The sequence below is a fragment of the Apodemus sylvaticus genome, chromosome 6 (assembly GCF_947179515.1).
Source record: "Apodemus sylvaticus chromosome 6, mApoSyl1.1, whole genome shotgun sequence".
Taxonomy (NCBI): Eukaryota; Metazoa; Chordata; class Mammalia; order Rodentia; family Muridae; genus Apodemus; species Apodemus sylvaticus.
In genome coordinates, this window is record NC_067477.1 from 37,080,640 (window position 1) to 37,151,171 (window position 70,532).

Here is a 70,532-nt window from a genome sequence, read left to right on the forward strand (position 1 = left end):
CAAAATATTCTCACTGTGCTCTTTCACTTAGGAAAAAAACAGTGGTGTTATGGGGGCGGGGTGAGAGAAAGAGAGACGGAGGGAGGGACACTGATGTCCTGATTTGCAAAATTTTGCAAATTATGAGAGTCTGGGCTGAGCGGGCATGGGGGGGGGGGGCACACTTTTAACCCTAGCGTTTAGGAGGCAGATGCAGGAGGATCTTCATGAGTTCCAGGCCTGCCTGGTCTGTAAAGCGCGTTCCAGAGCTGTTACACAGAGAAATCATATCTTTAAAAAAAAGAAAGAAAAAGCCGCGCACGCCTGTAATCCCAGCACCTGGGAGGCAGAAGCAGAGGCAGGCGGATTTCTGAGTTCGAGGCCAACCGGTCTACAGAGTGAGTTCCAGGAGAGAGGAGAGAGAGAGAGAGAGAGAGAGAGAGAGAGAGAGAGAGAGAGAGAGAGAGAGAGAGAGAGAGAGAGAGAGGAGAGAGAGAGAGAGAGAGAGAATAAATGCTCCGTAAAGCATTAATTTTAAGAATGCTCAATGCTCTGCATTCATTCCCTGAATATCAATTTGTCACCAGGACACAGCAGTAAACAAAACCAAACCTCTATTTTCACATAGTTTACAATCTAGCGAGCAAAGAATAAAGAAACAAGAAAAACATATGTGAAACTAAATATTAAAACATGCAAAGGAGACGAGAAAGGGAACAAAGTAAAATTTACTAGAAACAGCCTTTCACTCCATTCCGAAAGAGAATAAGACGCGAGAACTAATTGGAACTGGCCAGGTGAGGGGATGCGCAGCTTGGCCACCTTGGCGCCTGCGCACTGAGACGTCACGCAGAAACCGTCTCGCGGCGTCTCGAAGGCGCATGCTCCGGAGAATGCGTCCTGCGTTGGAGGTGGTTGGTCGGTGAGAGTTGATGGAGGAGATTCGAGGTGAAGGGGGAAAAGCACGTGATGAAATATGGTCCCGAGAGCTTGTCTAACTCGACAGGAGCAGTGGTGACTGTCCCGGGCCTGTCTGGCGGGGCCCCGGCTCCCCGGAGCGGCGGGGCGGGCGGACTGCGCAGGCGCGGCCTGGTAGGGCTGCCCGACCGTCTAGACCCTGGCACTGCTCATTACGCAGTCACCCGGTTTGCCAACGGCTGCTAAATGCGTTGCCTTAGAGGGCCCCGGTTTTCCCAGACTGTAAAAAACCAGCCCTGTCACCGGCCACACTGTTGTCGCTTAAAAACGAGGCCTTTAACGACCCAGATAGAGTCCTAGAGTTTGTATAAGAAAACTTAGAATCAGGTTCCGACCACAAGCTATGTTCTGGGGATATAAAGGACCGAGAGTATCAGTATAAAAGAATATCAGTCATGAAGGCCTTTCAGCGAGCTATCAAACAACACAGGAGCAGGACTTAAATATCAAAGCAGTTTTACCTTTTCCCATCCCCCCACCTTTTCCCGAGAAAGTAATCATGGCATTAGTAATGGCTTACTGTGTCTCCTCGACAGGTTTGACTTTGACCTTGTCCCATTGTTTTACCTCCTTACTTAGTTTCTTAGAACATCAGAAGGTTTTCTAAAAGCCGTGGTTATTGTGTAAAGTATAAATGTTATGAAACTAGCTTGGCCTTTTTTCATAAATAATTTCTAGCTAATGTTTCTTAGCTGTGTTTAATTTAGGCATCTGTTTTTAGTGAAGTACTTAGAAATTCGAATAGTGTCTTTACGGGTCAACATCCAGTGTAATTATAATTTCACTTTAGGGCATTCATTTTAGGAACAGCAAAAATTATGAAATTATGAATGCTTCTTTGGAACTGAAAGAACTGGTCCATTATACCAGTGCATAAGTTTTGTGCGCTGTCTAGAAACCAGAAGTGTGCTTCTCTTTTGTGGTTCGGTTTAATACTTTATTTACCTCAAACTGTAGTTCTTTGTAATTGTCGAGAGAAACAGGTGATGCGCTATCACAGAGGTTTGATAGAGTACGTGTTGTGTTTTGCTTTGTTTTATGTAGGTGGTTATTTCCAGTCAGAGAAGGAAGCCAGTGACTGCCCTCTCTACATGTCTCCCTGCCATGATCAGGTGTCTGTCAGATGAAGTACAAACCAAGTTGCGTTCCGGGTTAGCCATAAGCTCCTTGGGCCAGTGCGTTGAGGAGCTTACCCTTAACAGCATTGATGCTGAAGCGACATGCGTGGCCATCAGAGTGAATATGGAAACCTTCCAAGTTCAAGTGATAGACAATGGACTTGGGATGGTGGGGGACGACGTGGAGAAGGTGGGAAACCGGTATTTTACTAGTAAATGCAACTCGGTATGGGACCTGGAGAACCCAACATTTTACGGTTTCCGAGGAGAGGCCTTGGCAAGTATAGCCGACATGGCTGGTGCTGTGGAAATTTCATCCAAGAACAGCACAACATTGAAAACCTACATGAAAATGTTTCAGAACGGAAAAGCCCTCACCGTCCGAGAGGCTGATTGGACCAGACCAAGTGTGGGGACCACAGTAACCGTCTATAACCTGTTTTACCAGTTTCCTGTGCGGAGGAAGAGCATGGATCCTAGGCTAGAGTTTGAGAGAGTCAGGCAGAGGGTAGAAGCCCTCTCACTTATGCACCCCCTCATTTCTTTCTCTTTGAGGAATGATGTTTCTGGTTCCATGGTTCTTCAGCTCCCTAAAACCAAAGACATATGTTCTCGATTTTGTCAAATTTATGGATTGGGCAAGTCCCAAAAGTTAAGAGAAATACATTTTAAATATAAGGAATTTGAGTTTAGTGGCTACATCAGCTCTGAAGCACACTACAATAAGAATATGCAGTTTTTGTTTGTGAACAGAAGACTAATTTTAAGAACAAAGTTGCATAAACTTATTGACTTTTTATTAAGAAAAGAAAGTATTATATGCAGGCCAAAGAATGGCTCTGCCAATAGGCAAATGAATTCAAGCCCTCGACATCGTTCTGCCTCAGAACTCCATGGGATATATGTAATCAATGTGCAGTGCCGGTTCTGTGAGTATGACGTCTGCATAGAGCCAGCCAAAACTCTGATTGAGTTTCAGAACTGGGATACTGTGTTGATTTGTATTCAGGAAGGAATAAAAAAGTTTTTAAAGCAAGAAAAATTATTTGTAGAATTATCAGGGGAAGATATTAAAGAATTTAATGAAGATAATGGTTTCAGTTTGTTTGGTACAACTCTTCAGACACATGTGTCTACTCATGAGAAGTGTAACCAGAGCAGTTTCCAAGAAGCATGTAATAATATTTTGGACTCCTATGAAATGTTTAATTTGCAGTCAAAAGCTGTGAAAAGAATAGCTACTCTAGAAAATAAAACCACACAAAATTCTGGCGATTCAGAAGTGATCAGAGAAAAGACAGCAGAGGACTCGTTGTACACTTATGACTCTGATGGCCTGGGCTGTAGTAAAATGGCAGAGTCTGTGAAACACAACAGCAGCAGTGCTTACTTAGAATCATGGGTGTCAGAAGAGGAGGTAGCCAAAACATCACACTCTGGAGAAAATGAGAAATTGGAAACATCTTTGTTGGAAAATAGGACTTCAGAAAGGCCACATGAAACCAGTCCAAACATGTTTTCAAGCCCCATTCAAACCCATCTCCTCCTCGAGGAGAGTGAGGCAGATCTAGAAATGCACACGATAAGTAATACTGTTAATGTCATGGCTGCCAACATTCCCCAAAATAGTGAAGTTCAGAGTCGACTGGAGAAACTTAAAGGTGCTCCTGAAGTGGGGTGCCAGCTGCTGCCATGTGAGACAGCATTATTAAGAGTACAGGGTACTCAGAGGAAGAAGGAAAGAAGGAAAAAGGAGCCCAGTAGTCGTGGAAGAATAAATGTTTTTAGTTATGGACAAGTTAAGTTATGCTCCACTGGCTTTATAACTCATGTGCTACAAAGTGAGCACGCTAAATCAACTGAGACAGAACATTCATTTAAAAATTATGCTCGGCCTGGTCCTGTAAGTGCCCAAGAAACATTTGGAAATAGAATACGCCATGTAATCAAGACTCCCGACAGCAACGGTTTAACAAGCAGTTTAAGTAAAGAACCCACTCAACTGCCCAACAAAAGATTTTGCAGAACAAATACAGGTTATGGAACAGAGAACACACCTGTGACAGCAGATGACAACTTGACTCTTTTGCAGGAAAACTGTGAAGAATCACACACAGATTGCTTTTTGCCTGATACATCTTCCTTTCCATGGTGTAACTATGTTTCTGGTGCTTGTAAGGAAATAGATAAAATGGGTTCCTTCAAACACGGAGTTCGTAGGAAGCTAAGCTTGTGTTCACGAGTAGGGTCTTTAGAGAAGTTTAAGAGGCAGTATGGGAAGGTTAACAATTCCCTAGATACAGGAGAGGATAATAACACTGAAGTCGGGACCCATCTTGAGCCTCACAACAATCCTAATGTTCTTCTGAAAGACAAGAGCTACCTCGATGTGTCTGATGGCTATGAAGTCACTACTGGGGAGCACAGCGATACTCGCCAACTATTAAGTCCCATTGTGTACCCAGAGAAAATGTCATTTTCCAAAGAAGATCGCTTAGAACAGATGCCTCATTTGAGGGAAAGTCCTGTTACTCTGGCAGAGTTCTCTCACTGTAACAGAAAACCTGATGTTGAGAAGTCCACTGAATCACTAGCTTCTAAATTATCCAGACTAAAGGATTCGGAAAAAGAGAAGCAAACACTAGGGATGACAGGTCATATTAGTGAACTTCCAGATTCAGATCCCAGTTGGAAAGACAACAGCCACCGCACTAGGTTAGACTTACATTTTTGTGAATTATTAAAAAATAAACTTGAAAAAAGAGAGAGTGATGTGCTTCCAATGCCAGATTCAGCCTTAGAAGATGATTCCATCCATAAAAACAGTGTACTACATTCTGACAATGTAACAGATGACACAGAAAAACCAGAAACTTCTTTGCTGTTACCCTGTAATGATTCTAAAATCAGCAAAGATTCGGATGTTCTTATCAGAGCTTCAGAGCAATATACCAGAAACCCTGACTCTGTCAGTAGAGTGACAGGGAGTCAGGCAGAAGATGGCACTGACAGCCAAGGTGGAGTCTGTTCCCAAAGTGAGGAATCTAAGGCAAGCTCTTGTCCCAAAAGTGAGGAATCAAATAGGTCCTGTGCTGATTGGCAGCAGCATTTTGATGTAACTCTGGGGAGAATGGTTTACATCAACAGAATGACGGGACTGAGCACATTCGTTGCTCCTACTGATGACATTCATACTGCTTGTACTAAAGATCTGACAACTGTGGCTGTGGATGTTCTGCTTGGGAATGGTAAGTGTGCAGCATTCATTGGCGTGAAATGGTTTTGGAAAAGTGATTAGTGGCCAAAGAGCAATGTAATTATTGTTCATAGAGATGACCTCAGCAGATAGCATTGGAAGGCTGTGTTGTATTCTTTTGGAGGTTGGTTTTTTTGGGGTCGAGGAATAATGAGGTCTTGTTATGTAGTCCAGGCTGACCTAAAACTCTCTTTGTAGCCAGGTCTGTCTTGAGCTCATGATAGCTCCTGCTTCTAGATCCTGTAGGATTAAAGGTATGTACCACAATGCTCAGCTTCTGAAGGCAAATTTTTAAGACCTCTACTATGTTTAAGGAATAACATAGTAGATTCACTGGATTTATGAGTGATTCCCATAAATCACTCATGGAGATTCACTGTGTTTAACAATATTTAAATATAAGAATTTAGTAAAGACTGATAAAAGATGTAAATGTATTTACATATGTCTAAGATGTTTGTGTGTGTAAGAGTGGGAAACTTCATTTTAATAAATGGTACACTGTTGATGGCTAAAAGACCCACAGTTTTCATCCATCCTGTTTTCCCTTTCTTCCCAAATTTATTTTAGAAATTGTCTTTAGGGACATGACTGCTTCCATTTGTGGCTATCAGCCTAAGGCTGAAAAAACCTTTACTTATAAGTTTCCAATAAGATCTATAGATCATCACAGTGTGATTTTATGAGCTTGTAAAAAAACATTTTGCAAAATATAGGCTAGATAGGTGCCTTCATAACTATATTTTTCAAATGTACTTTACTATAATGCGTATATCAATCCACATGCTATGTTTCTGATGTAAGAAGTTGATAATAATGTGGCTCTTAGTCACACCACAAGGCAACACCAGAGCCTCATCTAGGACTTTGGGTTCTCAGATTTCCAGCAGTTAAAAGTGACATTGTTTTGGCAGTGTGTTAGAGCCAGATGTGGGAAGACGTAAAGCTGATTCCCATCTGGCTATAATCTCGGCTTTCACCAGTAGGATAAACATTAAATATGCATCCCTGTTAAAAGTCTCAAATGCTGTAAAAGAATGTAAATTGTATGAATATAATTGCAAATTATAATGTCTTCTTAGGATAAATATTTCTAGTTGCAAGCTCTGATTTACTTGAGGTTAAATAAATCCTTTAGTGTCCAATGTTTGTTCCTTATGGAAAAAAAATCACTATTGTAACTTCTGGAGAATTTAATAGGAGGAGAAGCCCCTGTACTTTAGTATTCTTGAGACTAACCAGTTGCCCTTAAGGCATCTTTGTGTGTGTGTCATATGTACTGGTTTGTGGGTGCTGAGCGCTTATCAGAGAGTAGCATCTAAGGCAGCAGCACCTCATCTTCCTGAAATGTAACTGCTTCTGATACAGTGCCAACAAATAACTGGATCCCACTCAACTACGGGTGGTTGTTGCCAAAAGAAAGGGGCACACCTCAGCTGCCGCATCCAACTCGAACATCTGCTCTGCTAAGTGAACTTAGATGTTGAAACTTCTTCAGTCCACTTAACCATCTGGATTGCCGTATCTTGTGAACTTTTGAGAATCCTGTTAAATCAAGTTCCAAATGAAAAATAATTTTGGTATCAAAAGTTGACTGAAAAGACGGCGCCTCACACCCACCATTCACATGGAAATGTAAACATGCAGTAAATTACTGAGGGACTCAAAGCTTATTAATCTTTAGCACTTGGGAAGTGGAGGCAGGAGGATCAGGAATTGAAGGTCATCCTCTGGTGCAACTCAAGGCCAGCTGAGCTACATAAAACCCAACTATATAAATTTAGAATGATGTCATAGCCTTAACCCACGGGATTTTTTCTTTAAATTTTCTTTTTCCAGTGCAGGGCCTTCTACATATTATACACTTTACCACTGAGCCCCAGATCAGTGTCCTTTCTTATGTACAACGTTCTCTTAGCTACTGTCTTGCTTTAGTTTGTCCAATAGACTTGCCTTTTCAAGTCATAGTTCTGTTATATGTCCACCCTCCTTTTTTTAAATTTTTATTTTATGTGTTTGAGTATTTTTGGTTGCATGTATGTCTGTATGCCATGTTCATGTCTCATGCCCATGGAGAACAGAAGAGGGCATCAAATCCCATGGAACTAGAGTTACAGATGGCTGTGAGCCACTGTATGGGAGCTGGGAATTGAACCCAGATCCTGTGGGAGTGCAGCTGGTGCTCTTAACGCTGAACCCCTCTCCAGATCCCATGTTTCCCCACTTTTCAAAACTGTCCCTTTGTTCCTAAGACTCAAATCTGCTCTTACTTGAGAAAGGTGGTTAGAACTAGACAGTATCTTCCCAGACTGCGGCATCTGTACCTCATTCATCTTTTTTGCACATTCATTCAGCATTTGTTACTTGTGACTCTGAGGGAGGTGATGTCTGACTTCTCAGCCTTTCATCTATTAGGGATAGCTATGTAACACAATGAAATCATGCTTACAGTAGAGACATAGGTTGTGGATAAGGGACACATAAGTTGGGAATTTGTTAAGGCTGCAGCAGTTGTGGGGATCATTAAGTACAACTGTATCTGACAAGGCGTTCCTGAATAACTTTACCTTGTAGGGTATTTAGGCCTCCCTCCCCCTTTATCTGCTGGAGTCCAGTAGCTGCACCATTTACCCAAAATATGACTATGAAAAATAACTCGACATTGTCTAATGCGCCTTCCACCCCCACAACTGCCTCCCTTCACCTATTGAGTCACATTCATGAGTAAAGAAGCAAGGCATTAATGTGAGTTAGCAATAGTTTCATTGAAACTTCTGATTTTCTGTGCAGTGTTTAGTAGTCTTCCTTATGTCTGGTTAGTTTGTAGAGAAAGGGATTTTACATAATCTTAATAGTATGTTACTTGCATCTTACTTGTATGTTGAGTTTAAACTTGTAGGTTTTCCTTTTTTTGCTTAGGGGTTCAGTACAGGTGTCATCCATTCAGAAGTGATCTTGTTCTTCCTTTCCTCCCAAGAGCTCAGGAAGAGAGGACGGCGCTGAGACACAGCAGAGGTGAGTAATCACAGCGGCTGTGAAGACACTTAGTACACACCGTGCACTCAGTGCCAAAGACAAAGCACTGTTGCTTCTGAAGCTTGATCCGCACCAGCTGTGCCGTAGGAGCCAGGATTCCCCAAGGCTCTGCTTAACAGCACAGCTAAGTAATTCAGCACATGCATTTAGATCAGAAAGTGCTTTTCCAGATTGGAGGTTCATGCGGGGTGATTATGTGTAGGCTATGGTGTCTGTGACTGGGGAAATGTTTTTTATTTTTAAAGATTAGATTTCTCCATATTTCAGTAGTTTGATCTTTGTAAAATGCTTTGAAAGAAAGCTAAAGAAATCTATTATTTTGTTGTTGTTTCTTAAACAGATTAAGTATATTTTTACCAAAGGCAACTAGAAACTTTGAACTATAGTTTTTTCTGGACACATAGTTGGAAATATTCTCCCTTTAAAAAAAAAAAAGGACTTATTTAGTTTTGTTTTGTGTGTATGGGAGTGGTTTTGCCTGCATGCATGTTTATGTACCACTTGCATGCAATGCCCTTGGCCAGAGGAAGGCAGATTCTCTGGAATTAGGAGTTAAGAAGATTGTGAGCCACCATGTGGGTGCTAGGAACCAGACCTGGGTCCTCGGCAAGAACAGCCTCTGAGCCATCTTCCCAGACCCCTGAAACATTGTTATAGACAATTGGGAGAAAAACTATGCCAGAAGATACAGTCATAATACTAGTTTTAAAAGTAGCATCAAGTTGGGTATGGTAGTATACACCTTTAATCCCAGCACTTAAGAGGCAGAGGCAGTTGAGTCTTTGTAGGTTTGAGGTCAGCCTGGTCTACATAGTGAGTTCTAGGTCAGCTAGAGCCATAGTAAGACCCTGTCTCCAAAACCAAAGAAGTAACATCTGAACAAATACAGGGATATAGGACAGGCTCTGACATTTGTAGAGTGTAGGGATACTGCGTCTAATCTCTGGTCTTGAGACTGTAGCTCAGTCGAGGAGGACATCCACTCTCTCTTGGCCTTGATGGCATCTGTCCTGCTTTGTTCTAGATGCTGTGGCTACTGTCAGTGAACCACTGCAGTCTTTGTTTTCAGAATGGAACAATCCAGTGTTTGCCCGATACCCAGAGGTAGGTCTGGAGTACTTTTTCATTGCCTATTTTTAAATTTGAACTTCATTTAAGCTGGGTATGGGGATGCCTGAGTATATGAATGTATAATTATGGGTGGAAAGTAGGCAGATTTCCAGATGATTTACTTGGATATTAGTGTCTAATGGTGAGAGGAGAAGTCAGCACTTTGGAAAGGTCAGGAATTTCGGCTTAAACATGTATATTCCGTGTAAAGAGAGAATGCATTTATCCTGTCTTACAGGGTGGTAGTAAGTTGTTACCATTCAAACAAAATACCATTGCATCTGTGTCTGCAGGAACAGGGCTGCGTGTCCTGCAGTGTTCTTTCTTTGGTGTGTTATCACAGCATGTACTGAGTATGGTAATGAGTGTGGGTAACAGACCAGCGTTTGACTACTGATTCTTCACTTAAGACGCCTTGAAGGACTTAGTCATGGAGCATAGACAAATTGTTCTGAAATAATGCTCGGTTTTGTCAGTATTCATTAAAAAATTTGTTAGACAACTCATTTTCAGAGCCCTTTGGATTTATAGCTTTCCTGCCTTCATCCGGTCTCTAGTAGGATATATGAAAATGTTTGTTTGGTTTTATTTTTTGCAGTGCTAGGAATTAACCCTGCATGTGCTAGGCAATGCTGTACCACCAACTGATATATTCTAATCCCCCAAGAATGAGGTTTCTAATGGACTTTGAAATCATTGGTAACAGTTCCACAGAATTAAAACTTTTGTCTTTACTGGGTCTTTCTAGGTTGCTGTTGATGTCAGCAGTGGCCAGGCTGAGAGCTTAGCTGTTAAACTTCACAACGTACTATATCCCTATCGCTTCACCAAAGAGATGATTCAGTCAGTGCAGGTAAAGCAACATTGAGAGCTATGAAATGCTTAACATGGACTAATTTTGTGAAATTTAATTGTTTTTTTTTGTTTTTGTTTTTTTAAAGAATTATTTGTTTATTTTATGTATATGAGTACACTGTAGCTGTCTTCAGACACACCAGAAGAGGGTATCAGATCCCATTACAGATGGTTGTGAGCCACTATGTGGTTGCCGGGAATTTAACTCAGGACCTTTGGAAGAGCAGTCAGTGCTCTTAACCACTGAGCCATCTCTCCAGCCCAGTTTTTGTTGTTTTTCAAGATATGGTTCCTCTGTGTAGCTTTGAGTGTCCTGGAACTGACTTTGTAGACCTGGCTGGCCTTGAACTCAGTTTGCCTCCTGAATGATTGGACTAAAGGTGTGTGCCACCACATCCAGCTAATTGATTTTTTTTTAAATGAGACAAACTATTAGTCAAGGCATCTCTAGAGGAACAGAACTGATAGAATGAATGAATACATACATACATATATACATACACACACATACACACAAAGAATAGCTATCAAGCTGTGGTCCAGCTAGTCCAACAATGGCATGTTCAAGAATACAGTAGTTGTTCGGTTCACAAGGCTAGTGGATGTCTCCACTGGTCTTCAGTTTACAACATAATCCTGAAGAAGTTGCCCTAATGCCAGTGAAGGGACGCACTTGCCAGAGGAATGCGGGCAAGCAAACTTCCTCTTTCTGTGTCCTTCTGCTGCCAGCAGAGGGCATAGCCCAGATGAAAGGTGGATCTTCTCTGTCAAAAGATCTGGGTTAGAAGTGGGTCACAAATGATTTAATTAAGAGAAAAGGGTTGGGGGCGGGCGGGTGAAAAAAAAAATTAAGAGAAAAATCCCTCACAGGTATACCAGCCTGTTGGGTTTTGGTTAATTCCAGATGTGGTCATTTGACAACCAAAACTTGGCATCAGACATGGGTTTCTTTGCTTATAATCTGACTGGAACCTTAAATCGTCATCATTATTAATTCTTTTAAAAATTAAAAAAAAATTTTTTTGATTTTTTTTTTTTTAATTGAGACAAGGTTTCTCTGTGTAGCCCTGGCTGTCCTGGAACTCACTCTGTAGACCAGGCTGGCCTCCAACTCAGAAATCCGCCTGCCTCTGCCTCCCAGGATGCTGGGATTACATGTAAGCGTGCGCCATCTCTCTCTCTCTCTCTCTCTCTCTCTCTCTCTCACACACACACACACACACACACACACACACACACACCCGGCTTGTTTTGTTTTGTTCTGTTTTGTCTTTGTTTTATTTTGTTTTGTTTTATTTTCAAGCCAGCGTGTAGCCCTGGCTGTCCTGGAACTCACTCTGTAGCCCAGGCTGTCCTGGAACTCACTCTGTAGCCCAGGCTGTCCTGGAACTTACTCTGTAGCCCAGGCTGTCCTGGGACTTACTCTGTAGCCCAGGCTGTCCTGGGACTTACTCTGTAGCCCAGGCTGTCCTGGAACTTACTCTGTAGACCAGGCTGTCCTGGAACTCACTCTGTAGCCCAGGCTGTCCTGGAACTTACTCTGTAGACCAGGCTGTCCTGGAACTCACTCTGTAGCCCAGGCTGTCCTGGAACTCACTCTGTAGCCCAGGCTGTCCTGGAACTCACTCTGTAGCCCAGGCTGTCCTGGAACTCACTCTGTAGCCCAGGCTGTCCTGGAACTCACTCTGTAGCCCAGGCTGTCCTGGAACTCACTCTGTAGACCAGGCTGTCCTGGAACTCACTCTGTAGCCCAGGCTGTCCTGGAACTCACTCTGTAGCCCAGGCTGTCCTGGAACTCACTCTGTAGCCCAGGCTGTCCTGGAACTCACTCTGTAGCCCAGGCTGTCCTGGAACTCACTCTGTAGCCCAGGCTGTCCTGGAACTCACTCTGTAGCCCAGGCTGTCCTGGAACTCACTCTGTAGCCCAGGCTGTCCTGGAACTCACTCTGTAGCCCAGGCTGTCCTGGAACTCACTCTGTAGCCCAGGCTGTCCTGGAACTCACTCTGTAGCCCAGGCTGTCCTGGAACTCACTCTGTAGCCCAGGCTGTCCTGGAACTCACTCTGTAGCCCAGGCTGTCCTGGAACTCACTCTGTAGACCAGGCTGTCCTGGAACTTACTCTGTAGACCAGGCTGTCCTGGAACTCACTCTGTAGACCAGGCTGTCCTGGAACTCACTCTGTAGACCAGGCTGTCCTGGAACTCACTCTGTAGCCCAGGCTGTCCTGGTACTTACTCTGTAGACCAGGCTGTCCTGGAACTTAACTCTGTAGACCAGGCTGTCCTGGAACTTACTCTGTAGCCCAGGCTGGCCTGGAACTTACTCTGTAGACCAGGCTGGCCTGGAACTTACTCTGTAGACCAGGCTGTCCTGGAACTCACTCTGTAGCCCAGGCTGTCCTGGGACTCACTCTGTAGCCCAGGCTGTCCTGGGACTTACTCTGTAGCCCAGGCTGTCCTGGGACTTACTCTGTAGCCCAGGCTGTCCTGGAACTTACTCTGTAGACCAGGCTGTCCTGGAACTCACTCTGTAGACCAGGCTGTCCTGGAACTTACTCTGTAGCCCAGGCTGTCCTGGGACTTACTCTGTAGCCCAGGCTGTCCTGGAACTTACTCTGTAGCCCAGGCTGTCCTGGGACTTACTCTGTAGCCCAGGCTGGCCTGGAACTTACTCTGTAGCCCAGGCTGTCCTGGAACTTACTCTGTAGCCCAGGCTGGCCTCTAATGCCATCATTCCCCAGCTGGAACCTTGAATGTTTATCTTCAGAAAAATCCAGATTAATTTTAGTAGCCAAGAAGAATACCTTTAATAGTGTGAGCAGGTTTTCAGGGGATGAATTATAGTCCAGGCTGAGAGAATCAAGGACTGTTAACATTTCTGCAGAGAATTATATTTTAATTTTATAACTATGAAAAATACCAGAAAATTATTTATAAAGCAACATTGTCGTTAACAGTGCAAAAATACACATTTTTAAGCGATCTTCTCTCTGTGAGGTTGCAAAGGCTAAGGAAGCCATAGGCTGGGAAGTTCATTAACAAAAGGACCCCTGACTCTTGTCCTTTTCTGTTCTGTTCCTCTGCACACCACTCTGACTATCTCGGTCTTGTTGGTTATGCAAGACTACATAAACGTCTACCCAGGTGTTGACTTGGGATTGCAGCAGGGGCCCAGTTATCCAGAAAGAAGCTTTTGGGGTGCAAGAGCCTGGACAGAGAGGAGCTCCCACAGTGTATAGCTGTTGGTGGCGGTTACTAGAACTGTTAGACTGGCTCTTCCAGAATGGTTTTCCTTGGTTTTCACAGTTGAGAATTTGTGTTTTAGACTGTGCATGATGGCACACACCTTTAATCCCAGCACTTTCGAGGCAGAGACAGAAGGATCTCTGTGAGATGGAGGCCAGTCTGGTCTACACAGAGTTCCAAGCCAGGCAGGGCTTCACATTGAGACACTGTCTTTAATAGTCTGTTCATTAGCAGTCTGTGTGTTAGAGAGTCTCTGCTGGAACTACTGCAGACGTGCACTGTGGCACTGGCAGCACCGTCCCTCCCTGGCCTCCCTGGCCGGCCTGCCCGTCCTTTTATCCTTCCTAAGAACTTCCTCACAGTCAGTTTTAAAACACGTCTTTGCTGTGCTTGTTGGGAGCAAGGCCTCACATGTGGAGGTCAGAGAGCATCTTGCCAGACACAGTTCCCTCCACCATGTGAATCCCAAAGGTGAGACTCAGCTAATCAGGTTTGTGACAAGCACTGTCACTGTGGAACCTAGCTGCTCCTCTACTGTGTCCTGGCTGTGGGTTGTAGCACGTTGAGTATTGTCTGACCTCTTTATGCAGGTAAACGTTGGCTAATTTTTGGTTAGTGTCACAGTACTTGTCTCCGTGAATGGCAGGTTCTCCAGCAAGTGGATAACAAGTTTATTGCCTGCTTGATGAGCACGAGGATGGACGAGCCTGGCAGAGCAGGTGAGCAGTTCCGCATCACTAAGGAGCTGTCTGCTTGGCAGCTGCCTTTTAGAGTATTTGTGGGTAAACAACCGAGGAGGAGACAATTTAAAAAACAGATAAAGGCAAACTGACCTAATGGGAGAGGACGAGGCACGATTTAAAGTACATGAACCTCGAGTATACTGACACACACGTAAACAAGGAACCTTGAGTACACCGACACACATAAACGAGATACACGGGAGGCTTTCAGTCTTCTGAGATGTAGCCCAGGATTGTCTCACACACATGGCGGTCCTGATGCCTCAGCCTGACTGCTGGGATGGCACAGGCCTCTGCCACACCATACCTGGCTCATTAGACTAGTAATGGTAGTTTACTCTTAGTAGTAGTAAGAACCACTAATAGTAATTGCCTCGGAAGTGAAAAATAAAGGTGGGTGAAGGGAGAATTTCATCTTATACTTTCAAAATACCTTATGTTGTAGACTTTTTTAAGTGTGTGTGTGTGTGTATGAGAGAGAGACAGACACACAGACACGCAGACAGACATGTAGAGGCCAAAGGTAACTTAAGGTGCTTTTCTACATTACTTCGAATGCAACTTTTTGAGACAGGTTCTTGTAAACCTGAGGCCTACTGGTTTTTCTCGACTGGCTGCCCAGCAGTAATACACCTGCCTCCTCTGCCTGTCCTAGCCTTCCTCATTGCGGGCTGCAGGTGTGGGCCACACGCAGGTTTTTGTGTGGTTGCTAGGGATCCAAACTCACATCTTCATGCTTGCACAGCAGGTATTCTCCCACTGAGTTCCCCCAGCCCCCCACCCCTGTACTGACTCTTCTGTCTGTATGCACAGGTGATCATCTATACATATGGAGATTAAAGAATAATCTCAGGCGTCGTGTTCAGGGATGCCATCCATCTCCCTCAGACGGGGTTTCTAATTTGCGTGGAAGTCACTAGTTAGGCAAGACTGGCTGGCCAGAGAGCCCCAGGCATCTTCTTGTCTCCACCTGTCCAGCTTTGAGATTACAAGCTTGTACACCACACCAGGCATTTGTACATGGATTCTAAGACTCTAATCAAGTCCTTGTGTTGCAGCCAAGTGCTTTACCCATTGACCCATCATCATACTGCTCCTTGTGCAGTGTTTTCATCTATAGTAATAAGTTTATCTAAGCCTGGCAGTGGTGGCGCATGCCTTTAATCTCAGCACTTGAGAGGCAGAGGCAGGTAGATTTCTGAGTTCAAGGCCAGCCTGGTCTACACAGTGAGTTCCAGGATAGCCAGGGCTATACAGAGAAACCCTGTCTCAAAAAACCAAATAATGATGATAATAATAATAATAATAATGTTTATATAAATTTATATAATGTGTTTTGCTAGGTTTATTTAGAGTGTTTACACAGAATCAGGAGTCTGGAGAGATGGCTTGGCTGTGAAGAGCACTGGCTTCCCTAACAGAGGACTTGGGTTAGATTCCCAGCATCTGTATAGTGGCTTACAGCTGTTCGGAGCTCCAGTCCTAGGGGATCTGGCGCTCTCAGCCTTTTTGAGCACCAGGCATGCATGTGATGCACAGATACATAGTCATGCTAAATATGCATGCACATAAAGTTAAAGAAAATTAAACAGAATCAGTTCGTGACTTGCTTTAATTCCTATATAAATCATTCAACAAATATTATTTGATGTCTATTGTTTGCTAGGGACTTTACCAGGTCCTAGGAGTACAATGATAAAAAAAAATAGATAACAGATAATCACAGAAACTAATAAAAATTTAACAGTAGCTCTTAATGAAGAAGTTAAAGGAGGTGCAAGAACTGTTGTTGGGAGTTTTGATTTTGTCTGGGAGGTCAGATGACCTTGGTAGAGAGACCTTGGTAGTCTGGCTTTCCAAGTAAGTAAGTAACTAGTAATCTCCTCCGTCCAGTGGAAGCAGGGAGGTGAGCCTGAGACAAAGCTGGGAAGGAAGTAGCAGCCAGATAGTAAATGTCAGCGTCAAGTGTTGCTGTGTCCCAACACTAGCTGGAAACAAGTTGTGTTTTAGGACTGCTCTAGTTGCAATATGGAGAATGGAATGAGTTTGTGTGGAGTTCAGGACTCCACAGAGACAGTTAAGGAGATACTGCAGCATCTAAGAAATAGTGGTCACCTGGGATCAGGGTAGAGAAGGAGAAGTGAAAGCGTGAGGACTGAGCGTGCATCCTGTCTAGACGCACAAACCAGCACTCGGAAGACCAAGGCAGGAGATGCAAGGCTAGATAGGATATAGCCTGGACTACTGTGTGTGATCTCAAAACAAAACAAAAAATGTGGATGCATTGAGAAAGCAGGAGATAAAGTCAACAGAGTTGTTGATGGTATCAAAGATAATGCCTAAATTTCTCACCCCTTTGGCCAAGTGGACATTGTTGCAAGACCAGATTAGAGTTGGAATAGGCCTGGAGGATAAAATCACAAGTCAATCTACATTCTCTTTGAAATGTTAAAGAGGAGATGGCACAAATGTGTTTGGCTGGTGCAGGTGTAGACTCCTGTGTTCTGAGCAGGTGATATAAATTTGAGTTGTCTGCATAGAGGTGGCTGTTGGTGACCTAGAAATATAGAGGGTGAAAAACAACCCTACTAGACACTTGAATAATTCTAACTTGTAACAACAGCTGGCTAGAAAGGCACCGGCAGAAGAGGAGAAGGAGTGGCTAGAGAAACAGAGAATGAAGGCTGCGGTACAGCATCTAGGACGTCACACAGCTGCCGCTGTACTAGGCACTATTTAGTTTTGTGCTTTGGCACTGAGACATCTGACAGAAGAGATGGGGCAGAAGCCATCGCTGCTATGAGGAAATCTGAGCCCTGGAAGGGAGTGATCAGCAGAGAGAGAAAGAGGGGAGGTGTCCTTTTCATGAGAATTTGAGAGCAATTATAGTTGTCTGCCTGTTCTGTGGTATTGCTCCCCACAGTTTCAGTTACCCACAGTCAACCAAGGTCAGAATATTAAGTGGAAAATTTCAGAAGTAAGCAACTTATAAGTGTTAGGTTTCACCCTACTCTGAGTAGTATGATGAAATGTCCTGTCATGCCACTGTGGTCCAAGCTGCAGATCACTCCTCTGTCCAGTGTGTTCCTGCTGTGTATCCTAGCTGCCTGTTACTCAGGCCCTGTATACATTACCAGATTAACTCTACAGTATCAAGGCCTTGGGTCCAAGGAAATGCCATTGTACTTAATAATGGCATAGAGTATGATAGAAATGATGTTAGGAGTTTTATCCCAGCATATTGTTGTACGTGTATTTATTACTTATTTATTTTTATAGTGCTGGGCTATATTTTTTATTTTTTTATTTTTATTTTATTTTATATATTTTTATAGTTTTATACAAGAAACCTATATTGCTGTGCTATACCCCTGACCCAGTTCTGTTCTGTTATTAGTTATTGTTAACTTCTTGCTGTATCTAACTTACGAGTTAATCTTTAGCATAGATTTATAGACCTAGACGAAAACGGTCTGTTCAGGGTTGCTGCCGGGGTTGGTTCTCTCCCACTCCTGTATGGGTCCCGGGACTGAACTCGGGTCTTCAGGCTCAGCAACCAGCATCCGACCTGCTGACTTCTTCTCCAGCCCTGAAGTTTTGATTGCCTGAAATTCTGTTAGTTTTGAGATACCAAAATCTCAGCCAGTGGCACCAGGATGAGTGTAAGCATGGAAAAAGACCACCAGTTAAACTTCTCTTGAGAGTTTATATTTATTGTTGGATTTGCTACCAAAGCATACTCTCCAGATTCTTTTGGGGCATGTATTCTGAGACAGGGTTTCTCTGTGTGGAGCTGGCTGTCCTGGAACTTGCTCTGTACACCAGACTGGCTTCCGTCTCACAGAGATCTTACTGCCTCTGCCTCCCAAGTGCTGGGATTAAAGATGTGTGCCACCACTGCCTAACTAGATTTTTTTCAGGAGCAAAACTAGAATTCGAGAATTCTCTTGAGGTTGAGGATGTGGCTCTGTGGGTGGCATGTTTCCTGGCCCTGGGTTCATTTCCCAACACTGCATGAGACTGAGCATGGTGATGCACTCCTGTAGTCCAGAACAGGGAAGGCAGCAGTGGCATTCTCCTCAGCTAAATAGCAAGTTCAAGGCCAGCCTGGGCTACATGAGCAATTGAACCAAATATGAATGTTTTTATTTGTAGTCATAAATATGCAACCTATTCCAAAATTGACTTATTTTAATTTTTATATTTGCTTGCTTGTTTTATTTTTGTTTTTGTTTATGAGGCAAGTTCTTACTGTGTAGTTTTGGCTGGAACTCTCAATGTAGACCAGGTTAGCTTTGAGCTCACAAGACCATGTGCCTCTTGAATGCCAGGGTCAAAGGCATGTATCACCACTCCCAGTTGACATTGACATATGTTAACTGGACACATATGTTATTGCTCTAAATTACAGTGAAACCAATAACTAATGCATATTTCTGCCTACACTGAGATATGCTTATTCAGTTATCCATCTAGAGAATAAATTTATTATATAGTTATCAAGTACCCATTTTTTAATTTTTATTTTATGTGCTAAGAATATAACATAAAAAATCTCATAGAACTTCTATTCTGTCCTGTTGTGACGTCTAAAACATGGTGTCCATGTGAATAAATTGTCTTCTGCATTCTGCTTCATTCAGGAAATGAAAAGCTCATAACATTGTATAGACAATGGAAAGATAAGCTGTTCTTCTGTTAGGTACAGGCCTGATTTCACGGTTTCTGAGATTGGTAGTTTGTGTTGATATTGAGGCCACTCACATCACATGCCTTTAATCCCAGCCCTCAGAGGGAGGCAGAGGCAGGTAGATCTCTGAGTTTGAGGCCAACCTTGTCTACAGAGCAAGTTCCAGGACAGGGTCGTATGGAGAAACCCTGTCTCAAAAGAATCAAAAAACAAAAAGCCCATATTTAATGAAAACCTTATGCTGAGTGGTGGTGGCACAGGCCTTTAATCTCAGCACTCAGGAGGCAGAGGCAGGATCTACATGAGTTCAAGGGCAGCCTGGTCTACAGAGTGAGTTCCAAGACAGGCAGAACTACACGGAGAAACCCTGTGTCTAAACAAAAACAAAAACAAAACAAGGGGCTGGTGAGATGGCTCTTCCAGAGGTCATGGGTTCAAATCCCAGCAACTACATGGTGGCTCACAACCATCTGTAATGAGAAACAGATAAAAAAAATAAACCTATGGACTGGAGCGAGTGGGGCCCGAGCAAGAGGGAAAAAAGGGAAAGGGAAAAAAAAACAAGACACTTATTTATGTAGATGCCATCATGAAATAAATTCCTCTGTTTGCTAAAAAAAGATGAGTGTGCTAGCACGCTCCCACTCCCAGGTATAATCCCAGAGGCAGAGAGGTGGAGAGACAGGTGAGTGCCGGGCCTCACAGGCCCATGAGGCCAATGGACTTGAGGAGCTCCAGACTAGTGAGAAATCCTTCCCAAGGAAGATGGGGGTGTCCTAAGGAAACACACACACACACACACACACACAGCAGAAAGTTTGTGGGGTAAGAGGCGCTGCTCAATTGGTAGAAAGCTTAACTATCAGGCACAGTCATTGTGGACCATGTAAGTCAGCAGCCAGCCTGAGATACCATCATCTCATCTGTTTCCTTTTTCTTTAAATCTTGGGCTGTCAGCTGTGAGTTTGATGGTATCTCCCCTAGTTTCGTTTTTGTAGCTGAGAAAACACACTGACAAAGGCAACCTAGGGAAGAGTTTATTGTAGCTCACAACCCCAGGTTACATTCCATCACTGGGAAGAAGCCAGGCAGGAATTTGAAGACGCTAGTCACATCCCACCCACGCATAGAGAAGAGAAATTAGCGCAGGCATACCGTCTGCTGGCCCAGCTTGCTTTAGCTGCTTGTCCAGTTGAGGCCACAAATCCAGGGCACAGTGCCCCATACTATCAGACAGCTGAACGAAGACAGACACCATGCCCACAGGCCAGCCTGCCTGGGACAGAGTGAGACTTTTCTCAGTTGACAACTACAGCTGTCAGTGTCATAGAAAAATGCTTCATCTTTTTAATATAAATAGGGGGGAAAAGACACTATTTATTGTGATCAAATTCAAGAGAAGAACTTCTATTCCAATATGATTAATAACAATAAACTTCAATCTTTTAGCCCAAAATAATACAAATACAGCTTATAAAAGACACTATTGTTGGGCTGGAGAGATGGCTCAGCAGTTGAGAGCTCTGACTGCTCTTCCAAAGGTCCTGAGTTCAAATCCCAGCAACCACATGGTGTCTCACAACCATCCATAACGAGGATCTGACTCCCTCTTCTGGAGTGTCTGAAGACAGCTACAGTGTACTTACATTTAATAAATAAATCTTTAAAAAAAATTAAAAAGACACTATTGTCATGGAGAATTGTTCTGTCTGTGAGATTCCCCTGTAGCTGGACTTCAAACCCTTTGCCTCCCTGCTTGTACCTGAAGTCTGAAGCCCTGCTCTTAAAAGTGAGGCTGTAGTAGGTGGAAACATGGCTTGGCGGCTAGCAGTTCATGCTCAAGAATTCTGCCACCAACACCCACATCAGGTGGCTCCCAGCTACCTGAGGGTCTACCTCACAGAATGCAGGCAAGGCGGCTCCTGTGGGCACGGGCTCCCTGGTGCAGTCATGTGCACCGCCACCCACGGACAGACACACAGCTACATATAAAATATTTTTAATTAAATCTTATTTTATTTTACTTAAATTTAATATGTATGAATGTTTTTACTGCATGTATGCATGGGTGTCATATATGTACAGTACATGTAGATATCAAATTTGCTGGAACAGGAGTTACAGACAGTTGTGAGCTCCCATGTAGGTGTTGGAAATCAAACCCACGTCATTTGGAAAAGCAACAAGTGTTCTTAACTTCTGAAGTATCTGTAGCTTCTAAAAGTGGGGCCAGTAGACATGACCCTCTGGGTGTTAGTTAGAGTTGCAGAAGCTTGAGCCCCGTTGTTGACTGGGGTTTGGGTATGTTCCCAGATGACAGGTTCACCCAAGAAAACTAAAAGAGCTACAACTGCAGTCTGGGAGTAGACTCAGTGAGGGTCTGTTTTTCTGCAGCCAGGGAAATAATGATTTTTACATCCTTACATGGTTAGAAAAAACAAAAAGACTTCTTGACACAGCCACATTCTATGCAGTTACTTCAGTGTCCATAAATAAAGTTTTATTGGAACACAGCTATAGTGGCACAGATTGTCTGTGGCTGCTTTGGCTCAAAGCAAATAGTTGAGTAGTCATTACAGCATGCATGTGGCCTAAAAAGCATAAAATATTTCCCTTCTGCCTGTTTGTAGAAAAAAATGTTCTGCCCTCTGATCTAAAGCTACAAGTACATTCTTCTTGAGTTTCAGAGTACCTTGCAAATTAAAATCCTTATTATAACGTATGCAGTATATTATCTATGATTCTTCATTGTAAAGTTGACTTAATAAAGCCAAGTCTGCAGGAATATTTCAAAATTTAACCTTTGCTAAATGAAATATAGATAAGTTACAGCGCTTTTCATCAGGGACAAATTTGGTAATTTATTGATAATTTCAGGGGTTTGTATGTATGTGTGTATATATGGGGGGAGGAGAGAGAAACAATTGAGTTGTCTGTGATAGCACACACCTTTAATTCTAACACATGGGAGGCAGAGGCAAGTGGATTGCTGTAAGTTCAAGACCAGCCTAGTGTATGGACAAGTTCCAGTCCTGTTAAAGCTATGTAGTGATACCTTGTCTCAAAAATAACAATGCACAATTGTATATCTTATGGATATGTCATTAAATTGATTGAGTAATCCATCTCTATCACCTCCCACACGTTACAGTTCTTTTAGTCTTAATATGGAAACCTCAGTAACCCTGATGACTTTGTAGGTGGAAACCTGTTAGTCCTGGTGGACCAGCATGCTGCCCATGAGCGCGTCCGTTTGGAGCAGCTGATTACTGGTAAGCATCTGTCTGCAAGAGGGGGGTTAAGAGTCCAGTGCAGCTGACACATCTACAAGAGCTTTTGTCACCATGACTGTGAGGAAGGATGCATTGTATATTTGAAAAATTAAGCTGAGATCACCTAGTCTGAAAAACCACAGGAAGATCGCAGGAGTTTGCTTTGCTATTACAAACATGTGGATCTGATCAATTTGGTCAGATGTGCATTTCCAGTTCATTTATTCTCAACCCAGACCTACAGAAGGACTGAGCTCATTTACAGTATACATGTATCCATGTACTCTTCCGGCTGTATGTTCTCCCCGCTGTGTGTTCTCCCTGCTCTGTGCTTTCCCTGCTCTGTGCTCTCCCTGCTCTGTGCTCTGCTTGCTGTGTGTTCTCCCTGTTCTGTGTGCTCTCCCTGCTCTGTGCTCTGCCTGCTGTGTGTTCTCCCTGCTCTGTGCTCTCCCTGCTCTGTGTGTTCTCCCTGCTCTGTGCTCTCCCTCCCTGCTCTGTGCTCTCCCTGCTCTGTGCTCTGCCTGCTGTGTGTTCTCCCTGCTCTGTGCTCTCCCTGCTCTGTGCTCTGCTTGCTGTGTGTTCTCCCTGCTCTGTGCTCTCCCTGCTCTGTGTGTTCTCCCTGCTCTGTGTGCTCTCCCTGCTCTGTGTGCTCTCCCTGCTCTGTGTTCTGCTTGCTCTGTGTTCTCCCTGTTCTGTGTGCTCTCCCTGCTCTGTGCTCTGCCTGCTGTGTGTTCTCCCTGCTCTGTGTACTCTCCCTGCTCTGTGTGCTCTTCCTGCTCTATGCTCTGCTTGCTGTGTGTTCTCCCTGTTCTGTGTGCTCTCCCTGCTCTGTGCTCTTCCTGCTCTGTGTGTTCTCCCTGCTCTGTGCTCTCCCTGCTCTGTGTGTTCTCCCTGCTCTGTGCTCTCCCTGTTCTGTGTGCTCTTCCTGCTCTGTGCTCTTCCTGCTCTGTGCTCTCCCTGCTCTGTGTGCTCTCCCTGCTCTGTGTGCTCTCCCTGCTCTGTGCTCTTCCTGCTCTGTGTGTTCTCCCTGCTCTGTGCTCTCCCTGCTCTGTGTTCTCCCTGCTCTGTGCTCTCCCTGTTCTGTGTGCTCTTCCTGCTCTGTGCTCTTCCTGCTCTGTGCTCTTCCTGCTCTGTGCTCTCCCTGCTCTGTGTGCTCTCCCTGCTCTGTGCTCTTCCTGCTCTGTGTGCTCTCCCTGCTCTGTGTTCTCCCTGCTCTGTGCTCTCCCTGTTCTGTGTGCTCTTCCTGCTCTGTGCTCTTCCTGCTCTGTGCTCTCCCTGCTCTGTGTGCTCTCCCTGCTCTGTGCTCTCCCTGCTCTGTGCTCTTCCTGCTCTGTGTGCTCTCCCTGCTCTGTGTTCTCCCTGCTCTGTGCTCTCCCTGTTCTGTGTGCTCTTCCTGCTCTGTGCTCTTCCTGCTCTGTGCTCTCCCTGCTCTGTGTGCTCTCCCTGCTCTGTGCTCTTCCTGCTCTGTGTGCTCTCCCTGCTCTGTGTTCTCCCTGCTGTGTTTTCTCCCTGCTCTGTGCTCTCTCTGTTCTGTGCTCTCCCATGTCTGTCTTCTCCCTATTGTGTGCTCTTAGTAAACCTTCCTCAAAGTCCTTAAGGTCTCATGTAATACTTTTATTTTAAAAATCTCATTTATTTGGGGATAGTGTGATCACACTGATGTGATTCTAGAAGATTCAGAAGGAAATGTAATAAAGCCTTGTATTTCATTCCATCTTATCTCTCTCTCTCAGAGGCAGCTAGTATGTGTACTGTTTAAATGCATCTTTCCAGAGTGACCATGCTTTTTGATGTTTTTTTCGATCTCTGTCATCATGAGACATTTGTCTTCACTAAGTAATAAAATACAATCAATCAATCAATAGCAACAACAACAAAAACAAAAGCAAAATAAACCTCAACCACATAGAGTTTCTCTATGTAGTTCAGCCTTGAATGCTCTATCCTCTAAGCTGTCCAAATGTTGAAATTACAAATATGCATCACCATAGCCTTTTTAAATTATCGGGAAAATCTTGATTCCTATGATAAAGTAACGAACAGTATTAATGTCAAAAAGTTAAGCGAGAGTCCAGGGAGACATGTCATGAACTGGATGGCAACAATGTCACTAATATTTAACTTTGCCTTATGAATTGCAATTCCAAGAGTTTGGAAAGATACACTAAAAAAAATGGTGGGAAAAATTATTTTGTGTAAGGACTTAAATGTAAGCCCTCCTTCATGCCTTTGGTGGGTGAAATGCAGTATTTTGAGGGCTGCTGGGCACTGGGCGATGCTGGTCAGGATTTGAGAGCCTCTGGAGTATGGTTGCTGAGTCTCCTTTGGCAGCCAGCAAACCAAGGATGACGTGAGTCCACTGAGTGCTAGGCTGATGCTGCTTGCTGAAGTGTCTCCCTCACTGAGCTCTTGACCTTAAGCAGGCTGATGACCACAAGAAACGAACTGGTGTACAAAACTGAGGGGGTTTGCATAAAAAATTGTCAGAGGAAGAAAGGGAGATGGAGAGGCTTGATCTTTCCATGCCTTGCCCAAGGTCATAACAATTATTAAAGTGGTGGGCTGTAGTGTGGCAGTTAAAGACTAGCAAAGAGTCTCAGGCTAAGGATGTCATCAGAAAGAAACATGAAATGCAAGAAATAAAACTCCAATTCTGCAGGTTCTGATGCTCTCTCCTGGCCTTTGTGGGCACAAGGCACACATGTAGTACATAGACATACATGCAGGCAAAACACCTATATGCATAACATTTTAAAATGAAATGATGGTAATTTTTTTTAAATTCACACCCAGACTTATTTGCTATATAGGGCCTGCATCATTTGAAAATAATACTGGCAAATTATTTTCGAAGACTGAGAAACCATTCTGAAGGAACCAAGAAAACCGTCTTGACTTAGAGGATTGTATAGATGTATGTCACATTTTGTATCTCTGTATCAATACCACACGTTAATCATAGGAACACTCCCTTGTTGTGGATGTAAGAGTTAAGCCTTGTGTTTTTTTATTTTGAAAAAATGCTAAGATGAGTCAAGTGGCTGGCCGCCTCGTAGTTTACTTAGAATCCAAACTGTAGAACCAACACTGAATACACTACGCAGTTCTGGAGAACTCTTGCCACAGCTGTAGCTCACCAAGCATCTTTTTAACTGATATAAAAGCCTTCCCTTCTTATTCTTATCTTGTTCATCTCTCTCCCATAGACTCCTATGAGAAACAAGCTCTGCAAAGCACTGGCCGGAAGAAATTACTGTCTTCCACAATAATTCCTCCCCTGGCGATCACTGTGTCAGAGGAACAGAGGAGAATCTTGAGGTCAGTCATCTGAGGACATGATGCTGGTCTTTAAAGCTTTACCATTGCTTTGTGAGGTTCCTGTATGCATGTTCCTTTTTTTTTTTTTTTTTCTTTCTGGAGAAGGAAACTGAGACAGAGAGTATTGCATTGCTCACCCAAGGTCTTAACAGTTAGCAGTGGAGCAGGCTCAGAGCCTGTCTTCTGACCCCAAATGCCATTCTTCCCACTATAGCATAGATATTGAGTATAGGATAGAGTTTCCCTGGTAATTTTTTCCAGCAGTTGGCTGAGAACACTTCTCCTTCTTGGAACAGCCAAGTGTTTATGCTGCACTGTTTCTGAGCAAAGTTAGGGAGATAATTGCTTCCATTCTTCTTGTCTCAGTCCATTCTAGATTCTACATTACCATAATCTTATTAGGAAAGAAGCAAAACACCGGGATGCCAGGGTGGGGCAAGCCCTGGGGCAGGTCACAGGACAGGCCATCTTCCCAGTTCTGGGCAGTGTGCGTTTTTGAAAATGAAAAGGCTTGCCTGTTCGTTTCAGGCCTGCTTATTCACTGCTGCCAGTGCAGCGTTCCCTAGAGCATGGTTCACTTATTAACTGCCACCAACTCGTCCCCAGTCAGGACATCTCTCTTGTTGGAGCTGTTCATTACCTCCCTCTTTTAACACTGATTCAAAATACTGTCAGACCTTTTCTTTGAGCCAAACTCCTTTAAATGCAGGCAGCAAATGAGTTCCGTAGTGAAGATCGAAAACTTAAGAATATGATTTAGAAGTAAATTGATTCTCACAATAGAAAAACAGAAGGAAAATAAGTTACTATCCAGTAGTCTTCCCTTACATGTGACGGATGTGTTCCACGACCCCTGGATAACTGAAAATGTCCCTACTGAGGGAGGCCTGTGTACGTACTGTTTTTCCATGGTCAGTCTTCATGATGTGATGCTTTGGTGCCTCCTTTCCATCACTGTAAATGTGTTAATGTGTTTGGGAACACTGTAAAATAAAATGAGTTACTTCTGCACAACAAGTGCAGCTCTGGGCTGGAGACATGGTTCACTGCTTAGGAGCACTGGCTGCTTTTGCAGAGAACCCAGCTTTGGGTCCTAGCAACCACATAAAGTCTCACAACTAACTCCAGTTCCCTCTTCTAGATTCCACAGGTGCCGGGCAAGCATGTGGCACACATACATGCAGGCTAACATTCATACACAGCAAATACAAATGTAATAGATACATCTTTTTTAAAAACTGTGATCTGGGGTAGTCACGTGATGAGTAAGGGACTAACAGGCAGGCATGCACTGTGTGGGTGTGCCAGACAGAGGACGCTCAGTGGGGACAGCGGGAGCCTTTACCATGCTTCTCAGAGCAGCATGCAATTCAGGTTTTATGGCCACAGATGTAGCTCAGTGGTGGACCATATGCTTAGCATGTGCAAGGCCCCTGTTCAGTCCCTAAAATAAAAGTTTACTTCTGGAATTCTCCTTTTTTTTTTTTTATTTTTTATTTTTGGATCACTATCAACCACTAGTAACTGAATTCTTAGAAAGTGTAACTGTGAATGAGAATTACTATAATTGGAGAGGAAATTTGATAATAAAATCCTAAATACATATAAGCATAAGGAAACAATGCGACTTCCAAAGGTCATAGCAGCTTTTGAAAATGACGGAGTGTTTGGAGCTAGCACCAGAGAGTGAAGTCATGCTCTACATCTGGGGCTGTCTCCTTAGGTCTTACCACAGACAGTTAGAAGACCTGGGACTTGAGCTGCTCTTTCCAGATGCTAGTGATCCTTCAATCCTGGTGGGAAAAGTCCCACTCTGCTTTGTAGAAAGAGAAGCTGGTGAGCTTCGAAGAGGACGACCTACCGTGACTAAGAGTATTGTGGAGGTGAGATACATCTTCCATGTGTGCAGACTTCATCTTTGTCGTTAGTCAACACACATTTATGTTACGTTCAGAATGCCAAATGATGGAGATTGACAGAGGTATGATGTCACAGTAAGGAGGAAGGACACAATTATAACACAGTAGAGTGTGGAGTACAGAGGTGTGATTGAGAAGTGTTTAGAGCGACATGTGTGGCACCTGTTGTCATCTCGGTGCGCAGGAGGGGAGGAAGGAAGAAGGAGCTTAAAGCTAACAAGGCTTTCACAGTGAGACTTTGTCTTTTAAAGGGGGCCGGGGGAGGCTGGAGAGATGGCTTAGAAGTTAAGAGCACTTGCTGTTCTTGCAGAGGATCTGGGTTCTGTTCCCAGTACCTATATGTTGACTCACAACCATCTTTAACTCCAGTTCCAGGAGAGCCATTGCCTTTCTCTTCACAGGCACCAGGCCCACATGTGATCCACATGCTTACGTACATTTAGGCAAAACACTCAGAGGCAGCCAGATGGCTTAGTGGTTAAAGGTTCTGCGGCCAGATCTGACCTGAGTTCAATCCTCAGCACCTACATGGTAGAATGAGAAAACTGACCCCCTAAGGTTATCCCCTGACCTTCGAGTGCACACCGTAACATGTGTGTATGCATGAATGAATGAACGCCCATGCACACACAAATAGTGTAATAAAATAATACACAAAAATTAGAAGATAGGCTTAATGACTGAGTTAGGGCAGATAGTCTGGGAAAGGCTAGAAGCAGGGTGAGTGGTTAAGTCTATTTATTGTACTGGTTTCCATACAAGAAAGTGGAGACTTGACTAAGTCATTAGTAGGGGGAATGGAAAGGAGGGACAGATTTGGCACCTGGATGAGAAGGAGACTCCAGAAGATCTGGTTGCAAAAAGAACACAAAAGAATAAAGAAGAAAGACTCATCTCGGTGATCCCAAGTTCATGACCAGACAGCAGTGCCTCTGAAGAGGAAGGCAGTAAAGTGTGTGCCTGCTGGGCCATGATTGTGACTCGGCCCAGAGGTGTAGAGGCTCAGAGACTGTACCTTCAGGTATAGATAGCCAGGGGGCTGGCAGACAGACTACAGTGCAGCTCCTGCAACCAGAAAAGAAATCCGGTTGTGCAGATCTGTTGGCGGTAAAAGTATGCACATTTTGGTAGCATTGGAAGGTGAGGAAGGGCCAGGAGCCAAAGAGACTGAGAGAGCATACCGTGAGGGGAAGAGCAGAAGGCAGAGGGTGTGCAAGGTCAAGGAAGCGAGGCTGACAGAGCCGGGAGATGACAGAAGAGTCCAGGGAAGGTAACAGAGGTGAGACTGCAGGCAGGCGGGAGGAGATAGCAGTAGCCGTGGAGTGAGGCCTGAGCGGCGGTTGCTGAAAACTTGGTATGACAGGAGTGAAGCCTGATTGTCAAGATCTCTGGCCAACCTGGTATCATACACCTGTAATTCCAGCACTCAGGAGGCTGAGGCAGGGGGATTGCAAGCTCAAAACCAGCCTTGAACTACAGTAGGCCAATTAGCCAACTGTGGGTTACGTAGGAGAATCCTCTGTCTGTCTCTGTGCTCTCCCTCTCTCCCCCTCTCCCCTCCTCCCCCTCCCCCAAAAGGGCTGAAGATGTAGGTCCATGGTAGGTAGATAGGTAGAGTATTTGCCTGACATACAAAGCCTTAGGTTTCCTTCCATAATGATAAACTAAAAAAAAAAAAAAAAAAAAAAAAAAAACAACCAAAGCCTCTGGCTGCACACAAAGGGAGCTGGGGGAGGGGTGGCTGAAGGCTAGAGTCTGTGTGTGCAGGACAGAGGCTGCAGGACTTGAGTGTGTGTACCGGTGTGTGTGTGGGGGGGTGTGTGTGTGCTCCTGGTCCAGCCTCTGTGTCCCCTTCCTCCTCCTCCTTTCTAAGTCCCTGTTGGTGACAGCCTTGGCTCTGCTTTAAGCAGAGCTCTTCTCTGCCCACACAGCTCGTCTCTTCTCAGACTCCTGCTCTGGATTTGAATCTAAACTGTGTTGAATCCAAAAGATAGGATCTGTGAGAATCTAACTGTAATTCAATACCTAAAGTTTTAACCAGAATATTATGATAAAAACTTCTCCTGAAGCGACTTCAAAGACTACTTACTCTTAAAAAGAGTTTACTTCAAATTGAAACAAAGTTTGTGGTTTCAGAAAATTTGATTATATTAAGTCAGGTGGACAGGCAGAGCCCTTGACTTTGGAAGAAGTTGGAGCAGGTCTCATAGCAGCAGGCAGTCACTGATACAGTCTTCCGGTCTGGGGTCCAGCTGGATGTCTGAGACGGGATCTCATTCTGTAGCCCTGGCCTTCCACTCACAGATCCACCCGCTGGGATTAAAGGCCAGTACCACCATGGCAAGATGGAGCCTTTTAACATTGTTAAAATGGTTACATTAACTAAGGAGTGAGTGGAAAATGAGACCCTCTTCCTCTTTGCAGCCTTACAAATGTGTTTTGCAGTCCCACTCAGACATGAGAGAGTAACAGAAGTTAGCCTTGGTTTCCATGAAACTGAGCTTTGCAACAGGTTAGGGGTAGCTTTTAATTGTTTACAGTACAGGGTCTTGCACCTAGTTCTTGGTACTGTGAGCCTTTATAAGGCTTTGCAGACTAGAGTGTGTGGAGAGGTCATAGAACGATTGATTTCCCTTCTAGGTTTCAAAAGAAAATCATCCTGTTGTAATCTTAGAAAGCTGATTTAGAGCTGTTACCAGAAGTAATAAATTCTGTATTCTGTTAAAAATACATACCATACCTTAAGACAGTTTTTTTTGTTTTGTTTTGTTTTGGTTTTGGTTTTGGTTTTTTTGGTTTTTTTGGGTTTTTTTGTTTGTTTGTTTTTTTGCCTCCAGAGGCTAAACAAATTGGCAGCATTAAATAGTATCAGCTATAATTAAAATTTTCTATTTTAGCTGGGGTGGTAAGCTCACACCTTTAACTCCAGCACTCCAGAGGCAGAGGCAGTCGGATTTGAGTTTGAGGCCAGCCTGATCTACAGAGTGAGTGCCAGGACAGCCAGGGCTACAGAGAGATCCTGTCTTGAAAAAAAAAAGTGGTTTTGTTTTATTTCATTTTTTCATTTTTGTGTGGATGTGTGAGTGACAATAGTTCTCTCCTTCCACCCAGGAATCCTGGGGAGTGAGCCTTCCTGCTGAATAGGTTTTCACTTATTTTGTAAATGAAGGGGTGTGGGCAGTCTGAACAGGAAGATGACAAGTTCAAGACCAGGCTGGGCTTCATAGCCAGAGTATTGGAGGGAAAAACTCTCCCTAAGGATGGACATAGGAGGAGACACTGCTCAGGCGAGCTTCGGAAAGTAAGCCGCCTCAGCTTGATGCACACGGAGGGCAGCGCCCATACACATAGCATTGCAGGACAATAAAGCTAACTCTTACCAAGGAGCTTGCGCAGTAGCAGGCTTCCTTCTGGTGCTCACAGATCCTCTTTGGGCCGATTCCCTCGCTGACCTCCGCCCCCTCCCTGCCTCTGCCCTGGATCCTTTCCACTTTAATGTCTCTGTCACCCTTCCCCCTGTGCTCAGAGCCACTGGGTTGTCTCAGGAGTCCCCTGCGAGTTTGTAGCCTCTGCCCACCTAGATAGCACATCCTGTTAGAAGTTAAGATCTGCGTCTGAGAGACAACACATGGTGCTTGTCTTTCCCGGCCTGGGTCTCCTCACTTGGTCTGTGTCCATGGCTGATTATCTGTCCATCTGGTGATGGGCATCTCTTCTGCTTCCATGCTCTTCCTATTATGAAGGAGCAGCTGTGGACATGGATGTGCAGTTCCTCCGTGTAGGGCTGGAGTCCTTCGGGGGGCATGCCCGGGAAGGGAGCACTGGCTCACAGGGTAGATCTGCCTTAGCTTTGGAGAAGGCTTCACAGTGGTTTGTGTAGTGGCCGAGGTAGTTCCCATTGCCACCAACCCCTGATGAGGTTTCCTCCTACAGTCCATGCGGCCCACACGTGTTGTTTGCGTTCTTTCTATCTTTTCTTGGGAGAATGGGGGGGGGGGGTTGGTCTGTTTGTTTTTTTGTTTGTATATTTGTTTTTCAAGGCAAGGTTTCTCTGTCATGGAACTTGCACTGGCCTCAAACTTAAGAGATTTTCTTGCCTCTGCCTCTCAGTCATTGGGATCAAAGGTGTGTACCACCCACCCCCACCTGCCTTCACTTGATTTAATGATAGTAATTCTGACTGCAGTGAGATGGAATCTTGCAAGAGGTTTAATTCTCACTTTTTGATGGCTAGTGATATTGAACTTTAAAAAATATATATTTAGGCTGGAGAGATGGCTCAGTGGATAAGAGTACTGACTGCTCTTCCAGAGGTCCTGAGTTCAAATCCCAGTAACCACATGGTGGCTCACAACCACCTGTACCGGGATCTGATGCCCTCTTCTGGTGTGTCTGAAGACAGCAACTGTGTACTCATACATAAAATAAATAAATAAACCTTTAAAATTTATTTATTGGCCATTGATATTTCTTTTGAGAATTATCTGTTCAGTTCAGTAGCCCATCTATTGATTGGCACTTGGTGTGTTTGATTTTAGCTCTTTATATATCTAGCTGATAGCCTCTTGTATTAGTGGCAGAGGCTTTCCCTTGGCGGTAGGCTCTTTGGTTATACATTGCTTTTTCAGTTCCTGATTCCTAATCCTTGGTGTTGTTTTCTGTTCACTGAGGATGGTTTTAAATGTTAAAAGAGCAAGGCCAGCAGAACAGCTAATTCATGCCTGTTTTCCTTTTGGTTTTATAGGAATTAATTCGAGAACAAGTGGAGGTAAGCTTTTCTCTTATTTGGGAGTGTCACAGGGATGTGTCACACGCAAGGCTTCATTCTCTCATTCCCTTTACTCACACGGTAGCTGCTCCAGACCACGGGAGGCATCCAAGGGACACTGCCACTGACTGTCCAGAAGGTGTTGGCCTCCCAGGCCTGCCATGGTAAGAGTCTGCATGTGGTCAGAGTCCTGGGGAGCTGAGCACGGGCAGGTACAGTGCCTGTGTCGGAGGAGGAGGCAGAGAAATGCTCTTTTCTACTCACCTTCTACAGGGTGTCATTTAGGTCCGGAAGCTAAATCCACCTTTAAAATGACTTTTTTGAAAGTAGAACACTAATAGAACGCGTGTGGAATCTGACTAACAAAGCAGAGGAGTGGGCCCTAAGGGAGGTATCCTGAGTGAGGCCAGAGGGAGCCCGGGGCTCCACACAGCGTGAGGAGCAGCCTTGGCAGAGCCACAGAGGCCAGAGTAAACCCTCTCATGAGGAGCAGCCAGAGTACCAAGAAAGTAGGCTGGAAATAAAGACCAGACGCGTACGTCCCAGAGACCTGCAGAGCTGGTACAGAGCACAGGGCTACTGGAGTCATGAGCAGGGGATGGGACTCGTAGAGGACAAAGGGAAGACATGGCACTGCCAGACTCAAATGAGGGGCGTGGCAGCTGCGGAGCTGCCTGGGACTGATGTGGGGCCCCTGATACCCCACTTTCTTCCTCTCCTTTCAGGCATCTCACCCCTGCCTCTCCAAGCTTACTCTGCACCCTGAAAATGTCCCAGTGTCCTTCGCCCTTTATTCTGTTCACAGCCCTGCACTGTCACTGACCAGAGACTGAGCCTGCAGGCTCTGCCCTTCTCCTTGCCTCCCTGAGAGCCCCTGCCGGTCCTCATCCCTGGGCTGGGTTTGTGTTGCTATCCGAGGCCTGTGTTTCATAGCACTGATGACTCAAATGCTTTATAATGGTCTCTCTTGTGTTCTCTTGCCTGTTAGAGCTCCAGGAAGGCAGAGAGGCTCACTCACCATGACAAGGCTCCTGATGCATAGCATACATTCAGTTAGTATTTATTGACGGAGGGAATTGTCCTTATAATAAAGTCATGTTCTAGCATGGTGATTTAAACCTGGAAGACTGTTATGGAAATCAAGAAAAAGGGAAAATAAAACAGACACTAAGAAAACAGTTTGCTTTTGAACCTTCATGGATAGATGGAAACTAATTAAAACTTCACACGCTCCTAAGTAGGCAAAAGCTGCCCTGTGTCTTTGAGAAAGCCCCCAAAGCAAGATCCTAATGGGTTAAGGAATGCCACCCCCAGCACACCACAGAACACAGGGACAAACCGCATAAGGAAGCTGAGACAGGAGGGCAGTCCTGAGGACGGAGGCTACCCCAGAGCCTTGAGTGCCAGTCTCACACCATATAACAGCCAGACTAAAGAGGTCTGCGACATCCATGACTGCCCAGACTCTCCATTCTGACACAGGTTGACAAGACTCTCACTCTGCATTGTAACTTTTTGGTGTCTCTTTCATTAGGGGCCATTAAGTTTAATGATCGTCTGAGCCTAGAAGAGAGCTGTCGCCTTATAGAAGCTCTGTCCTTGTCCCAGCTGCCATTTCAGTGTGCCCATGGGAGACCTTCAATGCTGCCCCTGGCTGACCTGGACCACTTGGAGCAGGAAGAGCAGGTACCGTAAGGCCTTGGTCTAGTTTGCCTCCTGCTGCGGTGATAACCCATCCAAAACACACTGGGGGGGGGGGGGCGGGGGGAGCAGAGAACTGCAGGAACTGACCCAGGGAGCCAGGAGAGGTGCTGGCCTCAGGTTCATTCAGCCTGGCTCTATATTATAGTACCATCTCCTCAGGAGTGGCACCATGCACGATGGGCTGGACCCTCCCACACTAATTACTAATCAAGAAAATGCCCTGTAGACTTGCCTACAGCCAAGCTGATGTAGGCATTTTCTTAAATGAGATTTCCCTCTTTTCCCAGGTGGCTATAGCTTATATAAAGTTGAAAAAACAACAACAACAACAACAAAAAAAAACCCAACAACAACAACAAAAAACCCACCAGCATAGACCTGTAGAATCAGGAAGAAGCAAAGTTTACCTTTTCTTTCTTTCAGCTTCTGCTATCTAATTGTAATCCATCTTCATCCCTCCAAAACAGCAGAGTTTTGAAAAGCATGCACTGGAAGGTTTATCTGAGGCCATGCGCTTGGATGGAATGGAGCTTAGACTAAAGTGTCAGCTTATCTCCATGGTGGCCTCCTAGTTTTTAAGTTTAACATGTGTACATGTATCCTGAATATCATGTATCCTGCACATCAGTTGCCTGCTAGCTCTAAGTTTCATGATTCCTGAAGGTAGAAATGTCTCCAGCTCACAGCTGTCAGAACATAGCTGACATCCCGTCTCTTGCAAGTGTGTGCCCTGCAGCTGGGGCTGGCTATCTCAGAGGATCTCTGTTTCCTCATCAGACTTGGAAGTGGACTTTGGAGCTCCGTGCTGTGGCTCTGATCTGCGAGCAGGCAGGCAGCACGTGAACAGCTCCTTCTTCTCAGAACACGTTCTATTCTGGTTACAATCTGCTTTGCTTTTCTTTTATGTGTTTTGCCTGCATGTAGGTTTGAGCAGCATGTGTGTGCATGGTGCCTGTGGAGGCAAGAAGAGGGTGTTTGATCCATCCTGGAGTTACAGATGCCTGTGAACTGCCATATAGGTGTTGGTGATTAAACCCAGGTGCTCTGGGAGAGCAGTCAGTATTCTTAACCTCTGAGCCGTCTCTGCAGCAGCTGTTAAGATCTGAAATGAAACAGAAATGAGTGTGGACATGGGGTGCTGTGTTGCTGCTTTCCATAATCCTTTCTTTTGCTTTTCTTTCTTGCTAATGGCTATAAAGTTTTTCCTTGCATGAAGATCTCACATACGGTTCCCTGACTTATCCAGTTAATTTTACTCCACTAAAATTCTTTTATGGGATCGGAAAAATGGCTCAGTGGTTAAAAGCAATGGCTGCCCTTTCAGAGGATCCAGGTTTGGTTTCCAGCTCCCACATGACAGCTCACAATTGTCAGCAACTCCAGTTTCAAGAGACCTGATATCCTCTTCTGACTTCTGCAGGCAGAAGGCATGTGCACACATGCACACATGCACACATGTACACATGCAGGCTACACAGTCCCTCTACCCCTCTACAAAACCCACCTCTGAAAAATCCCTATCCCCATCACTGAGGAAATAAGAATTTAGACCTACAACAGTTTCATTCTAAGGGATGCTGTCATCTTTTTCTGAGTCCAGAAAGGAGAAATTTAAACACATTTAGAGAGCCATACTTTGAAATACTTTTTTAAAAAATCATTGTTAATGATAGTTATTCTCTTTCTTCTCATAGGTTAAACCCAATCTTGCTAAACTTCGCAAAATGGCTCATGCCTGGCATCTCTTTGGAAAAGCAGAAGGCTGCAATACGAAGCAGAGCCTGCGACAGCCTGTACCTCCTTGTGACCTTGTGACCTTGTGACCTTGTGACCCACCATAAGAAGAGAAGTATATGGATTTGTGAGGAGTACCCTGCGAGCAGGTCAGCGGCCCTGAGTGGGGCGCACGGCAGTCTCCTGGAGCAGATGGAGCAGGCCTGCGCTCTCAAGCTGAAGGGTGGCGTGGTCCTTTGCGTCTGTGGCACAGGACTTTGCCATATCAGACCCATCTTCTGTGAATCGATTTAGTGACAGACGTAAGGATTTTCTAATTGGTGGTTGGCTTGAGCAGTTTCCCCAGCCTCTCAGTTCACATCCTGAGGATGCTAAGCCCTGCCCTCAGTGCTGCTCTGCTGTCTGTCCTGAGCCCCTGGTGCAGCCCCGCCCCCCTTAGCTTCCCACTCCAGCTTCTTCACATTTTGCATTACAGATTTATGGTGTTTCTCTGCTCACTATAAAAATATTTCCCGATGCCTTCCAGAGAGACTTTAAGTTATATTAGGGATTAAAAGTTATTTATAGCTGGGCGTGGTAACATATACCTGTAACATACCTGGGAGGCTGAGGCAGGGCACCGTTAGCCGAGGCTGTATATATAGCAAGACCCTGCCTCAAAATAAAAAGTAAACTACAGACAAAGAGAAACACAAAGACAGAATAGAGAATGTTTGAAAAAAAATTTTTTTAAGTTCTCTTGGTAGCCCTGGGTGTCCTGGAACTCAATCTGTAGACCAGGCTAGCTTCGAACTCAGAGATCCCCCTGTTTCTGCCTCCTGAGTGCTGGGATTAAAGGTGTGTGCTACCACTTCCTGGCATGAAAAATTGCAGTCTTATCCCTGTTTTTTTTTTTTTTTGATAGTTTTACTATTTTTTAAAACCAGAGGTGAATGTTTATATCCTGAGCCAATAAAACATTTTAAAAAAATGGGTTTGTTTTTGAAAATGAATTTGTATTTTATAAAAAGTTTCTGTGAAAGTAATTATATCAAAATGCAGCATTTATTCCATCCTAACCAAGTATGCTCCACTTCGCAGGAGATGAGGGCGGTTTGGGGCCTTTCCTCATCGTGTGCTGGTTCTATTACATCACGCCTGATGGCCTTAGGATTTCACTTGGGCCAGTATCTTTCTGAAAATACTTGTTATGTTTCCTGTAATTTGTATTTTCCCTACTTTTCCAATTACTGATGGTCAATACCGCTCAGTTGACTAAAGGACCATGGGAAGTCCGTGTGCAAACACCCCGGCTGGTAATTCTTACTGTGAGGTTCACTCTGCTGTCTAATCGACCAGACGCCCGGAGGGATGTCCACAGCGGCACGTCCTGACACCCTGCTCACGTAGGCCTCTCCATCAATGAGAGAATTCTGTTTTGTTTTTTTTTAGTGCAGAAAACAAATGTGTACTCATGGGAAAAGTGTGTTTGCCAGCAGTCTTGGAGTGAGTCGGAGGGAAGAAAGTCATGCCTTTATGAGCACAGGCCTCGGGGCCGGTGGAGCGAACCAGCACTCATTTTCCTGCTGCTCCCGATGGCTTCATCGCCTGAGCCCTGAAGAATAGGCCCTGCTGTCTAAGGCAGGCCTTTGTCCCAGAGCTGCACAAGTGAGCATTTCATGCCCTCGGAGTCTTGTCTGTTCAGTGGGGAGATGTGGCCTAGGGCCTCTGCAGCCCTGTCCCAGACCAGTGAGGAGAAAGGGTGGGGAACAATCTCCTGTAGCCCAGGCTGTCCAGCAACTCAGACGTACTGAGGATGCCCATTTAACTGCAGCCTGTAATTGTCTTCACTTCTCAAGGCGAATCACCACCATACTCACCATACCAAGAATTTGAAAAAAATCCTTTTATGTCAGCCCGGTTCTCAGGATTTCAAATAAGTGATAGTACTTCTTAACAGAGTGTCAGGCGAGTTTGAGAAGGGTTGCTTCTGTGTAATTGCCAACTCCTGTTTCCCAAGAGAAGCAGGGAAGCAGAAAATGTTTTCCATGAATTATGTCTTCCTGGCTAGCCTGAGAAGCTAGGAGATAATTATCTTCTTTTAATAATTTATAATCTCATTTGCATTCATCAGCATAAAAACAACTTATTAGCCAAAAATATCTAATAGATTACTTTTATTGCCTATTAGGGTTTTATATGGTCCTTTTTAAACTCAAGGATCATAAGGACAAAAACACAATTTTCTAATATATGCTAGTAATTTTTTAAACATGTATTTATGTATGTGTCTCTGTCTGTGTACACATGTGGGCCCTGGTGTGTGTGGAAGCCAGAGAATGACTTGTGGGAGTAGATTCTCTTTTTCTACTGTGCAGGCTTTCGAGGGGGCTGCGTCTCTCCCTGGTGGATACCACACTTCAGACGAGTCGAGGGCCAGCTCTCCCGTGCTCACACCCTTGCCTGCATCTCTGCCACCTGCTGAGGTACAGGGCCAGCTCTCCACATACTGCAGCTAGTGAGGGGTGGGGCCAGCTCTGCACAGTCCTTGGACACCAACATGACTTCCAGGTTGGCCCAGATCCCATGGTCTGCCTGCCCAGACCAGGGACGTCTGCAGTCTTTAGTGGTAATAAGCGCCAGGAACATTCAGCACAGTTCCCTGCTGCTGCTGCATGGCCACAGGCCCAGACAGGGCCCTCAGCGGCTGCCTAAGCTGGTACTTCGCCGTGGCCTCACGTGGCAGGGCAGGGTGTTCATGGCAGGCTGTTCCTCTCTACCCTCTTGTCTCCAGTTCCTCCTCTCTTCGGAGGACTCAAACCATCCACTTCATTTTTCCTCTCCACCACATACTTGTACATCGTAGCGTCCTGCTGTGTGTGGGTCACCTACGTGGCAGGCCGGCCTCTGGGAGCTCTCCTCACACCCCTACAGGTTGTTTATTTTGAAAGGGATATTCTGGCTCCTGGGTGTCAATATACCTTGACATTTTTTCATCTTCATGCCTCTATTTAAATATGCACCTCTAATATACATGATACATACCTCTAAATAAATGCCAGGTAGAGGATTCCAAACCCCAGCACCTTGGCCCCGGGAGAACATCTAAGCTGTGCTGGTGTCCTTGGAGACCAGGCCACCCAGCACTGCTCCACCCACCCAGGTAATATATTTTTAAAGATTTACTATTTTTGTGTATATATGTGTGAGCATATGTGTACCACCTGTAGGTGCCTACAGAGGCCACAAGAAGGCATAGGATCCAATGGAACTGAAGTTAGAGGTCATTATGAACCACCATGTGAGTGCTGGGGACAGAACCTGGGTCCTCTGCAGGAAGAGTAAGTACTTAACTGCTGAGCCATCTCTCTAGTTCCGTGACATATTTTATTAAATAAAATAATTTTGGTTTATGGAATTTATTATTTTGTTAACTTAGTGGTTCAACTTTATGAAATGTTGTTGGTAAAGGTGGTGTTGGTAACTTCAAAATAAAAATTATGAGATGTGAAGTGTCACCATTCTTGAGAGTTCCATTTTGGCAATGTTCATCAGAATATACTGAGAAGGAACGGTGCATCCAGTGCCTCTAGCTTCAGGAGACTCAGCTTTAACCGGGAGAAGGAAACTGAGAACAGAACATGAATCACTGAAGTTCAGCTGATGCTTTGTCACTGGGCTGAGAGCAGAATTACTGTGAGACTTAAGACTGGGGTGGGGGTGGGAGGATGGTGGGGGGGGTGGGAGGAGGGGGGAGCAGGAGGGTGGGGGTGGGGACGGGGGGGTGGGGGCTGGAGAGATGGCTCAGGGTGGAAGAGTCAAAGACCTGGGGTTGATGAGCAGCACCCACCTGATGGCTCACAACCATCTGTGAGTCCAGCTCCTGACTATCAGACCCCTCATCTTGACCTTCCGGGGCACCAGGCACACACATGGTGCACAGACATATATGCAGGCACAACACTCATGCACATAAAATAAAAAAAATTAACCACCCCATCCCACCTCCTGCCCAGAAACAAAAATGCTCTGCTTAGTAACAGGAACCAGAAAAGCCAGGGCGGAAGCAGAAAGTAAACTAAATGTGGGGGAAGGAAGGGGCTCTGCCAGGACGCCAGGGGCTGGCGACAGTGGAGAGCTGCTTGGCATGCGGGCTACGGGCAGCACAGAGAGAAGCAAGGCAGAACGGGACCAGCAGTTTAGAATCTGGGCCTGAGGGGGCCGTGCAGGTGAGAGCAGGTGCAGCTCAGCAGTTCCCAGAAGCCCTGGCGGCCAAGCCACAGGCATGCTCATCTGGAGCAGAGCCATTCTGACACAAACCCAGAGCACTGCCCCTGCATCCCATCAAAGTCCAGGAGTGGGGCTGGGGAGGAAGAAGGCCAGCTTCGTAAAAACAGTGTACCCGCCCGAACAACTTGAATTCAGATCCCTGAATAGAAGCTTGACATTGTATTTGCCTGTAATTCAATTGGTTTAGGGTGGAGGTTTAGGGAGGTGGAGACAGGAGAATTCCCTGAAGGGAATCACAGGCCAAATTACCTCAGTTTACAACACAGGAACAAATGAGATCTTTCCTGCCTCAAATGAGGGAATACATGATGGACACCTGAGGTTGTCCTCTGACCTCCATACCTTCGGCAGGGTACAAAGGTGCCTTCACAAACATGTCACACAAACATATACATACACAAACATAATGTTTTAAGGGAATGGTACTACACACCTGTAATTCCAATATGTGGCAGGCTGAGTCAGGAGGATCAAGATTTATAAAGAAATGGTCATAAACCACAACAAAAAGCACATTATTAGGCTTACCGAGAGAACTGGACGGTATGTTTGCCACTTACAGACTGTGAGACAGCTAAAGGTGGGGCCAGAATGAGAGGGAAAGAAGGAAGTCTCAAGAAACTGAAATTGTAGCTATTCTGCCCCAGAGACACGCTTTTCCCTTATTCCTTCTATTTCTCTGTTCACTGGCCCATCATTTAGAAAGTGGGTTGTGTCCATTGCCTCAGAAGGTGCAGCTCAAAGGTCATCATGCGGCCCCGAGCTTTCTCAAACCCTCAGAGCATTTTTACCCTCTGCTCGCCCATTCCTTAGTGTCTCTCCCCTTCCTCTTCCACCACCTCTGATGGAGACACCTGACCAAAACTGGGACCGACTTACCTCGCCAGGTCAATGCCGAGCAGAAAGTAGCACACCAGCAGCAACCCGAGCTCAGCCAGCCTCACTCAGTTAGCCTTAAACTCACTAGTGCTTAGTTCAAAGGCAAAGAATGGCTAGTGACTAAGAGGCAGTGTGGAGTCGGCTACTGCTGTTTATCCTTTGATTTGGCTTGAGCTTAAAAAACTCGTTTAGATTTATTGATGTGTATGGGTATTTTGCTTGTATGTGTCTGTGTGCCACATGAATGTCTAGTGCCCTCAGGTCAGTGGCCAAGGAAGACAAAAGAAGGCATGAGATCCCCTAGGACTGGGGTTACAGACAGCTGTGAACCACTGTGTGGTGCTGAGAATCCAACCCAGGTCCTCTGCAAGAGCACAAGTACTGAGCTATCTCTCCAGCCCCTGGTTTGCATTTTTGTTTGGTTGTTTGAGGCAAGGTCTCTCTCTACAGTCCTGGCTGCCTCAGAGCTCAGTGTAGACCAGGCTGGCCTCAAACTCACAGAGATCCTACTGTCTCTGCCTCCTGGATACTGAGATGAAAGGCCTGGGTCACCACACTAGCCTGGTTTGCTGTTTTGAGACAAAGTTTGACTTTGTATGTGGCCCAGACTGCCTTCCTGCCTCAGCAGCCTGGGTATTGGGATTGGCAGAGTGAGCACTGTGCCCTGCCCCCTCCTCTTAGTCAATTTTGTGTGCTCCTTCCCTAGCCTGTGGACTTCTACAGATTATGAATATTGGGGGATCTGGTCAAGTATTCACTTAATTCACTACAGGCTAGTTTCTTTTCTAGGCAGGCTTGATTCTAAACGCAGTCAGGATGCCTAGGGGAGGAAGCCAATCAGGAGCCTCCCTGGCACAGCCAGCAATCCCTACGGCAGCACCTTTGTTGGGTGATGTGGAGATGGGAGGTCTTTTTTTTTTTAAAGGATTTATTTATTTATTATATGTAAGTACACTGTAGCTGTCTTCAGACACACCAGAAGAGGGCGTCAGATCTTGTTACAGATGGTTGTAAGCCACCATGTGGTTGCTGGGATTTGAACTCAGGACTTTCGGAAGAGCAGTCTATGCTCTTACCCGCTGAGCCATTCTTTATTAATGACTATGTAGCTGTGGCACAGTATCCTGGCGCAGCTGCTTGGTGCATGAGGGGACCAGTGACGTAGCTCTGTGGCAGAGCACATGCCTACCACATACAAAGCCTCAAGTTCTGTCCTCGAGAAGCAGACCACATACAAGATACTTGCAAGCCCCATTTCAAAAGACTTCTTTCGGGTTAACTTAGGTGCATATCTACTGATGGAGAATTGTTTTACGTTTTTGTAAACTGTGTATGTGTATAGCTGCGCACACATGCAGAAGATACAGACCGACTTGTGGAAGTCCGTTTTATCCTTCTACCAGGCTTGGTAGCAAGGTCGTTTATCTGGCTGAGCCCCTGAACCTACCTTTACATAAGGAGTTTCTGAGAGGTCAGGTAGACGGTATAGAGCATTTGAATTTTATCACTACCTGTTAGTATTCATGGCTAAGCGGGCCTGATGGACCACGTCGTACATATGAAAAATCAACCTCACTATAGAGCTCAGCAGTACAGCCAGCTGCCGGCAGCCTTGGCTATCCAGAGACTAATGCACGTTTTCGTTTTTTTAACATGGTTTGAAGCATGTCTATGCGCACCAGCATTTCTCCGAGGATCACTTTACACTTATTTTTTTTTTTAAATGAGAGTATGTTTTCAGACTTCTGAAGCTAAATTAAGAGTTTCTGTTCCTTATTCAAGTTCCAAGAATTATGCCTTTCCTGCCCTCTGCCCAGCTTGGAAGACAGAGACCGTGGGAATAAGTGTCTTACGAACTGCATTCGTTGTTATCTGGCGGTTTATTTGGTGTATTCGGGGAAGACATCTGCATCCGTGGCTCTTGTTTCTGTAATTCTGTCCAAGCATCGAGTTTGTTTTTTCTGGGTCCTGCCTGCAAGTCAGTGTCGTGAGATAGGCCCAGCAAGGCTTGGGGTTGCAGATCTCTGGACTTGACCCTGCCGGTGAGTGCTGCTTCCTTTCCCAGGTATAGCCCATCCTAGGAAACCGGCTTGGTACAGTTGACTTAAGTGACTTTAGTCATAGACTCTACAGCGGCATCCTGCCCTTCTCTTCTGGGCTAGAAGACAGCTTCTGTCCCACGCTCATCTGTCTCAGTCGTGCCTGGAAAGACACTGGTGCTGATTTTAGACAGAGACTGGGATGCACAAGAAGTGACATGACAAGCCAGAAACAAATTCCGAGGCCCCGACTCACTGCTGTTCTTAATCCAAACCACACAATTGTACCCAAGTGAATTGCTGATAGAGTTGCTACTTTCAGAGACAATGGCTTGTAATTGGCAGGCATACGCCACTTCATAAGAAAGCACAGGATCTTCTAGACAAGAAATAATTAGAAGTCTGAGTGAGTCAGGCAGGCTGCTCTTAGACCCGTCAGGTCAACCCTCTCTGATCATCAAAGCACAAAGCAGAGACCTCTCAAGTTGCAAACCGCCTCAAGGCCTTTCCCTTATAACTTACTTTCAACCAGTTTATCGAAGTGTGGATATCAAACTACCCCTCCAAATCACTCAGTGCCTTAGGGGTTAAATGTGAGGATTTCTATGTTCCTTCCCTCCTTCCAGACTCTGCCTCAAGAAATGAAGATCTCCCCAGGGAAATCTTTCAGAGCAGTGGGTCCTAACACGGTTTATCCCGAGGCACTTTTTCAAAACTCCATTGTAAAGCACTACACGTAAGACTGGAACCTATAGCTTGCTACGGCTGGTTTTCTTCCAACTTTTAACTCTGTATTTATGTGCAATGCTTCAGTGGAGTAAGGGTCACATTACATACTGCTTGTGTGTCCTCTCACCACCCACCCTAATTAATGGAATAGAAAGTGGATTTCCTTACAAATACCTCCCACTCTGACTGGTAACGTGAGTATGCCTTTGACAGGTGGCCTGTCACTTCCAACCTAATGGAATTATGTTAGCCAGCTGTAGCTAACTACAACCATTTGGAAGGCAGCTGTGCTCGCCACTGGGCCACCAACAGTCACTTGAGAAGCTGCACACCTGTCATGTGGGAATGTGGGTCAGGAGCAGCCTGAATTTGGAATTTGTTAAAAGTGCCCCTCTCTAGCTTTTTTAATATTGAGAACTAATGCATATCCAAGGCTGGGAAAACCAGCCAAAATGCTTTCAACTCAGACACTGCCATACAGCTGCTGCAGGAAGCTTCACCTGCAGTCTCCGCAGCGATGCTGTGCAAACACTGCATTTATTTTACCTTCTTCCTGTTGCAAGATCACAGGCTGTGATCTAGGTACCCTGATCGTAGTTTACCGTGTCCCTGTGTTCCTTCAAGCAATTCTGCACATGTCCTCAGCCTAATCAGAAAGGGAGACTTTGAACCCATCCATTCCCTTCTTCCCCAAATCTGGTGCGGCAGCCTAGAAGCGGACCCCAAGATGGCGTATATTAGGCTCCGTGGGGTTTGTCTTTTTTTTTTTTTTAATATTTATTTAATGTATGTGAGTACACTGTCCCTGTCTTCAGACATACCAAAAAGGACATCAGATCGCATTACAGATGGTCGTGAGCCACCATGTGGCTGCAGGGAATTAAACTCAGGACCTCAGGAAGAGCAGTCAGTGCTCTCAACCGCTGAGCATCTCTCCAGCCTGAGGCTCAAGTCTTAAAGCCATTACCGTAGATACTAAAGAGTTGTTTGGGGCCCTTTCCAGTTAGCTGTATGAGGAAACTATTTTTATTTCTACTTGTTTTAGGCGTTCCTCTCTGATCACAGCCCTCTATGCAAACAGAGAGAGGGGCCACACTGCTTCTCCAGTCCATTCAGGGCTCAGAACAAAAAACGAACTTGGGGAGTTTCCAGTAGCCTTTATTGGTGCAGCCTAGGAAAAGGTCTGGAAGGCATTTCTGAGCAAATACCAACCCAGCAAAAGTAGTCATGGTATGTCCAACACACCACTGAGCCAGAGGGCTGAAGTTCCTGAAACAAACACAGCCTGGTCTCAGTGCCTCCAGACTCCCCAGGGAAGCAAGCCCTGCGTCTCAGGTAAGCCCAGAAGGCAGGAGCAGTCCTGGAGCGTTCCTCACTGGGGAGGAGCAGGAAGGTAGGCGACTCTCCACTGCCCGCTGCAGCAGCACGCTGGGTCTCCGCTCCACTCTGGGTCTGAGCTGTGGCGCACAGGCCAGGCCGCATCAGAGGACATGGTCATCAGGATGGTAGAGCTCGCTCATCAGGCGGTAGATGTAGGACGGCGCGTTCCCACCAATGTTGGAGATAAAGAGGGTAATGAGGTCAGGGGGCACGTAGTCAAACACAGGACAGTGGACACTGACCTTCTCCAGAATGTCGCCTGCAAGACAGTCACATGCCAGACAGAAACTGATGACCCAGCTCTAACGTCACAGAGTACAAGTACAATAATGCGGGCATGCTAGACAGCTGTGGCAAAGCTCGAACTGGGAGAGATGGCTGCGACTCTTGTGATTCCCATGTCAACGCTTTCCAGTGGCTGAGTCGGGAGACAGCCAGTGTGAGGACCGCCAGAGATGCTGCCTCAAACCAAATCAAAGAACGACAGCAAAACCATCCTCTCTCATGTCTTTTCATAGCACTTAAAATTTAAACCCGGAACTGGAGCAATAACTCACTAGCTAAGGTACTAGTCATTCTCCCAGAGGACTTGGGTTTGATTTCTACCACCACATAGCAGCTCACAACCAGCTATAACTTAAGATCCAACAGATCCAATCTCCCTTTCCAGCTCTGAAGAAACCAGCCTTGTGCCGGGTGGCGGCGGCGACGCATGATTTTAATCCCAGCATTTAGGAAGCAGAGGCAGGCAGATTTCTGAGTTCGAGACCAGCCTGGTCTACAGAGTGAGTTCCAGGACAGTCAGGGCTACACAGAGAAACCCTGTCTTGGGGGAAAAAAAATAAAATTAAATTAAAAAAAAAAAAAAGAGAGAAAGAAACCAGCTTTGCATGTGGTACACAGACAGACGTGCAGGTGAAACACCTGTACATACACATGTATAAGAGTGTGGCTTTTTAAATTCAAATCCAAGACTTCGACCTTAAAGGTCCACTCCTCCTCCACCAACCACACTAGGTGTACTTTGACCCACTCTCCCCATGCTCGGAACAGTCCAGCCACATGACCAGCTTTCCGCAGCTGGCTAAGCCCACACATTTCATGCCCTGCAGTCCTTGGTGGCGTTCCCAACTCCTCATACAGAGCCCGCTCATTTGGGACCCCAGCAATGCCATCCGATCAGGACCCATCGTGAGTCTTAGGTAAGTCCGGTTACCACCTCCTTTTCCTCCTACACACCGGGGATCCCACACTTTCTTGCCTGCCATCTACAGTGCATGTCTGTGGAAAGAGGGCTTTACTGCCTCTTTCCTTTATTCCCTGCCCCACGTGCAGCGAGGCAGAACAGGCATTCCTCCTTCCCTTTAGCTTTCTGAGACAGTGTCTCATCACATAGCTCTGCTTGGCCTGGAATTCACTATATAGACGGCCTAGCATGGTTTTGAATTGTGATGACCTCAGCTCCCTGCTAAATGCTGGGATTATGAGCGCCACCACACCTGGCTTCAAAACTATTTAAATAAAAGGATAAGTTATTCAACTTCTAAGAAGAATCAGGAAAACATACACAGTGTTCTGTTCTTACGAGGTGTGTGCAGCTAGCTGGACTGCTGACTAGGTCGTGGCTCACTGAACAGAGCTGCCGCCTTCAGATGAGGCCTGAGAGGCACGCCCCCTTCCTGCCCCTCCCCCAACGCATGGGCATCTGGGCCACAGGTGAGTCTGCAAGTACGCATGTTTCAGATCTTGCTTCTTGGAGCAGCCAATTAACCAAAATGTCTCCTTACAGCAACACAAGCAGTATCGGATGCGCACGCACACACACACACCCATACCTTCTGTGAAAGGAAGGACTTCTTCAGGGGCCACAAACTTGTGAAATGAATCTTCTTCACTGGGGAACTAGAAAAAAAGAAAAAAAAAACTTTTTAAAAGGGATTCAGCCATTTCGCTGAATGCCTTGCTGTTGCTGTGTGGAGAGGAATGAACGGCCCACACAGGCTTTATATATAACTGCGTAAAGCAGCATCGTTCACCGAAGTTAAAGGGTGGTTCGACCGCACTGACTCAATACCCACGTAAACACGGTTAGTCAGGGGTCTGGAGAGATGCACAATGGTGAAGAGCACTTACTGCTCTCACTGTTCTTGCAGAGAACCTGGGTTTGACTCCTAGCACCCATGTGACAGTTCATGACCGGCTGTCTATCTATAACTCATGGGATGCAAGGCCCTCTTCTGACCCCTTGGGCACTAGGGCATGCACATAGTGCATGCAAAATAAACTATACTTTAAACCCTGCATCAAACAAGCAAACAAAAAGCCTAAATAAATGGGTAATTAAACTGTGGTGGAACTATACAGACATAGGTTGTTCCCATACAAAGTTTCTGTCACTGTCAAATACTATTCATTTAACAACCGCTGATGTCCAATCTCTGGAAGACAAGCCCTGGAATAATGCCACACACCCCCCCAAAAAAAGGGATTCTATGATCCTAGTTGCAAAGCTTGGCATTTCCAGAAGTGCTGGGGCAATGGACAATAGTGACACTGGACACGCAGGGCCTTTCTCTGCCCCGTGTTATTCTGACATCTGTGGAGGATTATAACTACTGATTCTGTTCCTGGCTCAAACATCTATGGCTCCGTTTAGCCTGTGGTGGATCAAACCCAGTGAGCAGGGAACAAACCAAAGGGAGCAGTTGGAGTGAGCTGAAGGCCAGAGGTGAAGCCTGCCACCTGCTCCGTCCTGTCGGTTACCGAATAGGGACCGGCTGCCACACCTGAGGACAGAGCTTGAACATGGGCGCGCACACGATGAGAGGCGTGGAGTGGTGTTTCGCTGCCAGGGCCAGAGTGTGAGTTCCCGCCACGGCCCTCAGGGAACCGTTGGCCAGGATAGTCTTCGTACCAATGATCACCTTTGAGAGGGAGGAGGAGAAGCGTGAGCTCCTTGGGCTGGAGGCCTAACAGGGCCTTGGGCCGGATGCTCAGGCCTGTATCTTAACAGCAGAGGGCAAAGGAGCCTCCTACGCTCGGGTCTAGATAGTTCTAGTTTTGACAAACATGGCATGAGATGGGAAGCTGTAACACCTGTGCTTTCCCCAGTCTTTCCTGGAAATCATGCACAGCGCTTCCCGGGAGCGCTTAAGAGCCTGACCATTTATCGCCTTCCCTTGTCCCACTCCTTGAGAGTGTGTGGGACACGGCAGCAAATCCCCACAGCTCAGCACTCTTAGCTCAGTTCTACTCCATTCTTTTCAATGCTTTAGCACCATTTAGAGGCTACTCCTAGTGAGGACGGGTGATGGGGTGAGGGGGACAAGGCCAGTTACATATTACAGGGCCTAAAGCTCACTTTGAGATGGAGCTAGAAACCTTCTCTCACCGTGGACAAGAAAAAGAAACAAGTATTCCCGAATCAGTGAACCCAGCGCTACCCACCTTGTTGACTCGAGACATAACAGCAAAAATGGCAGCATCAGTCATGACAGTTGTCTCGATCCCTTCTTTGGACAAATTGACAGCCATTTTATGTCCCTGAAACAGGAGGGAAAGGCTGGTGCTAGGACAGAGTGATACAGTGACAAGAGATGACAAATGGAAGTGGATCTAGAAGAATCTGAAACCTAGTTTCCAGGATAACCTAACTCTCTGTGTACACAGCCTGGCAAGCCATAGAGACGCTAATAAATGCTACTTCAGAGCAGCTACGAAACTGGAAATACGACTGCTTACATAATGCAAGCACAGCTGGCAAAGCAGCTCCCATCTCCTTCTTTTACATCCTTGTGTGTTTCTTAAGACCTGTTATTTACTGAAGGACTAAGTGAGATCAAAGCAAATACCAGTCACCCCCAAGGCACTATACCCTACTCTGACCCCAGGAAATAAACAGTATTTCATTTCCTAGGACCAGTAATCTACACAGATTTCTTAAACTACATTTAAATATATCTACAGCAACATGAAAATCCTTACCAATATTTTGTTTGGGGGTGTTTTGGTTTGTGGGTTTGTGTGAGTGCGTGTATGTGTGGGGTGAGGGGGTATGTGTGTGTCTTTTGTTTGTTTAGAGGCAGGTTCTCACTATTGAGCCCTTGCTTGCCTAGATTCATTATGTAGACCAGACCAAGTTGTTGTCACACTCAGAGATCCACCTGCCTCTGCCTCCCCAATGCTGAGACTAAAGGCCCGTGCTGCCAGCATGCCTCGCATGATTAACTTTTTCCTTGCTTCCTTCCTTCCTTCCTTCCTTCCTTCCTTCCTTCCTTCCTTTTCTTTCTCTCTCTCTTCTTTTCTTTTCTTTTTCTTTTGAGACAGGGTTTCTCTGTATAGCCCTGGCTGTCCTGGAACTCACTCTGTAGACCAGGCTGGCCTCGAACTCAGAAATCCGCCTGCCTCTGCCTCCCAGAGTGCTGGGATTACAGGCGTGCACCACCCCCGCCCGGCAGGATTTACTTTCTTAATGACTCAGGTCGAGCTAATCAATTGGCGGTTGGCTCAGACTCACCCGTCCTTCATCCCCTCTTCACCCTTCTTAGCGACTCCGGCAGCCGTCTGTCTTACCTGGCAGAAAGGAGCACACTCTGCGACAATGACGTGGAACTTCCTCTTGCGGGCTGCCTCTTTAAGGAAGGCCTCGACTGTTCGGGAGAAGCCAATGGTCATGATCACCTCGTTGGAGTGGATGTGCTCCAGAGCCTGGGCTGCAATGTTCTCCATTGTGCCTTCTGCAAGAACAGGTTTGCAAGGGAGAGTGAGAACGGCATGCTTCGCCCCCACAGGTGACAGTGGCTCACCAAGGGAAGCCTGCCCTTCCACAATGCCCGCCTGGCATCACCAGGCTTAGGCTCAAAGTACAACATTCCAAGTTCTCACCAGCATCGCTCCTGGGCTCCCGGACCTGCACTCCCCAGTCTGCCCCAGTTCCCGCCATCACCCCTGGGGTTCTGGTACCTAGTTTGTTTTTTGTAAATTTTATATCTTTATTCTTATTGCATGATGTTTTGCCTACATGGATATCTGTTTACCTCATGTGTGCCTGGTCCCTGTGGAGGTCAGAAGAGGGCATCAGACCCTCTGGAATACGACTTACAGGAGGCTATGAGCCACTGTGTGGATGTTGGGAACTAAACCTGGGGACTTTACAAGAGCGGCCAGTGCGCTTAACCGCTGAGCCACCCATTGCTCCAGCCCCAGTACCCAATGTTAATCTGTGAAGAACAGACTGTATCAAAAATCTGCAAGCATGGATGGAGGCGGTGTGCATATAAACTCTAGAAAGGGTGGGTATGATGCCTTAGTAGGTAAATGTGCTTGGTGGTCCAACCTGGGAACCTTAGCTCCATCCCTAGAATCCACATAAAGGTGGATAGACAAACTCCACAAAGTTGCCTTTGACCTACACACACACACACACACACTATGTTTTGAAGTCAAGATGAAATTTAGTGAAAAAGAAACTTCCAAATGAGCCTTTGGAGAATTCGTTTTCTGGTTTTATGTTTTGTTTTGCAGCCCAGGGAATGAAACCCAGGGCCTCAAATATGGTACTCTTCCACTGCACAACATCCCCAGCAAGTTCATCTGCTATAAAATAAAATAAAGACTTGCCCTAAAAGAAATCTCTTGCTTACTGTCCTTTCAAAGAGCAGATCTGTCTTGAAAGATGCAGTTACTATAGGCCTGATGTTTTCCACCCATTCCTATCAGATGGTGTTCAAACCAGAAAGAAGACCGGTAATCCCGCCTATCCCTGTCAATGAACAATTTCTGGGGAGTTGTTTCACTTGCCTGCAACCTATCTTGTCCACTTAGTGATAAGACCTCTTACCCAGTTCCACTAGCAGCTCATTAATCGCCTCAATGATGTTGGCCTTAAGTGGGGCATAATGGAAGCTGAAATCCTCGCTCAAGCCTCCGGATGTCAAGAGTTTGTGCAGGGACTCCTGCTGATCGCTCTCGTCACTGCGCCCGTGCAGTCTAAAGGAGGCAACAAGACCCAAGGAGTGATCATGGGGGCAACTGGAGCAGCTCAGCCACAGCAGAGGCTTCAAGCTGATAGAAGACTCGGTTTAACAACAAACAGCCAGCACCCCTTGGTCCCACCAAGAGCCCACCCAAGCCGCTGAGTTTGACCTGCCATACTCCTCCCGTATGATCTTGAGGACTCTCCGCACCATGTTTCCCACGGTGGTCTCGGAGGGCTGTGCGGCCGTCATCCTCCTGCCCTCTCTGCGGATCAAATCCATTAGGTCCCCTGAAACCCAAGAGAGACCGGGTAAACCGGGCAGACGAGCGGTGAGATTGAGTATCAGCTTCAGGAATAGAACGAGGATGAAAAGAGTGGGTCTGGGGCTGCCGCACCCGCGTTGTTCCAGTGGTGGCCCACGATAAGCCGGCGCAGCAGCCCCAGGGTCTCCCGAGCCATGTCCTCCGAGCTGCGCTGCCCTCCATCTCGCTTCAGAGTCTCCACGAAGCTCTCGATCCTCTCGGACAGCTCCGAGCTCTTCGCCGCGGCACCCGGCATCTCCACTACAATCCCGGGACTTGCAGAAGCCTCAATTGCCAGACCACAGTTTCACTTCCGGGGCAAGAGAGGTCGACTTCCGCTCGGTGAAGCATAATTGAGTTTGAGAAGTTGTAAGCCCGCCCCTCCCTCTGCTGAGGCCAATCAGAAACGTGTTACAGCGGAGCTGGGCGCGCCGCCGGGAAGTGACGGCTGGAAGTGGCCTCTTGGGAGTCTGCGCGCCGAGCCCGGAGGCTCGTGGGACGCTGGCCTGTCTGGTTGCTATGGGAATAGCGAGCGGTTCTCCCGCCCTGCAACCAGCAGAAGTTGCTTTCCTCTTTCCTGGCTCCGCAGCTTGCTGCTTGGCAGACGCCCTGAGTGCGCGTCCAGGGCTCGGTACGCCCAGAAAAGCGCTGCTACAAAGCTTTATGAACACGGTGTGCACCTTTTCCGATGGGTTCCATTCTCCACCGACTTTATCTTTCTTTTACCCGCTCGGTGCAAGGAATTGAACATAGGATCTCACAGGTGCTAGCTAGGCAAGTGGTACCACTATTGCTATAGTATCTATTCCTAGCTCTTAGGTTGTTGTTTGCCTTTGTATATCCTCGGCTTCGAAAGCGCTAAGGAAAGTCACTAATGAAAGAGATTCAAAGTAGACGCTAATAGGACACCAAAAATGTTGTCCTCCAAATTGGAGGCCTGCGAGTACGCGAATACATACAATGTAATAAGACCTTCCATTGATCCGAAGCTTACTAAGAATTGAAGGCTCTGTGTGTTGTGTAAGTTCTTATTCTCACGCAACTAAATGAGGTAGGTTCTCTTCCCTCAGCTTTACAAATTGAGAAAGAGATTCACACTATTTAAGCAGTTATGGAGGTAATAAGGCGGTTTTTTTTAAGACTTTCCTTACAGCTGATAAACTGCTTTCAGAGGGATTAGATCGGTATCAAAATCAAGTAAAGATAGTACAGGAAAACTGTACTTGTCATTAGCAAAAAAGAAAAAAGAAAGAACCCTGTAATTATTAGAAAAATAAAAATTATTAGAAAAATATAATACAGCAATACATTAAAAAGAGTAAGTATTTGCAATCTCTAAATAGCATATTGTTTCATTTGCTGGGGCCTGGCTCACCTGTACCTTCGCTATCAGGGCCAACTCCACTGTGTTGCTACAGCCATCGAGCCGGCAGGGCCAGCTCTCCCCACTCATGACTCCAGGATCAGCTCTCCTGGCTACTGCAGGTGGCAAGGGGGAAGAGAGAGGGCATCACACTAGTATGCCCGTACCACCTCACCCCAGACAAATGGGGCTAGCTGTCCCACACTCTGTCCTTCTGGGACAGCTCACCTGGGCCCCCTCCACCAGGGCCAGCTCTACTGTGCTGCCCAGACGAAGTACAGGGTTCACTTACCCAAGTGCTCTAGGGACAAGAGACAGGGCCAGCTTACCCGCTCTCATGACCTGAGGCCAGTTCTTCAGACTGCCTTAGGTGGCGAAGAGGGAGGGGCCATTCAGTTCCTCTGTACCCACACCACTTCATGGCAGAGGCTGGCAGGGGCCAGCTTTCTCTTGCTCTCAGCCTGGGGGCTGGCCGACCCGAAAACCCCTCAACCAGGGCCAACCCTACGGTGATGTCCAGTCAACATGCAGGCCCTCCTCCCCACTCTGATGACCCCAGGGTCAGCTTTCTGGACTACCTCAGGTGTCTAGGGGTGAGTGGGCAGGGAGCATCTCCCCCCTGCCCAGGACACCTCACAGCAGAGGAGTGGCAAGGCCATCTAACAGTGTTCCTCGTGCCTACCCACACATAAAAAAGATCCTTCAGGGTTGTTTTAATCTGCACTTTCCCACCTGCCAGTCATCCTCGTGTTCCCCACATTCATCTGCCTTCACTTAGAGTTTGTGTACGGTTGAAGCGTGTCCCTCAAAAGTTCGTTTGCTGAAGGTTTGGTCTTTTAGTGTGATGATATTGGGAAGTGGTGAGCCCTGGGAGGAGTGTGGCGTCTGAGGATGTCACCTGAGGCTGCCAACACACCCACGTGCATCCACTCAGAGAAAGCAGAGGCCGAGGAGGAATGTTGACTGCACTGCCTTTTTAAATTTATTTTTAACACCCTGTGTATTGTTGTTTCATCTGCGTGTGTGTGTGTGTGTGTGTGTGTGTGTGTGTGTGTGTGTGTAGAGCAGGGTGAGTCCCTGTGACAGAGGTGTGACACTTGTAGTTTAAGAAAGAGAATGTTGGAGCCCAATGCCCTTGACCATTGTGAACTGCCGGGTGGTTGCTGGAGTCAAACCCAATCCTCTGCAAGAACTGCCATGATCCTTATCGGACACAGCTACACATCTGTTCCAGTCACTCTGCATGCTGTGCATTCATGTCCTGGGCCTTTTAAAATGTTTACTCTATCTTCCTTACAAGAAAATTTAAAAACTGGTGTGAGAGATAAAGCATTTCCTTGGGCTCGGATTAAACTCAAGTGCTGGGATTTGAGGTGTACCGCCCCCTCACCTACACACAAATATACTCGAGTTCTGTGGTGACTGGAGTGATGGCTCGGTGGGGCGGAGCACATGCTGCTGTTTTGTAGACCCCAGGCTCCGTTCTCGGTACCCACACTGTGACACAGTGTGACACACTGTGACACACAGCTGCCTGAAGCCCTAGATAACTGGAGACCTAGATCATGATCATGGATAGGAAACCTTAGTGCTTTAAATATATCTAGTTTCCCAAGTGTGTTCTTCTAATCAAAACGCCAATGGGTGAAAAATAAATAAAAATAAACCAGAAGTTATTTCTAAGATATACAGAGAAGAGAAAAAGGACAAAACTAGTCTCGATAGTTTAAGTGACAAGATATGGGCAAGAATTCTTCCCTACTAGAGAGCAAGACTTTTTTTTTTTTTTTGAAGTATAAAGGCAGATTTATTGAGAGCAACTCTTGAGTAGGTTCACAGGTCCCAAGGACAGGGGAGGGGACAGGGAAATGGCACACCTGGGCTAAGGTAAGGGGGCTTTATAGGTCTTAGGTAAGGGGTGAGAACATGTAAGCTCAGAGCTGGAATGCTGTCCACGTGTGTCAGAAGCCGAACCCCTGGGCGGGCACTTGGTGGGTTGCCGGAAACTCTGAGATGAGGGGTGCTGACCTAGTCATTTGGGAGTCACGTGGTACCCCAAGTCCCCTTGTGGCCCTCTTCTCCCCATGCTGGTTCTGGGTCATCAGACGTATTCATGTTTTCATAAGAGTCTGCATCTTCCTCGTGACTAGGACCAGACTGAACAGAGTGGAGCTGAGGAGCTGCGTACAGGATCCCTCTCATGTCTTCGTAGGACTCGAGAGCAAGACTTTTTAAAAATATGTAAGGCAGCTGGGTGGTGGTGGTGCACGCCTTTAATCCCAGCCCTTGGGAGGCAGAGGCAGGCGGATCTCTGAGTTCAAGGCCAGCCTGGTCTACAAAGTGAGTTCTAGGACAGCCAGGACTACACAGAGAAACCCTGTCTCAAAAAAAAAAAACCAAAAAAAAAAAAAAAAAAAGTAAGGCAATGTTTAGGAAACTGGCATTTTAGTGTAGGATGAATGTAGTACTGAGTCAGAACAGGTCCCCAAACAGACACACATGTTCTGGAGACCTGACAGCCAACAGTAGCATCTTAGAGATCACTGCAGAAAAGAACGGTGAGAGAAAGGTGAATTGCTTTTCATGAACGTCTTTCATCCCCCACAAAAATTAATTCTAATTTATGTATTCAGACAATTTCCTTAAATGTTTAGATTAGAAGATTGCTAGGAACCTAGCTCAGTGGAGAAATGTACACGAAACCCCAGTGTGACCCCTCACATCATAAACTATAAACATAAATAAAATAGAGGAAAACACAGGAGACTGTGTTTTCAATTTTGGATTAGGGAAGGCTTTCTTAAGTTACAGAGGAAGCCAAGGCCTACGTGGGGTTTGTAACTCGGTCAGTGTTATACATCATCGCTCAAGCTGTCTGTGTGACAGAACCGGGAGTCACCTGGGAAGACGGAACCTCAATTAAGAAATTGCTTATATTAGATTGTCCTTGGCCACTTCTATGAGGCATTTTCCAGGAACTCACTCTGTAGACCAGGCTGGCCTTGAACTCACAGAGATCTGCCTGCCTCTGCCTCTCAAATGCCAGGACTAAAGGTGTGCTAGAGCTCACCCAGCTTCACTTGTTAATAACTGAAGCAGGAGAGCCCCGCCCACTCAGGGCAGTGCCATCCATAAGCAAGTGGGCATGTGGTATAAGAACGGAGCTGGACAACTCCAGGAAGCAACGCACCGAGCAGCCTCCGCCGTGGACTGCCTCAGCGTCTGCTTCATGCCTTGCTGTTTGTCTTTGGTTTGGTTGTGTTTTGTTTTTGACACTGTGGAGCCCTGACTGGTGTGGAACTCACGATGTGTTCCAGGCTGGCCTGGAACTCATAGAGATCCACCTGTCTCTGCCTCCCCAGTGCTGGAATTAAAGACATACATACATCACGATTCTGGGCTCCATTTATGATTTTTAAATGGAGCTTTCTTGTCAATTTCAGCCCCACGTTCCTGGTATTATCTTCCTCTAGTACGTTTGTGAGATCTATCTACACACTAAGGATATGGCACGAGTGTCACAATGCTGCATGGGAACTTTGCCTCTGTTCTCACATGGTTTTCAGATGAGATAAGCCTTTGATGAAATAATTTTGGAAGATACCAAAAGAGTTTCCGATATTAATTTCTACCCTCTGATTTTCATGGCCATCTTTAGAAATGTTTCCTTTTACATGTGTGTGTTCTTTGTGTCTGTGCATGTGCACATGTACAGGGGTGTACGTGCTTCCTGTGTATGGGCTCGTGGGAGTCAGAGGCTGGCAATGGCCGTCTTCCTCAGTCACTCTCCACCTCATTTTTGAGACCGGATCACTCATTGTACTTGGGAAGCATTGATTTGGTGGGCTAGACGGCCAGTGAGCTCCCGGGAGTCACCGGTCTCTGATCCTCCTGACTACCAGATACCTGTGCCATGATACCGGGCTTTCGTGTGGGTGCTGGAGACCCTAAGTCAGGGCCTCATGCTGGCAAAGCAAGCACTTCACTGAAAAAGGTTCTTTTTCCAGCCCCAGAAATTTATCTTAAACAATAAGACAAATGCACAATTAATAATTGACAATAATCTTTCCACTGTCGTTTATAATGAAAAAAGAAGCAAAACTAGCCAACAGGTTCGTTTCGTGGGTAAAGGCACTTGTCACAGGTCAAGCCTGATGACCCAAGTTTGGTCACTGGAACACATATAAACGTGGAAAGAGAGAACAGATTCCATAAGGTTGTCCTCTAACATCCCCTGCACATTGTAATGCGAGTGTGCCTTCATACACCTTACACACATGAATAATACATGATATAAAAACTGTAAATATGGCCGGGCGGTGGTGGCGCATGCCTGTAATCCCAGCACTCTGGGAGGCAGAGGCAGGTGGATTTCTGAGTTCGAGGCCAGCCTGACCTACAGAGTGAGTTCCAGGACAGCCAGGGCTACACAGAGAAACCCTGCCTCAAAAAAACCAAATCAAAAAAAAAACTGTAAATATAAAAAAATTAAGGGTTAGTCTTGAACATTACTGTATAGCTGTTTCAATGGTATGTATTTTAAGGGAATACTGGGGCCAGCAAAAGCCAGTGGATAAAGCGCTTGACACAGAAGCCTGGACACCTGTGTTTGGATCTCCAGAGCCACTGTGAAAGTGGACGCAGCGGCAACACACCCATAATCCCAGTTCACCTTCAGGTCAGCATCAGGGCGATCTGCAGACGCTCACAGGCCAGCGAGCCTGAGTTCTGCAAGGGCAAAAGGATCCTTTCAAAAAAAGGTGGAAATTCAAAGATGAACACCCAAAAGTTGTCCCCTACCTTCACACACACACACACACACACACACACACACACCTTATACACAAACACAAAGAGTAACAACTTGAGAAATAAGAACTGTTGGCAACATATGGAGTTTTAAACCCAGGTTGCATGTGAGTGCTCTTTTTGGTTCGGTTTGTTCTTTAGATGGTATCTCATATGTATCGTACTGACCTCAGACTCGCTGGAGCTGGAGCTGGCCTTGAACCCTGTATCCTTCTGCCTCTTTTTCACATGTGCTGGGATTGCGGACATACACTACAGTGCCCATCACTGCACCTTTGCACTCGAGAATAGTTCATAAGTCTCTTCAAAAACTAAAATGAATCGGATGATGGTGGTACACACCTTTAGCGACAGCACTCTGGAGGCAGAGGCAGGCAGAGCTCTGTGAGTTTGAGGCCTGTAAGTGTAAGGTCTACAGAGTGAATTCCAAGACAGCCAAGGCTACCCAGAGGAACCCTGTCTTGAACAACCAGAGAGCAAACAAACAATTAGAATGGATTTGATTAACTCAACGATTGAGTTGTGACCTTTTAGTCTAGACAAAGAATGTCACGTTGGAACTTGTACATGAATGTTTATGATGCTTCATTCATAATAGCCGAATCCTGGAAAATATCCAACTATCTACCACAGTTGTCAGATATTAAAGTAAACTGTGCTACCTCTGTGCCAGAGAATAGAACTTGGCAACCTAAACATTGCTGCATGCAGCAGAGGAGCCCGAGGAAGTACTCTCTGGGTCAGAAAGATGACTCAGTCATTAAAGTTGTGGGAAGACCTGAGTTTGACACCAGGACTTATGTAATTACAGCATGTGTTATAATCCCGGGGCCTAGGGGGAGCAGACAGGAGCACCCCTGCCTGGAGCTTGCTGTCAGCCTCTATGGTAGCTGGTAAGCTCCAGGCCAATTGTAAGGAGGTAGATTGCATTCCTGTGGATGACACACAAGTTCTTCCTGGTTTACATGTACCTGTCCACACAGGCACCCATGCATGCCTGAGATATATGTCACATGTGTCACTGTCACTGTGTAAGATTCGATAAAATGACCTTAGAAGGGTGTGCGTGTGTGTGTGTGTGTGTGTGTGTGTGTGTGTGTGTGTGTGTGTGTGTAAGGACGGCCTGAGAATCTATGATTATTTGATAATACTTTTTATTTTTATTTTTCTGCAGTGCTAAAAATTATCCCAGAACCTCACCTGTTAGATAAGGCCACCCACACTTTCACTAAGCTGTGCCACCGGCTCCCCAAGAAAATATTCAATTAGAATTTATAAAATGGATCCACACATGGATGAAAACTAGAACATATTCTGTTTAGGTTTGGCCAAGCTTTAAATCATGTATTTATTACTATTGTATGTATGTCTAACATGTGGACACACAGGTGACATGGTGCATGTATGGAGGTCAGAGGGCACCTTTCGGGAGTCAGTTCTCTCCTCTCATCATGGATTCTGGGCCCTGAACTCAGACCACCAGGCCTGTGTGGTAAGTGCTTACCTACTGAACTGGATCACTGACCCAGCAGTCAGGGTTGGTTTTATTGTTATTGTTGTTGTTTAGATTTAACCTATAATTGTTTTTGTTTGTTTTTTCGAGGCAGGGTTTCTCTGTATAGTCCTGGCTGTCCACTCTGTAGACCAGGCTGGCCTCGAACTCAGAAATCTGCCTGCCTCTGCCTCCCAAGTGCTGGGATTAAAGGCATGCACCACCACTGTCCAGCAAGATTTAACCTATAATTGTTAAATGATGCTATATTAACATGAATTTGGGGGTGTACATGTGTTCATATTTGTGCATGTGCACATGAATGTAAAGGCCAGAGGTCAACATTAGAAGTCTCTCTCAATCACTCTTGAACCAAAGCTTGCCAACTTGGATACACTGACTGGACAGTGTGTCTGCACAGCAAGTCCCAAGGAGGCTCCTGTCTCCACCTCCCTAGTGCTGGGATGAGGGGGGTGCGGCAACGTTTTAGTGGATGCTGGGGATTAAACTGCAGTGTTTGTTTGTTTGTTTGTTTGTTTGTTTTAAGAAGCAGGGTACAAAAATAATCAACTTGACACAGGCTAGAGTCGCCTAGAGGAAGGAACCGAAAAGAGAAAATGCTTTCTTGTTGGGTGGTATCTTACACCTTTAAGGCCAGCACTTGGGAAGCAGAGACAGGAAGGCAGATCTCTGAGTTTGAGGCCAGCATGGTCTACAGAGAGAGTTCCAGGGCAGACAAGGCTACACAGAGAAACTCTTGTCTGAGAGAGAGAGAGAGAGAGAGAGAGAGAGAGAGAGAGAGAGAGAGAGAAGAGAAGGGGGGAATACTTCCATAAGATCAGGCTATAAGCAAGCATTTTCTTAATTAGTGACTGATGGGGGGAGGACACAAGGGCACAGCCCACCATGGTGGTGCCACCCCTGGACTGGTGGTCCTGGGTTCTATAAGAAAGCAGGGTGAGCAAGCCGCAAGCCATGAGGAGAAAGCCAGTAAGCAACAGCCCTCCCTGGCCTCTGCCTCAGCACCTGTCTCCAGTCTCCTGCTCTGTTTGAATTCCTGTCCTGACATCCTTCAGTGATGGAGTGTGGATTTGGAAGCACAGGCCAGATAAACCCTTTCCTCTCCAGGTTGCTCTGGTCATGTTTTTGTTCATTAGATCAATAGGCCCTAGCTGAGACACCAGGCATGATGTGTCTGTGTGTGGATGTTAAGAGAGTCTCACTAGTGTGGTTACAAGCTTATCAAATCCTTAGTTTCTCCCAAACCCTTCTTTTCCATTTCTTTAAAGTAGTCTAATAGAATTTTAGCTGGGCAAAATGACCACCTAGAATAAAGACTGCATTTCATAGTCTGAAGCAGATAGATGTGGCTGTGTGGCTGTGTTCTTGCTGATGGGAAGGCAGTGTGTAGCTGCTTCTGGGACCTTCCCTAGGAGGATGCTAGAATGTGTCTCTTCCATATCCATTTCTGCTCGGCCGACTGAGATGACACAGATGTAGACACAGTGTCGGGAGCTGGTGGTTAGCATGTGCTGGCAGCCATGTGGGCTGGTGCCATGGGGGCACCGAGGCCTCCGAGGAGGAGTGTTCCCAAACCAGCCTGGACCTTACGCAGCTGAGAGCAAATCAAACCGGGTTTCTTTCAAGTCGGTGATGTTCAGGGTTCCTACCTTTTTGCAGTTTACACCAGATCTGATACATCCAAGAGTGGGTTGGCGTTTTGTTTTGTTTTTAGTTTATGAACTGTCCTGCATTTCCCAAAGCATGTCCAATGAACATAGTCCACTTACAACCAAAAGTAGAAGTTATTTGATAGAAAACAAGAAAAGCAGTTCTTCATCAGGCCCTTTCTCTCAACTGGAAAAAAATATTATCTTGATAGGATCTTCTAGCTCTTGAGTGTCCCTCTTCCAACGTTCTGACAATTATCTCTGTCAGGTGCATTTCCTGTGATTCATAGAGATTGTGGTAGACAAATGACAACTTCCAACGGGAGCCTGATCCACAGGTTTACAGCTTTCTCCTCCTGGGCTACAGACTCCCCTTTAGGCCACTTCCTTTTCCTGAAAGGCTTTTGACTCAACACTCGGGCATTCACATGCTCTGATGTTTTTACCCTTCTTGGTTGTTTTGCTCTAAGTCATGTCTCTAAGCAACCTGAGAGCAAGTGCTATTGTCCCGGACACCTGTTGTTTTTGTCTGGCCTGCACCCCCCTTTCCGCTGGGAATTGCCCCTCCAGGTCCCATGTGACTTGGGTGGAACTGTCAATCCAGCACCTCATGGGGCCTCCAGTGCCCCCTCACCACAGACCCAGGTCAGCCCTCTCATTGGCTTCCAGGCTGGAGCATGAAGCCACTTGACTCTTCCCTGTGATTCCCTCTCTGAGAGGTCCAGGGACAAAGGGAGTTTCTTTCCTTCACAGTACCTCTGGTTGAGAGGTTGGCTTGGAACTGTCACTGGCCACATTTCCAGCCTTGTGGAGAGAGATTGCTCTTCTTTAGAAGGTGGGGTAATTACAGAGGAGAATCTGGAGCAGCCTCCTGGAGAGGTGAAGAGGTGCACAGAGAGAGCCTGTTCTAGACGATGTTCTAGACGATGTTCTAGATGATGTTCTAGATGATGTTCTAGAGTGACGAATTGCAAATGAGCTGAAGATCTGAAACAGGCTCACTGGTTGTTTAGGTCCAGCCGGACCTGAAGGCAGAGCCCAGGGAGGGCACAGGGATCTGCTCAGCTTGACTCTGCTGCAGACCTGGCTGAGTTTCACATCTGCCTTCCAGGGGCCCAAGGCCACTCAGACACGGTGGGGGCCCATCCTGCTGTTGCTTTCGCTAAGCTCCATGCCTCTCTTGGTCTAAATGTAGATTTATATTCTGTAGAATCTGGCACTGTCCCCTTGAACATGGGCAAGTGATAGGAATTTGGAGAGAAATCCAAGTGACAGAGTCAGGGTTTATGGTCAGAATCAACTACTCCCCTGTTGGATTCCCAAGTGCACCAACTTAGCAACCTTCGAGCTTCACGACTTCCTTCATTCTGAGCTGCACAGAGAAACAGCGTCATCCTTCTCTCTTTGCTAACTACAGCAGCCCCATTGAGAGAGTTGACTCTGGGCCTGGAGAGATGGCTTAGTGGTTAAGAGCAGTGGCTGCTCTTCCAGAAGACCCAGGTTCAATTCCCAGCTCCCACATGGTGGCTTATAACTGTCTTTAATTCCAGGTCTAGGGGACCTGACATCAATGCACACACACACACACACACACACACATAAAATTATAAAGAAGGAGATTGCTTATTTGAGAGAGAGGGGGGGGGGAGGAGCTGGCTCTGGCTAAATCAGTTATCCCAAAAGACAGGTCTATTCTCCTATATGAAGATGTACCAAGCACACAAATAGACAGCCACAATTGCAGTCTGTGAGTCTGGAGATAAAAACAAAGACCAAGGTCCACTCACCAGTTGTTCTTTCATCCATGGCAGCGACCTTGAATGGTTAACCATGCAAAAGTTGGGCTTAGAAGTCACTCAGACAGGCGCTTACCTTGCTCAACCTAGCCTTACCAACTAACTGGGTAGTCTTTTGCTGGTAGAGACTGGCACATGCTAACGGTGGTCCTTGGGTAGTGAGTGACACTGGTAGACGGCAGTTTGATGGTTTTGAAGGCTGTGATAGATTGTAAAGTATTGAATACACTGTGGGGTAGCTTAGCATCAGCAGATCTGGCTGTCCGTAGTCTAGACGAATTTAAAGAAATCTCTAGAAAATTGGATTCTAATGTGTTTAATGAGGACCCAGTTGTTAATTCAAAGACTAGATAATCAAAACAAAAAATAATACCCCTTTCCTCTTTCAAGGGCTCATCACTGCACCTGCTCAAGATCAGGTGAGCACAGCAGCTTGCACGCCCACGCCCTCTGCCAGGGTCCTGCGCCCTGGGTCCCCACAGCTTCTTGCCACTCTATGCATAAGTGACGCTCAATGGCTAACTTGCAGATATAGCCTGCTGGTTGTTCCCAGAAGCCCTCTGCTCAACCGCACCCATCTGTGCCCCTCACCACCACCGCAGCCACCACCGACCAGGAATGGTTTCAGTCCCTGGGATGATGTCACAAACACCCCAACAATAGGCAGTCATTGTCTGAGGCGGGCCCTTGCCCTGAGCAAGGGGAAGAGGGAAGAGGCATTCTGAAGCCGCTCCCTGCCTTGAGCAGAATGGGGAGCGCGACAGCTAAGCCCAGAACTGAGATCCAAAGGCTCTTTCCAATTTGGGCTGACTTCATTTCTTGGGGTTCATATGGTAGAGAGGCAGAATCCTACATACATGTGCATCCATGTTTACTGCTTTTCTGTTCACAACAAGGAAACAATCACTCTAGATATCCATTAACATATATATGTGGTTAAGAAAAATGAAATTAAAAAAAATTTGGAAAATATTATATTAAGTCAGGTAATCCAGGCTCAGAAAAACACATGTTCTCATACCGATACTAACTCTTATATATGAGTGTTTATATGGGAGTGTGTATACAGACCAGGATGGCCAGAAAGCTAGAAGAGCCTCTTGGGCAGAGAGCTTAAAGAGAGAGGGGTGGGGAGGGTCTGGGAGCATGTGAAGGTACAAGGTGGGGGGGTGATGGTGAAGACGGAGCTCTAAGAGCAGCAGCATGTGCTTTTAAAGATGACCCGAGTTCAGTTTCAACCACACAGTGGATGACTCATGTTAGCCTCTAGCTCAGCTCCAGGAGAGCTGAGGCCTTCTGAACGGACAGACGGACAGACGGACAGACACACATGCACGCATGCAAGCACGCAAGCACTCACAGATAAATCTTTTTTTTTTTTTTAATGTGGACTACTACTACCTGGGATGACAGGGTACAAGCAGGATTGGGGCAGAGAAGAGAGGAAGGAGGGTAAGTATGTAAGAGAGTGCCATTTTGAAACCTGATACTTTGTAAACTAATTTAAAAACAAAAAACCGAAATAAAACAAAAAAGTCACATTGAAGTAACTTATTGTGAAGGCCTGTATTGTAATGGCACCATTTATATGACCTCAGAGCCTTCTCTGGAGGGAGCCACTGAGGTAAATGTTTTCTTCCACTCTGGAAGGGTCATGGGGAAAGAGATGGAAGTGCGTGGACAGAAGAGAATCTTCATGTGTAGCCCAGGCTGGCCCTTCTCTTGAGATCTTGCCTCTACCTCCCAAGCGCCAGACATTAGTCATGTGTCATCATACTTCTTTAACATCTGTTCATAATAGAGGAATCTGAGGCCCAGTCATTATGACTTCACAGCTAGTGGGAGACAGGGCATGCAACCCTTTTAACCCAGGTTCATCTCTCTCCCAAGACTGCCCTTGCTCTTGCCTGAAGAACGTGCTCACTGGAGTGTCTGAGTAGAAGGACGAACCTTCGCGGTCCAACGGGGACAGGGTTTTACTCTGACCTAGTCCTGAGTGTTGGAAGGGCATCTGTGTATCTATCCCTGTCACATGACTAGGGAGCCCGCAGATGACACCAGCTGAAGCTAAGATCCCTCAAGGGCAGTGGCTTACTGTTGTAGCCTCTCTAGGATGTCCACATACAGCTGAGATGGAAGAGTCCTGGCTGCCAAGCGCTGTCCTTAAGGAGGGGACACGGAGGCTTCTTTCCGGGCTCATGAGACCTGCCTAGGGTGGACACTCCACAGAATCCATGGCTCCACACCCCGTGGGAAAGCGTTGCCCCAGGCCAGCCCAGGAGCCACGCTGGTGCCGCCTCCTACCCACGGCTTGGCTCAGCGGGTTCCCAAGTGGCTTGACTTCCTTGGGCACTCCCACCTCCCATTGTCCCCGGGGAGTCGAGGCCACTAGCAAAGTTATCCTTCAGTCCTTAAGTCCCACAGGCTTCCCGAAGCCCCTTCCCCACACACCTCAGAGCCAGGATCCTGGGGGGGAGGGGGACTAAGAGGGGAGCCCCTAAGCTGCTCAAGGCACTCCCGGCCCCTGGGTCTGTTCAGACCCCATTTCTTCTCCTGAAGCTGCACAGCAGGCTTCACTCTCCCTGCAATAACGGGGCTTTGGGTATAGGATGTTGTTTTTGCAGCTGGGCTGGGGCGGAGCGGCATGGGAAGGCGTCTTGGGTACTGGCTGTCTGAGAAAGGCCCGAACCCACATTCCCACTAAAGCTGGGGCAGCCCCTTTGGACTAGAGATTGGGATTTCCTGGGAAGACAGAATCCTGGGCAAAGCGCAGTCCCCAGAATATTGAGGCCTAGCAGAGGCCAGGCAGCAGGGCAGGGTGCTGGGGTGTGGGGTCGGCTTAGAAGTCTAGTGTGTCAGTCAGAGGCTGGTGTGAGCCACCGTCTCCACCAAGAGGTCGGAGGTTCTCTATAACCAACTGCGGCTGGAAGCTCTATGAACCTCCACACACGCTGGGAGCAAGCTTCCTTAACAAACGACAAGCCAAACCAAACCTCATTTACGGGGTCTTGGGGCACGACACACTGCTGCTTGGTGGGGCTACGACACACTGTTAGAAACTGAAAAGAAAAAGAGAAAGGTCCCTCATAACTCATCACACACAATCATAACGAACATTTTGACATATTTTCCCATAGCCTAACACTTTTAAACTGTTTCAAAATATGCACCACATACAGTTCACCATTTTGCCCTTGTTTAAGCGCACAGGTAAGCATGTGCCCACTTCTGCGCGCTGTCCTTTAAATATGAAGTGTTCCGGGCAGGCCCATGTGTTGAAGGCTTGATCCCCATGTGGTGGCGCTATTTGGGGGAGGTTTGGAAACCGAGAGGTGGGGCCTAGCTGGAGGACATGGCACACCTTCGCCTGGTCCCCGGAACTTTCCTATCCCCCTGTTTTCTGCCCTCCATCCTCCCGTGCCACACACTACCATCTCCAATGTGTTCTGTCCAAATGCATGGGACCATGTGCCCAAGGCTGTAACCCTTGAAACAGTGAAAGCAGACTTACTCTTTCCTCCCGTAAGTGGCTCTCAGGCATTGTGGTCACAATAATGAATCCTAATAATACTCCCAGCAGCCTTCTCCACCACCCATTTCCAGAACATTCTGTCACCTCCGACAGCAACTCTTCACCCATACTTAATGCATGAAATCATATCTGTCTGGCTTACTCCACTGAGCATAGCTCCAAAGTTCATCTTTGTTTTAGCATGTGTCAGAATTTCCTTCCTTTTTAAGGTCAAATAATATTCCATGGTGTGTCATATTTTGTCTATTCATTCATAACCTATTTTTAACACAATAAAGATCACATGTGATGAATAGACCCCTGACCCTTTTATCAGGTGCTGCCGTGTCATCCAGGGCTTTACAAAACACCTGTTTTAGTATTTGCTCAATTCCTTGCACAGCTGGAACTAGAACAATATACGTAACTAATCTACCCTTACCTAACAATGTTCTTTGTTTGTTGTGTTTGTACAGTAATATAAATGACATTGAGAAGTAGGCCTTTCTGGGTAGGCATCTTTTATGGGTCCCTGCCTAACTTCCAGAATTTCAGAGTATTTCTCAAGAAGGAATAATACTACCTGGATTAGCCATTACAGTGACTAACATTCTTGCTTTCTTGATGAATGTCACTCAAACTTCCCAGAAAACAGCACACAATGGTGTGGTGTGTGTCGCTCTTCCCATACACAGCCTGGGCATCTGCAGCCGGTCCCTTCCCCCAGCACTCAGCAGATCCTGAGCACCAGGGAGCTGAGGGGCCATGCTGTACTTCCGTTCCCCTGGAGCAAGGTGGAAGCCACCATAAGCAGGGCTTCGGGGGACCCAGCCACCTTCTTCCAGCTCCTCCTGGCCCCGCTCTGCCCGAGTGAGAGGCCCCGGGCTCGAGAAGGAGCCACACTGATGACCACAGAGAAGAGTGAATCAAAATAGCCAGTCTTGGGCCTGGAGCCCACTCGGAAGATGGCAGGATAGAGCCAACCGGGGCAAAGGAGCAGCAAGGGGGTGGCAATGCGGTCCCTCATAGATATGACCCAGGAACCACTTTGGAGACGACTCTCGGGTTTGCCCAGCCGACCCCTCTCTGGATGCAGCTATAAGAAACAGTACAGCCTTTTTTGTGAAAATTATTACTTTGCATGTGTGAGGGTGTTTTGTGTGCAAGTATGTTTGTACAGCATGTCCATCCTGGGTGCTCAGAGGCCAGAAGAGGGCATCAGATCTCCTAGGACTGGAGTTACACACTATGGTGAACTGCCCCGTGGGTGCCAGGGATTGATCCAGCCCTGCAGGCGCTGGGTCACCATTCATAATGAGCACTACACGGCCCTTCACCTTCACCATAGACACCTCCACTGTACCTATTTGTACCTGTTTTACTGACAGTGCCACTGAGTTCTACAGCAACTTAGTACTTTGTTGAGAGTTGAGACTGGAGTACAGCAGAGCTGATTTCCTAGCAAATCTCTGACTCTTAAGCTTGTCCTATGTCCTGCTTTTCCAGGGGGTGGGGTGGGGGTGGGGCTCTAATGGCACCTAAGTTTCAAAAGGGAGTGGGTGGGGGGAGGGGAGCTGTGTGGACTAGTAGTGACCCCTGGGGTAGGATTTGGCTCTGCCTTCTCTGCCCAGTCTTGTCCCATCCTAGGCCAGGGAATGAAGAGTACTTCACGCCCCAAGGGACCTGGCTGGAGAAGGAAAGGCAGGGCCGGAGAGGGGGTGGCCTGGGACCGCACTACACACAAAGGACCTGATTGTGTTACCGATACTGCTCTTTGGGAAAGTAAGTATCTTGAAGTCATCTTATTTTGGACAATCTGGTGTCCCAGAGACCCCGTGCCAAAGAAAACATGGATTGAGGAAACAGCCAGCAATGCTTGAAGCCCGCAGGTGAAATCAGCTGGTGTGGATTTGTGGGGTGGGGTAGGGGCTTCTGCTGAGTTCCAAACTAGAGCCCAGGTGTCAAGAGATCCCCAGATGCCGTCTCAGGATGGGCCTAAGGGAATCATTCCAAAACACCCTTGGGAGTCTTATAGTAGTAACCTCAAGCACACCGAGGGACCTCACCCTGTCCAGACAGCCCAGGAAGGCACAGAGGTCTGTAGAGTCAGTCCTGGGCCTAAAGGACCCAGCTCTGGGACAGACTAGCTAGGGACTGGTCAGGCTTGGGTTGTTGTAGTTCCCTACAAGGGAGAGAATAGCTACTCAGTATGAATCACAGCAGGGAAAGGTGACCTTTTTTTCTGGAACATGATTCCCTGTGGGCATAGGGCAGAAGCCAGTGGGCTCAAAACTCTGGGACAGGCCTGTTTGGCCCAGCTCAGGTCAAGAGGGCATCCCACTGGCTTGGCCCACCAGCCAAAGCCAACACAGGAAATGCCAACAGACCTCAACATCCGGGCACCTAATTTGCTCTGGGCTGGCAGGGAGTACCCGCCTTCCTGAGCTCAGTAGTTGGCAATGCTGACTGGGGGGGAACAATGACATTCGTGCTCAGAGGATGCTCAGTGTCTTTCCTGAGCCCCACGGCTAGAGAGAGGAGCTAGGTAAACATGCAAAAGACTGGCGGGGCAGCAAGGGGAGCCGGGCGTTCCCCTGGATGGCGGCCACTGCACTGTTGTCGGGATACAATTTCATGCTCCTTCGAGGAGAACTGCGAGGGGTCATCCCCTCCGCAACGCCCCAGGAAGGAGACTGGTGGGCAGACAGTTGTTAACGCTGAGCCCGCCGCCGCCACTGCGGTGATTAAGGCCGCAATAATTGGTCTCAAAGCCAGGCAGAGGCCCGACAGCGGGCAGCCGCCAGGGTCCGCGGGGCAGGGGAGGGGGCCTGCGCAGGAACAGCCCGTGCTGGGCCTGTGTGCATTGAGAGGATTAGTTTGGGAATTGACACTCAATCCTTCTTAGTGATTTCCTTCCTGGGGCCCTGGCCAGGACCAGCAATGTGAGGATGGGGAGTGGGGGTTGTGGGCAGAGAGGAGACCTCAGCTGCATCAGGCTCCTTTTAAGTGGTGGTAGCTGGGTTTAGATGCAGGGTGTCCACTTTCAGTATGGCTAAGCTGGACCACCACTCTGCAGATCCCTCAGAGACTTCCAGCCAGCTCGCATGCCTGAACGAGCCCTCCCAGGAAAGGGATGCTTCCTGGTTGTTAGTGCTAGTTGAGCCTCACAAGTGGACTTTATATCCCCCATAACCCCAACGTGACACCTGGCTCAGGACGGTTTAGTCAGTGATATGTCTTGTGGGAAGATCTCTGCGATGCCTTCCAAGACACGGGTGCTACCTTTGCCTCCTTATTCCAGAAGTTCTCAAGACTGGAGTCTCCCAGAGACCACCCAGTTTGTGCCCTTGTCCTGAAGGGAATCCTTCCTCTGCTGTCTCTGCTGGCTACCACATTCCCGTGGACTTGTCCCTTGTGAGTCAGTGTGTCCACCTGATTGTATGGGTGTGTGCCTCTGTGTGTGTGCCTCTGTGTGTGTGTGAGCCTGTGCATATATGTCTGTGTATGTGTGTATACCTGTGTCTGTGTGTCTGTGTACGTGTCTGTGTGTGTGTGCCTATGTGAGTGTATGCCTGTGTCTGTGTGTGTGCTTGTGTGTGTATGCCTGTGTATGTCTGTGTCTGTGTGTGTCTATGTGTCTGTGTGTGTCTATGTGTCCGTCTATCCAGTGGTGCCACTGACACTTTCCCAAGTGCTTCCTCTGTTCCCCTCTGTATCTGTTTCCTGGGCTTCCTGCCTTGGAGGTCCCACGCGGGGCGGAAGGCTCGCAGTCTGGTGTGGAGGTCTGTGTCACAACCTTCCAGAACTTGCCTTGTAACATTTCATGCCCAATCCCAGGCTTAGTCTGAGCCAGCCACTCGTCAGCCTGTCCTTTCTGTCCCTTCCAGAGAAGGGACTCCACGCTGTCTGTGCTAGGAGCTGGCTTCTGGTTTCTCTGGACCTTGGCTGGAATGAGAGGCATCTTCCTCTGCTCCTAGACAAGTGGAGGCAAAGCTGCTAGAAGTAGCAGGAGGATGAAGAGTAACCATCCTAAGAGAGAGCACAGGCTTCCTGACCGGCTGGCCGCACTCTAGCAGGGGCGGTGGCCAGCACCTACCAGTGGGCATTAGGCAAGAAGTTCCCCTGGAGGCTAGAGACAGGCAGCAGGGATGAAGATGTGCCCACAGCACTCCAACACTGAAAAGCAAGCCTCCCTGTTCCCTTGCCAGGTATGGCTTGAAAAATCCCTCCACGGCCAGCTGCTCATCCCTGCTCTGCTCAGGCCTGCAGGGCCCCGGGCTCTGTCTGGGAACAGGATGGACTCCGGGGGCCATTGGAGAGGAACCTCAATGCCTTCCACACAGTCGTGTCATCCTTCCTTGCTCGCCGCTCCAGCCTCTCTCTTCAGCTCCCTTCCTGTCCCTAACTTCTACTTCAGGGGGGTGGGGTGGGTTCTAGACCCTCTTCCTTGCAGGAGGCCTTGACAAGAAGAGGGGCAGGAAGACAGCAGCCTGGGGCTGCTACTGAACCTTTAAGAACCTCAGTCTTCTCACCTTCAAGATTCAATAAGAAATATAAACACTCACATTAGTATTCAGTGTGGAGGGAAAGC

The 70,532-nt window shown here is 46.6% G+C and overlaps 2 protein-coding genes across 8 annotated transcripts; one reads left to right on the forward strand and one right to left on the reverse strand.

Moving 5' to 3' along the window:
• The first annotated feature begins 825 nt into the window (after positions 1-825).
• On the forward strand, positions 826-36,700 carry Mlh3 (mutL homolog 3). 6 transcript variants are annotated; one of them, XM_052185390.1, is made up of 13 exons: positions 826-927; positions 2,002-5,323; positions 8,251-8,346; positions 9,392-9,471; positions 10,226-10,330; positions 14,224-14,296; positions 22,211-22,282; positions 25,489-25,600; positions 27,324-27,483; positions 32,264-32,287; positions 32,373-32,451; positions 33,822-33,973; positions 35,686-36,700. In XM_052185390.1, the coding sequence occupies exons 2-13, from the start codon at positions 2,062-2,064 to the stop codon at positions 35,812-35,814; spliced, it is 4,344 nt and encodes a 1,447-aa protein (XP_052041350.1). In that variant the 5' UTR covers positions 826-927; positions 2,002-2,061; the 3' UTR covers positions 35,815-36,700. The 6 variants fall into 6 exon arrangements, 5 of the variants coding, with proteins under 5 accessions (XP_052041350.1, XP_052041353.1, XP_052041355.1 ...); XM_052185392.1 differs by having other exon boundaries at positions 840-901; XM_052185393.1 differs by lacking the exons at positions 32,373-32,451; positions 35,686-36,700 and having other exon boundaries at positions 33,822-33,940.
• Positions 36,701-44,783: 8,083 nt separating this feature from the next.
• Eif2b2 (eukaryotic translation initiation factor 2B subunit beta) lies at positions 44,784-51,617 on the reverse strand. Of its 2 annotated transcripts, none has more exons than XM_052185399.1 (8): positions 51,394-51,617; positions 51,166-51,286; positions 50,861-51,009; positions 49,594-49,757; positions 48,469-48,564; positions 47,808-47,945; positions 46,857-46,923; positions 44,784-45,280 (listed from the first exon to the last, which is right to left on the reverse strand). In XM_052185399.1, the coding sequence occupies exons 1-8, from the start codon at positions 51,554-51,556 to the stop codon at positions 45,123-45,125; spliced, it is 1,056 nt and encodes a 351-aa protein (XP_052041359.1). In that variant the 5' UTR covers positions 51,557-51,617; the 3' UTR covers positions 44,784-45,122. The 2 variants fall into 2 exon arrangements, with proteins under 2 accessions (XP_052041359.1, XP_052041360.1); XM_052185400.1 differs by having other exon boundaries at positions 47,785-47,945.
• Between the last annotated feature and the right edge of the window lie 18,915 nt (positions 51,618-70,532).

Bases quoted from the DNA above. Each gene is read 5' to 3' on its own strand.
- Mlh3 (XM_052185390.1), top strand. From the start codon at position 2,062: ATGATCAGGTGTCTGTCAGATGAAGTACAAACCAAGTTGCGTTCCGGG. The intron at 5,324-8,250 runs GTAAGTGTGCAG...TTTTTTGCTTAG, and splicing joins GGATGTTCTGCTTGGGAATG to GGGTTCAGTACAGGTGTCAT. The intron at 27,484-32,263 runs GTGAGATACATC...TTGGTTTTATAG, and splicing joins TGACTAAGAGTATTGTGGAG to GAATTAATTCGAGAACAAGT.
- Eif2b2 (XM_052185399.1), bottom strand. From the start codon at position 51,556: ATGCCGGGTGCCGCGGCGAAGAGCTCGGAGCTGTCCGAGAGGATCGAG. The intron at 46,924-47,807 runs GTGTGGCAGCCG...CTTTTTTTCTAG, and splicing joins TGTTCAAGCTCTGTCCTCAG to TTCCCCAGTGAAGAAGATTC. The intron at 45,281-46,856 runs GTATGGGTGTGT...ACTGTCTTGCAG, and splicing joins AGTCCTTCCTTTCACAGAAG to GCGACATTCTGGAGAAGGTC.